The following is a 57250-nucleotide window of genomic DNA, read 5'->3' as shown; positions in this document are numbered from 1 at the left end:
ATCAGCTCCAGCTCCTCATGCAGGGACATGAGAGAAGGATGATAAAAACATCAATTCATCCAGGCGTCCCCTGGGCAACGTCCTTGCAGACGGCCAATTCTCTCACACCAGAAGCGACTTGTGGTTTCTCAAGTCGCTCCTGACACGACCAAAAAAAAAAAAATCATACAACTCCAAAACTCAAGGCCGATGCCCACCAAACCCTTCCAGTATTTTCTGTTAGTCAAGGGTGAACTGTGTGCCAAGTTTGGTTCAATTCCATCGTTGGTGGAGTTCAAAATGCTCTTTGACTGTAGGTGAACTATAAATCCCAGCAACTACAACTCCCAAATGACCAAATCTATCCCTCCCCCAACCCCACCAGCATTCAAATATGGGTGTATCGGCATTTCGGAAAGACAATGACTGGAACGGCGATTCGACAGACGATACTGTTTTATTGCTTATGGATGTTTTGTTTTAATTTGATTGATGTCTAATTGTAGTGTATAACTGTAATTGTTTGTACTGGCATTGAATTTTGTGTAAACCGCTTTGAGTCTCCCTTGGGGTGAGAAAAACGGTATACAAATACTGTAAATAAATAAATAAATAAATAAATAAATAATAAAAATGTGTGCCAAATTTGGACCAGTGAATGAAAATACATCCTGCATATCAGATATTTACATGACGATTCATAACAGTAGTGTTCCGTCTTCCAGGAGCATGGTTGACATTGCCTTTTAGCTGCATGGGATAGCATTCCTTTGCATTTTCCCAGGGTTGCTACAGACCCAGCAACACCATGGAAGTTAAACAGTATCAGAGTCTGCAAAGCCAGGCTGCAGGGCCTCTGCAGTTATTGGTTTAGAAAAGTATCTCTTTGGGTCTACGGACTGCCTTTTTTCCTGGGTTGAGGTCTCCATTTTGGAATCTCCCCTGCCTCCTTCAGTAGAGAAAGAAAGCTTCAGATGTGCTGTTGGTCAGGCAGGTAACTCTGAAAAAACCATTGTAAGAACGATTGAGATACCATAGATTGAGATTGAGTAGTATTGAGTTATATTGATAAATAAGCTAATTGAGATAGATAGAATAGCAATTGAGCAATTGAGTTATAGATAGATATTGAGTTATTGAGAAATAGCTATTGAGCACTATTTGCTTCATCTCCAAAACTAACCTTGGGCTGGAATAGGGAAGGCCTACGCTTTCTAAAAGATAGTGGCTCAGAGTTGGGGTAAAAAGATCTCAGGATTTTTTCTACCATTTGGATGAAGACAGCTCAGCAACCAGAGGAAAAAGGAAAGAAAGAACATCCCTGTGGTTTCACCAATTGACTGTTTTGTTTGCAACTTTAACAAGCTATGCCAAGTCTGTAAGGACTTTGAGAAATAAATATTCTGTTTTGGTGTTCAAAACCTGTAGTAGCCTCAGTTGCTGAGAATCTCAAGCTTCTAAAGAAATACACCGGTGGTCCGCCCAGAAAAAGAGAAAAGCACATCTTCGTTTTATTTTTATAGGGTCTGGGTGTGACGGCACAAGTAGCAAAATTACAGTTATGAAGTAGCAATGAAAATAATGTTATGGTTGGGGGTCATACATGAGGAACTGTATTAAGGGGTCACAGCATTGGGTAGGTTGGGAAACACTGCACTACATACTGTAAAGAAGCGTAATATTACTGCCACCAATTTATATTGTAGCGAGGGAGGGAGAGACTATTACTTTATTTATGCAAAATCCTTTTGCTCTTATAATGATTCAGTTACTTCTTTTATATTAGCTGGGACTTTCTGTGTGCTGTTTATTCTTTGTACAGGCACTGAGACACACACTTCTGTATAACTAAGTAACACAGTTTATTTATACCTTCTAGCTCCAACGCTTGTAGTTACAATTTGTGTTTTGTTGCAATCTTGAGGCTTACAGTCATATAATATACTTGGTTTACTTTTCTGAAATAGACTTTCAATGTTTCACATTCACAAACATGTTACTTGCTTTACACACTCTTGACTGAGATTATTTTCTGACTAAAGCACCACTGGCTTTCTTTATGTTCCTAAAACTGCTTCTATATATCAGTAGTCTTTAATACATCTTCATGACTGCTTATTTCTAACAAGAGTTCCTAACTCTTTTCTCTCACAGAAGTTCCCTACTGTCTCCCACAAACAGGAATCCCTAACTCTCTTCACGAACAGTAATTCCTAACTCACTTCTCTCACAGAAGTTGCTAACTAACTGTACTTCACAAACAGCAATTCCTAACTCACTCTTTTGACTCTCTAACTGCCTATTTTTAAACTTTGGCTCTGCCCCTTTGGAATGTTTAGCTCTGCTCTTCCTCCAACTGCCATTTTTGGCCTAGCAACCTTTTCCAATCCTGGGCCTACGCTAATCTGCATATGACCAATCGGCTTCCATATGCAAATGAATCCTATCTCTGTTGTTGTTACCCTGTCTGTGCCTATTCTTCCCTATCTGCCATATGTAAACATAGAGCTATACACCAAAAATTTACCATAGAGTAGCAATTTCGCTACACATACTAACTAAATTTGGAGAATTTTCTATTCCTGGCTTGAAAGTGTTATTTCCCATATAATTGTGTGGTACCTACCTTGAAAGTAGTAGTTCTACTCCAGAAACTTTGTTTTTGTGTTACAAACTATGTTGAATTGGTTGAGACTCTGGAATATTCATTGGAAAACTATAGCTATTTGGATGTCCTTCCTGTAGAAACAAATATTTTGCAGTTCAATAAACTTTTTCCATGTTTGCATGATAGAGCCAATTAGGAAATGACATTTATAACCCAGGAACCAAAATCATGTTCCAATTATTATTATGATCACTAGGTTCTTGTAGGGTTTTTTGGGCTATAGGGCCATGTTCTAGAGGCATTTCTCCTGACGTTTCGCCTGCATCTATGGCAAGCATCCTCAGAGGTAGTGAGGATCTCACTACCTCTGAGGATGCTTGCCATAGATGCAGGCGAAACGTCAGGAGAAATGCCTCTAGAACATGGCCCTATAGCCCGAAAAAAACCTACAAGAACCTAGTGATTCCAGCCATGAAAGCCTTCGACAATACATTATTATGATCCTCTCTTAAATAGGACTCAAAGCAGCTCACAACATTAAAAACAATACATTTGAAAGACCTATGGACCTCAAAATTGTTACAAATGTCAGAGCCCAAATGAGCTCATTGTCTCCAAACAAACGCCCTGATTTTATCTCATTTCATGGGAAATTTCTATTTCCTGGATTATTTTTGACATGCTGTCAAAAACAAACAAAAAGCCAGCAAATCAACAAGAAGGAACATTTGGAGCCCGTCCATTTGGGGAAGGGAACATCCAAAAGCAGCCAAAGCGATATGTAAGAAAGGAAAGGTTTGGAAATAAAGTCCACTATTTCCACACTTAGGGCACATTTCGTGAACCAGATGGTTTTATAAATGCTCTCTAGCTTTGTACCAGTCCACAATATTGTGATGATGACGACGACGACGACGACGATTATCTATATATATAAAAATGCTCTGTGCATAATGAGTTCCTTAAAAACAAAAGAACCAATGAACGAAATCACACCAAATTTAGCAACAAAACGTCTCTCAACACAAGGAGTGACCATCACTCAAAAAATTATGATTTTGTCATTTGGGAGTTGTAGCTGCTGGGATTTATAGTTCACTTACAATCAAAGAGCATTCTGAACTCCACCAATGATGGAATTGAACCAAAGGTGACACACAGGATTCCCATGACCAACGGAAAACACTACAAGGGTTTGGTGGGCATTGACCTTGAGCTTGGGAGTTGTAGTTCACCTACATCCAGAGGTCACTGTGGACTCAAAAAATGATGGATCTGGACCAAACTTGGCACAAATATTCCATATGCCCAAATATGAACACAGATTGAGTTTGGGGGAAATAGACCTTGACATTTGGGAGTTGTAGTTACTGGGATTTATAGTTCACCTATAATCAAAGAGCATTTTGATCCCCACAAATGACAGATTTGGGGCAAACTTCCTACACAGAAGCCCCATGACCAACAGAAAATACTTAAGGCCATCCAGCTCAACTCTCTTCACCAGGGCAAGAAAATGTAATCAGAGCCCTCCTGACAAAGAGCCATCCAGTCGTAAATATAGATAGATAGATAGATAGATAGATAGATAGATAGATATGATTCTTTCTCTCTCTCTCTCTCTTTCTCTCTCTCTCACACACACACAGATATAGTATCATAGATTTGAAAGAGACCCTTAAAGAAGGACTATGATATGTTGCATATTCCAGAGTAGGCAAACCAGACACTCTCCACATCAACACTGACAAACAAACAACAAGAAATACTGTTTACTCACAAGCATAAAGGAATTACATATATTAGAAACCAACACTTTCTCGTTACTTTATTTTCCAGATCACCAGACTGGGCCACAGCAACGCGTGGCAGGGGACAGCTAATGAATAATAAGTAGTTTACTCTTCATAGTTCAGAACAACATTTTACAATTCTATCAAACTCACATAATGCCCTTTTTATGAGAGGTTTCAAATGGTCTTTCTTTGTCCATGTAGAGCAGTGGTTCTCAACCTTCCTAGTGCCGCAACCCCTTCATACAGTTCCTCACGTGGTGTTGACACCCAACCATATCATTATTTTTGTTGCTACTTCATAATTGTAATTTGGCTACTGTTATGAATTGTCATGTAAATATCTGATATTCACGATGTATTTTCATTCATTGGACCAAATTGGGCACAAATACCTGATACGCCCTGTGCTGGTACGGCTGTACCAGGAGCTTCAGCTCCATTTTCTTTCTATATTCCAAGGTTCCATGCATTTGCAACAAGGTGGCTTCCCCATGGTTTGCAATCATAGGGCTAGCCACCTGTCTATCATTGTTAAGTTTTGGTTCCACCCCTTTCCCCAGGGCCATGGGAAGAGAGGGAGCCATTTTTAGTTCAGTCTTATAGTGGAAAGCTAAACTACAGGACGTGGATTAGCTCCATCTGTAGAAAAGCTTCATTTCCTACAACATCCGGGGCAGAAATTCCAGGGGAAAACAGTCCCAAAGCTCTGGCTGGGAGCTTACAGCCTCTCAGCTTTACAGCATCTGAGGAAAACAGTCCTAAAGTTTTGGAAGAAAACAGCTATACAGACCCAAAGAACTCCAGCTGGAGAATCTACATAGCCTTGACTGGTAGGTCTACTCGGGACCCAAGACGCAGATTGGAACCGGTAGTAGAACCCACATCAGCAAAGCTTAGGCAGTAGATTGCCTGGGAGGGGTTAAAAAACGGGTTTCCTTTTGCTCGGAGAAAGAAATAGTTCTCCAAGCAAGGTGCCTGTCCATTTTGGGGCAAGTTAAGAAGCATTTGTTTAATCTGTTGAAGATCCAAGACATGTTTGTTGTTTTATTGAAGACCTAAGCAATAATAAAGAAGTTTGTTAAACATTACAAGCCTTCTAAATACTGTGTATGGGGAAATTCTTGAAGGCCTCCCACCCGAGGCACCCCGGCTCCCCGCTGGGCACAAAGAGCACGACCTGTTTAAAAAATCAATTATTACAGGCCCAGCATGTGGCAGCACACACCCAATTTTGAATACTGGTGGGGTTGGGTGGAGGGTTGAGTTTGTCATTTGGGAGTTGTAGTTGCAGGGATTTATAGTTCACCTACAATCAAAGATCATTCTAAACTCCACCAACAATGGACTTGAACCAAACTTGGCACACAGAACTCCCACAACCAACAGAAAACACTGGAAGGGTTTGGTGGGCATTGACCTTGAGTTTTGGAGTTGTAGTTCAGCTACGTCCAGAGAGCACCGTGGATGCAAACAATGATGGATCTGGAACAAACTTGGCATGAATACTCAATATGTCCAAATGTAAACACTGGTAGGATTTAGGGAAAATAGATCTTGACATTTGGGAGTTGTAGTTGCTGGGATTTATAGTTCACCTACAATCAAAGAGCATTCTGAACTCCACCAATGATAGAATTGGGCCAAACTTCCCACTCAGAGTCCCCATGATCAACAGAAAATACTGTGTTTTCTGATGGTCTTTGGCAACCCCTCTGACACTCCCTCGTGACCTCCCACCAGACTTCCTGATCCCCAGGTTGAGAAACGCTGATGTAGAAAACCTTCAGCAGTTCATGAAGCGAGAGCATACTCCAAACTCTGTCTGTCTCTCTTTTCTTCTCTCTCTGCTGTTTCAAGCACTTGCATAGCTCAAGCCTGAACAAAAATGTAACAGTATCTAAAAGTCCCAGGCTCAGCCTGCTCCCTGCGCATAGCCTGACAGATCAGCTTCATGCATCTTATTTTATAGTTGACACACACAGACTCCCTGATTCCTTACATGCGCCAACAAATTTTATTTCTCCTGTTTTTAGTATAGAGCTAATTAGGAAATGACATTTATAACCCAGGAATAAAAATCCTGTGACACAGTGTTATTATTTCTCATGTCATGCTTTGAATGCAATTCTGTATCACCTTCTGTATGTGTATCTTTGTATCCAAAAGACGCTCCAGAAGTGTGGAGCCATCAACCAACAAGCAGTCAACCTTCCTGCTTCCATTTCCCAGAACTAACTCATCTCCCTTTTATTCTCCAACTTGTTGTGTTTAAGGTGTTATTTGTTGCTTTTGTGATGCTGGGCACAGCCCCATCCTGCTTGTTTATGGGAAAATCCTGTTTGTTTTGGCCCAGCCTTATCGGCAAATAATTCCGAGTCGATAAGACCAAAGGTACCTCCTGGACACAGAATCGACACATGTGCAAGTGTCCATCCCCAACACTGATTTGGGGTTGTTCTTTAGGGTGCATCTACTCTGCAGAATGAATGCAGTCCAGCACCACGTGAACTCCCATGGATCAAGGTGGTGGAATCCTGAGAGTTGTCGTTTGACAAGTCTTCTCTGCCAAAGAGTGCTGGTGCCTCACCAAACTATAGCTCCCATGACTCCACAGGATTGAGCCATGACAGTTCAAATGGGGTCAAACTGCATATTGCATATTCTTCTCATAGGGGCCGCTGACCCTTTTGGAAACAATCAGAGGTAATTTTCAATGGTAAGCAAACAATATTTTGGTTCCCCCCAACCAATCACTGATATATATTTTCTGTTTGTCGTGAGAGTTCTGTGTGCCATATTTGGTTCAATTCCATCATTGGTGGAGTTCAGAAAGCTCTTTGATTGTAGGTGAACTATACATCCCAGTAACTACAACTCGCATATGTCAAAGTCTATTTTCCCCCAAGAGCACCCCTGGGCAAAATCAACTATACTGCAAATGCTTACTTTGCGTAATGGGTTGAGCCGCCCCTGAATCCAGATGATCAAATCAGATAGTCCACATTATCAGCTTTGAATTTGATTGTATGTCTTCTTCTACACTGTTGTATAAAATCCAGATTTTCTTCTTTGAACTGGATTATATGGCAGTGTAGATTCAGATAATCCAGTTCAAAGCAAATAATGTGAATTTTGATAATCTGGATTATATGGCAGTGCAGAAGGGGCCTCATATAAGCCAGTTTAAAGGAGATAATCTGGATTTTGTATGGCAGGTTAGAAGGGGCCTGGATCTACACTGCTATGGAATAATGGGAGTTGTAGTCTGATGAAGTAGAAAAGGCGAAAGACCTTACAATGGTCCTGGTTCTTTTGGACAACTCCCAGAATCCCCAAAGACTAAGGAATTATGGACATTCAATTAAAAAAAAGGAGGATCACTTCCAGAGTCTGTCTGGATGAGTCTCAGATAGAATAGCCTCCCTTTTGAAAAGCATGAAATGAGAAGAAGAAGAAGAAGAAGAATAATAATAATAATAATAATAATAATAATCTTACATGATATGAGGATTTAAGATTGAACTGCAAAGTCTCTGGCACAAGACAGTCAAGGTAGTCCCGGGGGTGATTGGCACATTGGGTGCAGTGCCTTAAGACCTTGGCCTGCACTTAAAAACAATTGGCATTGACAAAATTACCACCTGTCAGCTGCAAAAAGCCATCCTGCTCGGATCTGCACGCCTTATTTGCCGATACATCACACAGTCCTACACACTTGAGAAGTATCCAATACAACAACCAGCAGAGTGATCTTGTTTGCTGTGTACTAATCTTGTTGTGTTTCAAATAATGATAATAATAACTAGCTGTCCCCTGCCACGTGTTGCTGTGGCCCAGTCTAGTGATCTGGAAAATAAAGTGATGAGAAAGTGCTGGTTTTTAATATATGTAATTCCTTTATGCTTGTAGGTAAAGCAGTATTTCTTGCTGTTTCTTTGTCAGTGTTGATGTGGAGATTGTTTCTATCTATCTATCTATCTATCTATCTATCTATCTATCTATCTATCTATCTATATTTACGACTGGATGGCTCTTTGTCAGGAGGGCTCTGATTACATTTTCTTGCCCTGGTGAAGAGAGTTGAGCTGGATGGCCTTAAGTATTTTCTGTTGGTCATGGGGCTTCTGTGTAGGAAGTTTGCCCCAAATCTGTCATTTGTGGGGATCAAAATGCTCTTTGATTATAGGTGAACTATAAATCCCAGTAACTACAACTCCCAAATGTCAAGGTCTATTTCCCCCAAACTCAATCTGTGTTCATATTTGGGCATATGGAATATTTGTGCCAAGTTTGGTCCAGATCCATCATTGTTTGAGTCCACAGTGCTCTCTGGATGTAGGTGAACTACAACTCCCAAACTCAAGGTCAATGCCCACCAAACCCTTTCAGTGTGTTCTGTTGGTCATGGAAGTCCTGTATGCCATGTTTGGTTCAATTCCATCATTGGTGGAGTTCAGGATGCTCTTTGATTGTAAGTGAACTATAAATCCCAGTAAGTACAAATCCCAAATGTCAAGGTCTCTTTTCCTTAAACTTCATCTGTGTTCATATTTGGAATATTCGTGCCAAGTTTGGTCCAGATCCATCTTGTTTGAGTCCACAGTGCTTTCTGGATGTGGGTGAACTATAATTCCCAAACTCAAGGTCAATGTCCACCGAACCCTTCCAGTTTTTTCTGTTGGTCATGGGAGCCCTGTGTGCTAAGTTTGGCCCAATTCCATCTTTGGTGGAGTTCAGAATTCTCTTTGATTGTAGGTAAACTATAAATCCCAGCAACGACAATTCCCAAATGACAAAATCAATTTTTTTGAGTGGACTGTTAGGTGTCTTGTGTCCAAATTTGGTGTCAATTCCCCCAGTGGTTTTTGAGTTCTGATGGTAGCACAAACGAATATTACATTTTTATTTATATAGATTGATCATCTGCATGGCATATTTTTCTTCTCTGGCAAGGCAATGTGTGGGCTGATCAAACGTGAACAGCACGTGGTTTATTTTACATGACGCCACAAAGTTTATTAAAGTGCAAAAACTTTCTTTATGTGGGAGGGACATCCTGCTAGAGCACATTTGGCTATAACTTCCTTTCCTTATATTATTTTCCATTTTGAATGGAATGTTTAAAAAAGCATGGCAAAGCCCACGATTTTCACAAACACTTTCTAATTAAAGAACTTCATTTTAAAAAGCTGGAGGCTGCCTCTTAATTCTTGAGTTCCTTGCCTTCAATTAACACCAAATGCTAATGAGGACGCCGAGCTCCAATTTGCTTTGCTAATTGCTATCTGAGTTTGAAAACACAAGAACACGCTCACAACTGAAGGGATTTAATTGGATTGAAAGAAACAGTTGGAGACGGCCTGCCTCTGCCTAGTAGGATTAATGCAGCTTGGCACTACTTTAACTGCCATGGCTCAAGGCAATGGGATAATGAAAGTTGTAGTTTCACTGAGGGCCCGTCCAGACAGTACTTTTATCCCAATCACAGCTAGACTTGAGAAGGAAATACAAAGGATTTGAATGTATAAAATGTCTATCTTTGTCTGTAAAAAGCACCTCCGCTTCCTTTAGTGCAGTGCTTCTCAGACTTCCTAATGCCGCAACCCCTTAATAATGTTTCTCATGTTGTGGTGACCCCCAAACATAACATTATTTTTGTTCCTACTTCATAATTATATAATTTATAATTTATATAATATAATATATATATATTATAATTATATATTTGTATTATATGTAATGTTGCAGCATAGATAGGAGAGATACTATCAAGAAAGACCTTTTCCGGAGAAAAGAAAAGTACGGCTTTATTTCCAGCTGGGACTCTGGTGAGGAGTTGTGTTCAAAAGCACCAGAGCCCCGATATAATTTATTTATTTATTTATTATTTATTTACTTTGCTTATATACCGCTGTATCTCAAGCCCGAAGGCGACTCACGGCGGTTCACAAACAGTAAAAACAGTAGAAACAGCAGTGGTTCCATACAACATATAACAATTGACTTAACACATTATCCATAAATTACCAATAAGCAATTACAATGCACAATTATTACAAAAAACAACCGTACCCAATCTTCTCATCATCCAAGCGTAGTCCAGGTTCGTCGTCCATTGTTCCATTCCTATGTTCCATTACCAGATTGCACTAAATTACTCAAACGCCTGCACAAACATCCAGGTCTTCACCTTTTTGCGGAATACCATTAGAGATGGTGCTAATCTAATGTCCATAGGAAGGGCGTTCCACAGCCGAGGAGCCACCACCGAGAAGGCCCTATCTCTTGTCCCCGCCAGCCGAGCTTGAGAAGCAGGCGGGATCGAGAGCAGGGTCTCCCCGGAAGATCTCAAACTCCTCGTGGGTTCATAGGCAGAGATGCGGTCAGATAGGTAGCTAGGGCCGGAACCGTTTAGGGCTTTAAAGGCCAACGCCAGCACTTTGAATTCAGCCCGGTAGCAGATTGGTAGCCAGTGGAGTTGGCGCAACAGGGGGGTTGTATGCTCCCTGCGCTCCGCTCCTGTTAAAATCATATATTTTATACCCTTCAAATGCAAGCAAACAAAGAAACATGTTTCTACATACGTTGACATAATTCTCTGCGTCATATTAGCATCATAGGAACATCAAATTCTATCTTCCAACATACAAAGGGCATGTCTCTGTGTCTTTCTAAAGAGCAAGCATGCAGCTTATATTCATCAATCAAGGGGCCTGCTTTGAGTTATCAGGAGAAAGTAGATATAGGCTCTCCTTACTTAGTACCAGTCTCTCTCTCTGTGGAATGTATAGATAACATGCTCCCCTTCTCCCTCCTGCCCGTGCCTTGCACACAGATCTCCTTCAGCATTCTTTCTAATACAGAGGGAGAACCTGATTTTTCTATACATTTCAGTGCTTGTAAAGTACAAACAATTTATGCATAAATAAATATCTATTTTTCCAATATTTCCTCATCCGTAATATTACTAATAATATTACAATATAATGGTATAGTACAATATAATAAAATTTAATACTGATATTGTACTATGCTAAAAATATAATATATTGTGTGTGTGTGTGTGTGTGTGTGTGTATCTTGTAAGCCACTCTGAGTCCCCTTCGGGGTGGGAAGGGCAGCATATAAATGTTGTAAATAAATAAATAAAGTTAATTGTGCCATTGTTATCAACTGTAATGTAAATATTACAATTATGTGGACTGTCTACAGATGTCACATGCAACTCCTGGAACGATTCCATCAGCGCTGCCTATGGAAAATTCTGCAAATCTCTTGGGGAGACAAGAGGACAAACGTCAGCATGCTGGAAGAAGCAAAGACCACCAGCATTGAAGCGATGGTCCTCTGCCATCAACTCCACTGGACGGGCCACGTGGTCTGGATGCCCGACCACCATCTCTCAAAGCAGTTGCTCTACTCCAAACTCAAGAACGGAAAATGGAATGTTGGTGGGCAGGAAAAGAGATTTAAAAATGGGCTCAAAGCCAACCTTAAAAACTCTGGAATAGACACTGAGAACTGGGAAGCCCTGGCCCTTGAATGCTGGAGGTCAGCTGTGACCAGCAGTGCTTTACAATTTGAAGAGGCACATATTGAGGGTTAAAGAGAGAAACGTGCCAAGAGGAAGGTGCGTCAAGCCAACCCCGAGTGGGACCACCTTCCACCTGGAAACCAATGCCCTCACTGCAGGAGAAGATGCAGATCAAGAATGTGGCTCCACAGTCACCTACAGACCCACCGCCAGGACACTGATCTTGGAAGACTATCCTACTCGGACAATGAAGGATCGCCTAAGAAATGGACATAATCATGCAGGATATATTTTCATTTACTGGAACAAATTTGGCACAGATACCTGATACGCCCAAAATTGAATACTGATGAAGTTGAGGGAGATTGATTTTATCATTTGGAAGTTGTAGTTGCTGGGATTTATTGTTCACCTAAAATCAAAGAGCATTCTAAACTCTTCCAATGATGGAATTGAACCAGACTTGGCACACAGAACTCCCATGACCAAGAGAAAATATTGGAAGGGTTTGGTGGGCATCGACCTTGAGTTTTGGAGTTGTAGTTCACCTACATCCAAAGAGCGGTGTGGACTCAAACAATGATGGATCTGAAGCAAACTTGGTGCGAATACTCAGTATACCCAAATGTGGACACTGGTGAAATTTGGGGAAAATAGACCTTGGCCCTTGGGAGTTGTCTTTACTGGGATTTATAGTTCACTTACAATCAAAGAGCATCCTGAACCTCACCAATGATAGAATTGATCCAAACTTCCCACACAGAACCCCCGTGACTAACAAAAAATACTGTGTTTTCTGATGGTCTTTGGTGATCCCTCTGACAACCCTCATGACCCCGGCCAGGGGTCCCAATCCCCAGGTTGAGAAACACTGCTTTAGTGGCTTAGCACAAGCTGTCATCCTTTCCATCTGGATCAAAAATAAAATTACTTCTGTGGCTTCTTCTTCAACTTGGTGGGATTTTTTGATTGGGAACATTGGGTTAATTTCTTCGTCTTAGCAGGTGCACGGATCCACTGGTGCCAGTACCCGCTTAACGGAACTGGGTATCGACGCTCCGGGTTTCACTATCCACGGCCTGGATCTCACTATCTGCGGCCGGTTCAAATTGCTCTTATTCATTCGTAGGAACCATGGGACAAAATCCCTATTGCCACATCTAAAGGGGGACTCCAACTCACATAAGAAGATGCACTTTATGATGTCAAGAGGTCACTCAACCCGCATCGGCACAACCGGTTTGAGACACATTTTGACCTATTTTATGGATTAGTTGGACCTGATCATCTGGTGGAGCACGATTGTGGACTTCTCTCCCGATAACAGGGCATAGGTCAACTCAGAGCATTTTCTCAAACTCGGTTTCTTGCAAAACAAAAAACCCCACAGGTACCTAAGTGTGCATCAGCATTGGAGACTTAATGCAGTTTGACATCACTTTCATTTGGCATGGCTCAATGCTATGGGATCCTGGAAGCTGTAGTTGGAACTATCTCTGGTAAAGAAGACTCAAGACATTGTAAAACTACAACTCCGAGGATTGCATCGCATTGAGCCAATGGCATTTCGAGTGGGTTCAAACTACATTAATGTATTTTGAAAGGGTGCATTAATTCTACAAGGTAAACTGAATTAACTGTACAATGTAGACCTAAGCTAGGACTCAGGGAGACTAAAGTCCCTTCTACACTGCCATAAAAAATCCAGATTATCTGCTTTGGACTGGATTATTTGGAGTGTAGACTCATATAATCCAGTTCAAAACTTTGATAATCTGGATTATATGGCAGTGTACGTAGATGCATATAATCCAATTCAGATCAGATAGTCCGGATTCAGAAACTGAATTATATGGGCCCTTCTACACTGCCATATAATCCAGAATATCAAGGTGGATAATCCACGTTATTTGCTTTGAACTGGATTATCTGAGTCTTCACTGCCATATAATGCAGTTCAAAGTAGAAAATCTGGATTTTATGCAGTTGTGAAGAAGGAGTTTAGGGCAGTGTAGGCTGGATCGATAATGCCATATAAACCAGATAATCCACATTATATGAATCTACACTGCTTATATATAATCCAGTTTAAAGCAGATAATCTGGATTTTATATGGCAGTGTAGATCTAGCCATACATCCAGCCTGATATTTGAATCCTCATCAGTCATGGAATTAGCTGACCTTGGGCACTCTCTCTGCCTCAAAGGAAGTCAATGGCAACCCTATTCTAAGAAACTTGGCCAAGAAAAAGGTTCATTTTGGGGTTACCATAAGGTATTGAATGGCCTTTCCATAACTTCATGGAAACTCCAGATCCGTCATTGGTGTGTGACACAAAATATGTTTCTGTCTCTCAAGGAAATGCAATAGCTTACTCCAATGGGTTGGAGGAAGGTAAACATATCATCAAAAGCATCATATGACAGTGGAGCAACTTAATGAGCTGCCTTCATGTGCTTCTCAAAGTCCATCTGAGTTGAAAAGAAGAAAACAGAGGGTGACTGTGCTGTCACACGCTGGGCCTGTGCATAAGACTGTAGACAGGACATAAATTCTGTGTGCCCAACGGGACGCCGGGTCTGCCTCAGATTAAAGGCCCTTGGATGTCCTTAAAACAGAGTCTTTAGATTGCTTAAAGGTTCAACAAAGTTCTTTATTAATGAAAACAAACAGGTACTTTAAGGCTTTCTTAACAGTCTATTGGCTCTCTCTCTCAATCTTGTCCACAGGGAACAGGCACTATCTTCATAACTGTAACTAATGGGGAAATCCTTAACTTCTAATCTGGGCAGTCTGTCTTTGCCTCTGTTGGCGTGGAGCCCCTACACCCAGTACCAACTGCTTCTAGCTTCCGCGAGTGACCCTTACCAAGCAGAGCTTTGTAGACATCCAGGGGAAAAGGAGTTCAGGTTTCGGTGATGGCTGGCTGAAGTCCCTCAGCAAAGGAGCTGTAAGGCTATATGATTCTCGACCAAGCTGTGGGCTGTATAACCCCGGCCAAGCTGTAGACTGTATATCTCCCCGGCCAAGCCGTAGAAGACGAAGCTTTCTACAGGAGCTCTTGATATTATGTCCTGCATGGAAGCTTTTCTGTGTGGACTGAACCCAAACTGGCTCCTATTCTCTCCAAAAACCCAAAAAGGGGGCGGGACCAGGGAACCTAACTATAATTGACAGGTGGCTTGCCCTATGATTGCAGCCAAAAGAAGCCACCTATCTGCAGAGTCCCTGAAACTTAGGACTACAAACAAACATTCAATGCAAATCAAACAAAATTGGAGCTCCTGGTACAGTTGTACCTGCACAGTTAGATGGGAGTCAATGATAACTTTCCAACTCCCCAAAAAAATTGCAAATGGTGAAATGGGGTGCATCTACACTACAGAATTAATGCTGTTTGATACCCATTGTTGTAGATCAGCCTGAGGCTGATGGGTTCACTTATGACTGAGAGAGGATTGTGGGATTTCCTAAGACACGAAGTGATGAAGATTCAAGTCAGGGAAATGATACTTCTCTCTGTGAGAAATCTGACTCAGAAAGTGCAGGGTTTCAAGGTCAGACAGAGGAGCCAGAAACTGCAACATTTGATAAGGAATAGGGCAGAGAACTAAGTGATACAGAAGGCTCCCAAACACCTGGAGCTACAGAAAATAGGTATTGCAGGTCAGAGTGATTACATGGGAAAATTGGGGAGAGAATTCATGGGAAACGAAATGCTTTCATGGGTGGTTATTAATTAGCAAGTTGCTTACCTAAGAGTTAGTTCAGGCAACATAGCGTTGAAGTGAAGAGCTAGGCCTGAGTTCTCTGGTTCTATGGTTTGGTGAGGCAGCAACACTTTTTGGGAGAGTGAAAATTGGCTGGATCTATACTGCCATATAATTCAGTTTCTGAATCCAGATCATCCTCTTAGAAATTGATTACATGAGTCTACACTGTCCTATAATCCAGTTCAGAGCAGATAATCTGGATTCAGAAACTGGATTATATGGCAGCATTGATGGAGCCGTAGTATCCAAGTGCATTAAAACTCCCATACTGACTGCACCTAATCTTAACCAAGTTTTACCTTTGCAGGTGCAGAATATTCAAAATGTTGCAAAGACAGGTGAGGCATTGACTTTACCTCCCAGGGCTCTGCTTTCACGCTGGGAGTTGCCTGAAAAATGTCAAAAAACCAGCAAACTGTTTGCCGTCAGTAAATTCCTTTCTGTAAATTTCCTCCTTGTCAATCCTTGGAGAGGCTTTGCTTTAAATCCAACATATTATTTATTGTAGGCAATGGAACCCAATATCAATGGGGGTTGAGCCAAATAACTCCAGTGTTCCTCTGAGAAGCCTTAACAAATGCTTTGGGGTTTTACAGCAAAAGGCAGGACAAGACTCTTTCCTTTCCTTATCCTTTTTCTCTTGGTCCCTTTTACACGGCCATAAAAATCCAGATTATTTTATTTGAACTGGATTATATGGCAGTGTAGACTCATATAATCCAGTTCAAAACAGATAATGTGGATTATCCAATTTGATAATACAAATTATTTGGCAGTGTGGAAGGGGTCTTTAACTGCCATGGCTTAATGCTGTGGGATCTTGGGATCTGCAGTTTGGTGAGGCATCCGCATTCTTTGGCAGATGAGTCAGCAGGGGCGGCTTGTCCATTACGCGAAGTAAGCGGTCGCAGAACACTTTTTTTTGCCAGGGGCACAGAGGCGCCTCTGTAAATGCCCCTCGACCGCCACTTGAGAAGCGCCCCCTCAGCTCATAACAGCCCTAGCAGTCCGGGGGGAGCCTCGGCTTTCTTGCCTCACTGCCGGGCGATCCTCTTCCCAAAGGGGCCAGGCCCTTGAGCCTCGCCTAGCCCCTCTCATTTGTGAACCACCTGGCCACAGGGTGCACGAGCAGAGCCGGCGCTCAATCGTTCTCCGCATTCGATCCCTTCCCCTTTCCCTGGTGCTCCACCCGCCTCCTCTCCTCTCCCCAATCCGCGGGTGGGCCAAGGGGCGGAGCAGCCGCGCCTGGCCCACTTCGGGTCCGGAGGCATGTCTGAAGACCCCAGTGTGTGCACCAAAAGTCACCTCTTCAGCCATTGGGACTGAGAGAGAGAGAGAGAGGGAGCCCCTCCGGCTGGAGGTATCTCCCACCTCCGCTCCCTCCTTTGTTTTTGCGCCTACCTTCAGGAAAGGTGGGCATCTCCAGCTCTCTCTCTCTCTCTCTCTCTCTCTCTCTTTCTCAGTCCCAATGGCTGAGGAGAAAGTCAGGAGAAGAGGTGACTTTTGGTGCACACGCCGGGGTCTTCAGGCACGCCTCCAGACCCAAAGTGGGTCAGGCAAGGCAGCAAATGTGGCAAGTGTAGTTACTGGGATGTATAGTTCACCTACAATCAAAGAGCATTCTGAACTCCACCAATAATGGAATTGAATAAAATATGGCACACAGAACTCCCACGACAAACAGAAAATATATATCAATGATTGGTCGGGGGGTGGGGGGTGGGAATACTGCTTACCGTTGAAAATTACCTAGGGCCACCTCTGTGAGTCAGAAAACCTTGTAGAACGACAACTCCCAGGATTCTGATGTGTCAAAATCTATATAAATAAAAATGTAATGTTCGTTTGTGGGATGAAGAGAACTCAAAAACCACTGGACGAATTGACACCAAATTTGGACACAAGACACCCAACAACCTAATGTATGTCCTTCACTCAAAAAATTGATTTTGTCATTTGGGAATTGTAGTTGCTGGGATTTATAGTTCACCTACAATCAAAGAGCATTCTGAACCCCACCAACAATGGAATTGAACCAAACTTGGCACACAGTTCTCCCATGACCAACAGAAAATACTGGAAGGGTTTGGTGGACAGTGTCCTTTAGTTTTGGAGTTGTCGTTCACCTACACCCAGAGATCATTATGGACTCAAACAATGATGGATCTGGACCAAACTCTACACAAATATTCAATATGCCCAAATGTGAATACTGGTGGAGTTTGGGGAAAATAGAATCTTGACATTTGGGAGTTCTGGTTGCTGGGATTTATAGTTCACCTACAATCACAGAGCATTCTGAACCCCACCAACAATCGAATTGGGGCAAACCTCCCACACAGAATCCCCATGTGGGGCACAGCAACATATGGCAGGGGATGGCTAGTTCTTAATAAAGTACGTTACTGAGGGCTTCTCTTCCTTTTCCCTTTACATCTACAAAATCTCCTCCCCAATGAAACCCATTCCAACCCACCCTCCAGTGTGGGAAGTTTGGCCCAATTCTATCGTTGATAGGGTTCAGAGTGATCTTTGATTGTAGATGAATTATAAATCCCAGCAACCACAACTCCCAAATGTCAAGCTCTATTTCCCCCAAAATCCAGCAGTGTTCACATTTGGGCATATTGAGTATTCGTGCCAAGTTTGGTCCAAATCTATCATTGAGTCCACAGTGCTCTTTGGATGTAGGTGAACGACAACTCCCAAACTCAAGGTCAGTGCCCACCAAACTCTTCCTGTATTAGGTTCTTGTGGGTTTTTTTTGGACTATATGGCCATGTTCTAGAGGCATTTTCTCCTGACGTTTCGCTTGCATCTATGGCAAGCATCCTCAGAGGTAGTGATGTCTGTTGGAACTAGGACCATGGGTTTATATATCTGTGGAATGACTGGGGTGGGGCCAAGAGCTTTTTCTGCTGGAGCTAAGTGTGAAACAGCAGAGAGGAAACAATCAGGCACATCCTAACACCTCTCAACAAAAGATTCCCCCAGGCTCAGCAAGGCCTTCAAATGCTAATGAAGATGGTCAGTTGAAACATTCGCACTTAGCTCCAGCAGAGAAGAGCTCTTGACCCCACCCCAGTCATTGGATGCTTGCCATAGATGCAGGCAAAACGTCAGGAGAAAATGCCCCTAGAAAATGCCATATAGCCCAAAAAAACCCACAAGAACCTAGTGATTCCAGCCATGAAAGCCTTCAACAATACATCTTCCTGTACTTTCTGTTAGTCGTGGGAGTTCTATGTGTCAAGTTTGATTCAATTCCATCATTGGAGTTCAGAATGCTCTTTGATTGTAGGTGAAATATAAATCCCAGCAACTACAACTCCGAAATGCCAAAATGTATTTCCCCCCACCCAACCCCACCAGTATTCAAATTTGGGCATATCAGGTATTTGTGTCAAATTTGGTCCAGTGAATGAAAATACATCCTGCATATCAGATATTTACATAGTGATTCATAAAAGTAGCAAAATGACAGTTCTGAAGTAGAGACGAAAATAATTTTGTGGTTGGGGGTCATCACAACAAGAGGAACTGTATTAAGGGGTCGCGGCATTACGAAGGTTGAGAAACGCGATATATAATTATCCTACATGCCTAAAAGTCTAAAACTGAGATGTTGTAGGAGAAGCCAAGGTTTCCTATTCTGTCTGCAGTGTAGATATAGATGTCCCAATTATGAAATGTGTTGGGCGCGTCATACGTAAATCTTCTCTGATTTGCTGTGGGTCCCTATCTGTTGTCATATTTCTTTGGAAGCCACAAGAGCCACTCTCTTATCACAGGTATCAATGTACAAATCAAATACCGGCGAAGTCCAGAGCAAACTCGTCTTTCCCAATCGCCTTTGTGCCTCTGTGTCACGTTCATTGGGCCTGAACATGACTGTCACGGGGAGGTGTCCTTCTCGGCTCTATAAATTGAGGGGAGACATCCTCCACCAAAGCAGCCAAGAAATCTCTCTCCTGGTTGTCAAGATCCATTCGGGGAAAGTCTGCTTTCCCAAATCCAAGAAACCAAAATGGTAAGTAAAGTAATAATTTTGCAACCTGGTTTGATTTGAAACAGATCTGAAAATTATTATTATTGTTATTGTTATTATTATTATTATTATTATTATTATTATTATTATTATTGCTGGGTTGTTGTGAGTTTTCCAGGCTGTCTGGCCATGTTCCAGGGAAGGAAAAAGAACTCTTGTCCGTTGGAGGCCAATGGAATGGCCAACAAAGGATTCCCCCAGGCAGTAAGAAGCCAGGACTTGACACTGCTAGGTTAATCAAAGTGGCCAATTGAAATATTTACACCTACCTCAAGAGACAAGAGTTCTTTCTCCCACCTTGAACATTTATTTATTTATTTATTTAGAGCTTTTATATACCGGTCTTCTCACCTCCAACGAGGGACTCAGGCCAGTTTACAACAGAGGAATTCATACACAATAGTTTAAAACAACACATCCAATAATACACTGATATAAAACACATTAAAATACAATCATATAATTATATAAGGCTAAGTCGTCCGAATAAAATCACTATTCATCCCCATCCGTCCGTGTGGTCAAGAGTTATTGACTCACTCATCAAATGCCAGATTTCAGAGCCAGGTTTTCACCAACTTTCTAAAGGTCAGGAGGGAAGGGGCAGTTCTAATCTCCAATGGGAGAGAGTTCCAGAGCCGAGGGGCCACCACCGAGAAGGCCCTGTCCCTTGTCCCCACCAGATGCGATTGCGAGGGTGGTGGGACCGAGAGCAGGGCCCCTCCAGAAGATCTTAACAACCTTGATGGTCCGCAGGGGAGAATCCGTTCGGACAGGTAAACTGGGCCGGAGTTATTTAGGGCTTTATAGGTCAACACCTGCACTTTGAATTGTGCTCGGAAGCTAATTGGCAGCCAGTGGAGCTGGTGCAACAGAGGAGTCGTATGCTTTCCACAGATATCCAACTTGTCTCCAACAGATGTCACCACCTCTGAGGATGCCTGCCAAAGATGCATGCGAAACATCAGGAAATAATAATAATAATAATAATACTTTATTTATACCCCGCTACCATCTCCCCAAGGGACTCGGTGCGCTTACATGAGGCCGAGCCCACAATACAACAATACAAGCAATAGCAATAACAATACATGCAATTAAAATAAATCACATAGTCAATAACATAAGCATTGACAATAGTACAGAACACTTTAAAATCTATGGCTGGGTCAAATGTAATTAAAGTTTAAAATGATGCTGGTCATGGACGAGATAAGGAAGTGGGGCGTAGTGGAGACATACGAGCAGACCTACATCGATATAAAGTGCTTTAGAGGACAAAGTGCTGAGGATTCATTATTCTGGGAAGGCACACTGGAACAACCACGTTTTCAAAGTCCTCCTGAAGACTGAAGTATTTTTGCGTGTTCATTTTCCATTACATTTGCAGGTTTATGATCCCAGCAATTTTTTACTACTGGCAGGTGGACTTGTGACATAAGTTCCAATGAATCATTTGGGCCACAGAGTTGTGCCTCTGCTTGTAGTCCGTCTGTGTGATTTTCTTGCAGCAGCTGAGGATATGATCCCTGTTTTCATCAGCTTCCTTGCACAGTCTGCATTTTGGGTTATCAGCTGATTTTTCAATCCTGGCCTTAATTGCATTGGTTCTGATGGCTTGCTCCTGGGCTGCAAGAATCAGGCCTTCTTCTGTCTCCTTCTTCAGGGTTCCATTTGTGAGCCATAACCAGGTCTTCTCCTTCTCAACTTCCAATGAATCATTTGGGCCACAGAGTTGTGCCTCTGCTTGTAGTCCTTCAATTTTGTCAAGGAACTGCCCTTTGATGTGCCAGCTGTCAGCTCTGGTTTGTAGTGCAGCTTTCTTGTACTGATTCTTGGTCTGCTGTGCTTTGAGAAGTTTCCAATTATTGACTTCAATTAGAGCAGTCTTGGCTTTACTTGACATATTCTGCCAGGACGTGTTTTTCTTCTTCAACTGCTTGTTTTACTTGTAAAAGTCCTCTCCCACCAGACCTTCTAGGCAGATAGAGCCAGTCAACATCACTGCGAGATGTAGTGAATGAATGAATTTTCTTGTTTTTCTGTCCAAATTGTCCAGTTCTGCCTGCGTCCAGTTTATGATGCCAGCAGTATATCTTCGTCTTCTTCTTCGTCTTCTTCGTCTTCTTCGTCTTCTTCGTCTTCTTCGTCTTCGTCTCCGTCTCCGTCTCCGTCTTCTCCTTCTCCTTCTACTACTACCTTCTTCGGCACAGGAGCCCCTGGTGGCACAGTGAATTAAACCGTTGAGCTGCTGAACTTGCTGCCTGAAAGGTCAGCGGTTCGGATCCAGGGAGCAGATTTAGCTCCCACAGTTAGGCCCAGCTTCTGCCAACCTAGCAGTTTGGAAACATGCAAATGTGAGTAGATCAATAGGTACCACTTCTGCGAGAAGGTAATAGTGCTCCATGCAGTCATGCTGGCCACATGACATTGGAGACATATACCAACAATGCCGGCTCTTCGGCTTAGAAACCAAAATGAGCACCACCCCTCTAATGTTATGGGAAAATCTTGATTTACGTCACACTCTCTCAATCTCAAAGCAATGGAAACAAATGTTGCCAAGGAAACTCCGTAATATGCTTTCTATGCTTTATCCCCGGTGCCTCTATTTCAGAACGTTCTTTTCCGGCTGGGTGTCCTCTGCGTCGTGGTGGCCGTGTGCCATGGAGCCTGCTTTAGAGACGTGCATAAAGCGGTGATCAAACACGGTAAGGTGGTCAAGCATGTTATTTCCTTCTAGGGCAGGCATGGGCAAACTTTGGCCCTCCAGGTGTTTTAGACTCCAACTCTAACTTCTAACACAGGTTATGGCACTATTGAAAGTAAAGCCAATGGCTGCTTTTAATCCCTAGGTAAACTGCAGAAGCCTGTGTGCACCGATGTGTATGATAAGAGCAAGCACCCCGTGGGGGATTCTTGGAACACAGCTGAATGTATGCAATGCAACTGCTACACAGACGGGATGGAGTGCTGCACCAGGTAGGCAAAGTGGATTCACTAGTTTAGGCTATTTATACTTCTGCTCTGATCCCTGCTGTAAGGCATGCACTCTCAATAATGCTGCGGGATTCTGGTATGTGAAGTGATTTATAGTTTCCAAATCACGACCTCCTTGAACCACTGCAAGTTGGATAGCAAGTGTCCCAGAAGCAAGCAAAATGCAGTAGAGTCCTTTCACAGCATAATCATGTTTCAATCCATCTATCAGCAGAGTCCAACTGCCAGCATCTGACCTTATCTACACACACTGTTTAGCAAACTCATGGATTCAGGTTTTCATCCAAAATATCCAGAGGCTTCAATCTTCACTGTTGCAATATATATGAATGTACAAACAGGATTGCAAACTGTCAGTCATCAAATAGTCATATACAGCATAGGCAGATACTCACACTGAGTCACACAGGAGAGGGAAAGCTGGATTATTTCACCTGCTGATAGGTCATCAGTAAGGGACACTGGTTGATACAACCCCATTGCAATAACCATCACAGGGTTATAACTCAGCCATTACCACATTCCCTTAGGTATTGCATCATGACATTAATAATAATAATAATAATAATAATAATAATAATAATCTTTATTTAATACCCCACCACCATCTCCCCAATGGGGACTCGGGGCGGCTTACATGAGGCCAAACCCAACAGCATTTTACAATAAAACCAAAACACAATAGCAACACAATAAAATACAACATATGAGTACAAAAAAAAGGCTACAGCAAAATCATACACAATAAAATAACAATGAGCGGGTCATACCATACATTCACAGTCATACCCAGGTGCTACCAATATTTCACATGTTCATCAAACAGTATTTTTTCATGATTAGGAATGCTGTGCCATTTCTATCTAACAAATAAGACGTAACACACATGGAAAGCCACCCTGAGCCCCTCCCCTTTGGGGAGGGGTTGAGAAGGGTGGGGTACAAATATCTGAAATAAATAAATAAATAAATAAATAAAGGGGAATGGCTGCCTTTCTTCCTCCAAGGCCAGGGCAGTGGCAGTTGGGATTGCAGGAGGGGCTTCTACCTGCTTCTAGGCATGATGGGGCTGTGTTTGCTCTTCTCTTCAGTCCAACGCCAAAGCAGTAGCAGTTGGGATGAGGAAGGAGCTTTTTCTGCTTCAAGGAATAGGGAAAATGGAGCTGTGGCTACATCTTCTATGATATCACGATCCTCTCCCTTCAATGACAGGGCAGTGGCAGTTGGGATGAAGGACTTAGACATAATAGAGCTCTATCTCTTCTTCTTTCCTTCCAAAGCCAGGGCAGTGACAGCTGGGATGGATGGAGGCCTTTGCTTCTGGAACTAGGCATGATGAAGCTTCACCTGCTTCCTCTTCTTTCGAAGCCAAGGCAGTGGCAGTTGGAGAGGAGGGAGGATGTTTCATCTGCGTCAAGTCATGATGGAGCTCTGCCTGCCTCCTCTTCTCTCCCTCCAAGGCCAGGGTAGTGGCAGTTGGGATAGAGGGTGGTGCTCCTATCATGCCTTAGACTTAGAACCAGATCGGAGCCCCTTTCTCCATTCCAACTGCCACTGCCCTGGCCCTAGAGGGTGGCTTTTTTCATGCACTTCTGAGCCTGAGCGGAATGGAGATGTACCACCTCATTCCAACTGCTACTGCTCTTCTAGATCTAGGTATGACAGAGCTGCACCTCACTCTTCTTCTCTTTGCAAGTCTAAAAATCCATGTCAGTGGATACTTTCTTCTTCTGCTTCTTATTTTTAGATACGGTGGCATTGCGCATGTTCAAGGATGTGTAGCAGTGGTCGATGGAAAAACATGCGAGTATAAGTTCTATAAGGAGGCGAATCCATCAGAACCATGTTTTGAAGAAGGCCAGAAACCCTTTAATTGAATGGGGAGCCAATGAATAAATGAGCCTCTGCATCTAAAACGGACTCTTGTCTTTTTTGGTTTTCGCTTCAAAGACCATAGCATTTCACAGAGAGGAACTTTTCAATGGATTCTCGACTGAAAGCAGACCTAGAGACTTCTCTAGGAATCTTTATGTCCTCCAATGCAATTTGGTAGCCAGCTAAAAACACAAGTTGATCACAGTTGGGTTGGAAGACCTAGAAATTCTTAGAGATTTCTCTCAAGTTGAAAAAAATAAGTTGTTTTAATTTAATAGTGTTCCCAGGGGCGGCTCAACCATTATGCAAAGTAAGCATTTGCAGTATAGTTGACTTTGCCCAGGGGCGCTCTTGAGGCGCTTTTGGGGGAAAATAGACCTTGACATATGCGAGTTGCAGTTACTGGGATGTATAGTTCACCTACATTCAAAGAGCATTCTGAACTCCACCAATGATGGAATTGAACCAAATATCGCACACAGAACTCCTACGACGAACAGAAAATATATATCAGTGATTGGTTTGGGGGGGGGGGCAAAATCCTGTTTGCTTTCCGTTGAAAATTACCTAGGGCTTCCTTTGGGTGTTCCACTACCCCTAACTGTAGAAAATGTGGAGGGTTGGCTGTAGGTTTAGACTTGGGTTGGGACACAAATGACCCTCCGGGTGGTTGATGGAGCTTTATCCGAACATCTCAAGGTTGAGCCCAGGATATTTTGGTACTAAACATCTCCAAAAACATCCTCTTCCTTGAACAAAATTCTTGCATTTATTCCCATACAACAGTGATTCTCAACCTTCCTAATGCCGTGATCCCGTAATACAGTTCCTCATGTTGTGGTGACCCCCAACCATTTCATTGCTACTTCATAACTGTGATTTTGCTACTGTTATGAATCGTAATGTAAATATCTAATATGCAAGATGTATTTTCATTCACTGGGCCAAATGTAGCACAAATACCCGATACGCCAGCGGTTCTTAACCTGGGGGTCGCGACCCCCAGGGGGGTCGCCTGGCCATTTCGGCGGGGTCGCAAGGCCGCCTCGTTGGCCCCGCCCCAAGGGCGGGGCAAGGGGAGATCTCGCGCGAAGCCCGCCTTGTCTGCCTCACTCTCTCAGCGATGGTGAGGGCGCGAGGCAGGCGAGGAGGCCTTCGTCCGAGGCCTGGCATCGCGGAAGCCCCCTTCGCCTGCCCCGCTCTCTCGCCAATGGCCATCGCCGAGAGAGGGAGGCAGGCGAGGATGCCTCTGCGATGGCAGGCCTCGCGCGGAGGCCTTCTGGCCTGCTTTGCACCGTCGCCATAGGCGAGAGAGCGAGGCAGGCATCCGCACGAGGCCTGGCGTCGCGGAAGCCCCCTTCGCCTGCCCCGCTCTCTCACCCATCGGCGAGGGCGCGAGGTAGGCGAGGAGGCCTCCGCGAGAGGCCTGGCGTCGCGTAAGCCCTCCTCGCCTGCCTCGCTCTCTTGCCAGTGGCCATCGGCGAGAGAGCGAGGCAGGCGAGGCGAGCTTCCGCAACTACCAGCAACTAAATCCCAGCAACTACCACTCCCAAATGACAAAATGTATCCCCCCCCCCCCAACCCCACCATTATTCTAATTTGGGCGTATCAGGTATTTTTGTCAAATTTGGTCCGGTGAATGAAAATACATCCTGCATATCAGATATTTACATAGTGATTCATAAGAGTAGCAAAATGACAGTTCTGAAGTAGTGACGAAAATAATTTTGTGGTTGGGGGTCATCACAACAAGAGGAACTGTATTAAGGGGTCACAGCATTAGGAAGGTTGAGAAACATGATATATAATTATCCTACATGACTAAAAGTCTAACTCTGAGATGTTGTAGGAGATGCCAAGGTTTCCTATTCTGTCTGCAGTGTAAGTAGATGTCCCAATTGTGAAATGTGTTGGGCGCGTCATACGTAAATCTTCTCTGATTTGCTGTGGGTCCCTATCTGTCGTCATATTTCTTTAAAAGCCACAACAGCCACTCGCTTATCACAGGTATCAATGTACAAATCAAACACCAGCGAAGTCCTGAGCAAACACGTTTTTCCCAACCGCCTTTCTGCCTCTGTGTCACGTTCATTGGGCCTGAACACGACTGTCACGGGGAGGTGTCCTCCTCTCCTTTTCCTCTTCTCGGCTCTATAAATTGAGGGAAGACATTCTCCACCAAAGCAGCCAAGAAATCTCTCTCCTGGTTGTCAAGATCCGTTCGGGGAAAATCTGCTTTCTCAAATCCAAGAAGCCAAAATGGTAAGTAAAGTCATGAATTTGCAATCTGGCTTGATTTGGACCAGATCTGAAAATTATTATTATTATTATTATTATTATTATTATTATTATTATTGCTGGGTTGTTGTGAATTTTCCAGGCTGTCTGGCCATGTTCCAGAAGCATTCTCTCCTGACGTTTCGTCTACATCTATTACAGGCATCCTCAGAGGTTGTGAGATTTGTTGGAAACTAGACAAGTGAAGTTTATATATCTGTGGAATGATGCCCAAGGTGGGAGAAAGAACTCTTGTCTGTTGGAGGCCAGTGGAATGGCCAACAAAGGATTCCCCTAGGCAGTAAGAAGCCAGAACTTGACACTGCTAGGCCATTAAATGTTAATCAAAGTGGCCAATTGAAACATTTGCACCTTCCTCAAGAGACAAGAGTTCTTTCTCCCACCTTGAACATTTATTTATTTATTTAGAGCTTTTATATACCGGTCTTCTCACCTCCAATGAGGGACTCAGGCCGGTTTACAACAGAGGAATTCATACACAATAGTTTAAAACAACACATCCAATAATACACTGATATAAAACGCATTAAAATACAATCATATAATTACATAAGGCCAAGTCGTCCGAATAAAATCACTATTCATCCCCATCCGTCCGTGTGGTCAAGAGTTATTGACTCACTCATCAAATGCCAGATTCCAGAGCCAGGTTTTCACCAACTTTCTAAAGGTCAGGAGGGAAGGGGCAGTTCTAATCTCCAATGGGAGAGAGTTCCAGAGCCAAGGGGCCACCACCGAGAAGGCCCTGTCCCTTGTCCCACAAGACACGATTACGAGGGTGGTGGGACCGAGAGCAGGGCCCCTCCAGAAGATCTTAACAACCTTGATGGTTCGCAGGAGATTATCCGTTTGGACAGGTAAACTGGGCCAGAGTCGTTTAGGGCTTTATAGGTCAACACCAGCACTTTGAATTGTGCTCGGAAGCTAATTGGCAGCCAGTGGAGCTGGCGCAACAGAGGAGTTGTATGCTTTCCACAGATATCCAACTTGTCTCCAACAGATCTCACCACCTCTGAGGATGCCTGCCAAAGATGCATGCGAAACGTCAGGAGAGAATAATAATAATAATAATAATAATACTTTATTTATACCCCGCTACCATCACCCCAAGGGACTCGGTGCGCTTACATGAGGCCGAGCCCACAATACAACAATATAAGCAATAGCAATAACAATACATGCAATTAAAATAAATCACATAGACAATAACATAAGCATTGACAATAGTACAGAACACTTTAAAATCTATGGCTGGGCCAAATGTAATTAAAGTTTAAAATGATGCTGGTCATGGATGAGATAAGGAAGTGGGGCATAGTGGAGACATACGAGCAGACCTAAATCGATATAAAGTGCTTTAGAGAACAAAGTGCTGAGGATTCATTATTCTGGGAAGGCACACTGGAACAACCACGTTTTCAAACTCCTCCTGAAGACTGAAGTATTTTTGTGTGTTCATTTTCCACTACACTTGCAGGTTTATGATCCCAGCAATTTTTTACTACTGGCAGGTAGACTTGTGACATAAGTTCCAATGAATCATTTGGGCCACAGAGTTGTGCCTCTGCTTGTAGTCCGTCTGGGTGATTTTCTTGCAGCAGCTGAGGATATGATCCCTGTTTTCATCAGCTTCTTTGCACAGTCTGCATTTTGGGTTATCAGCTGATTTTTCAATCCTGGCCTTAATTGCATTGGTTCTGATGGCTTGCTCCTGGGCTGCAAGAATCAGGCCTTCTTCTGTCTCCTTCTTCAGGGTTCCATTCGTGAGCCATAACCAGGTCTTCTCCTTCTCAACTTCCAATGAATCATTTGGGCCACAGAGTTGTGCCTCTGCTTGTAGTCCTTCAATTTTGTCAAGGAACTGCCCTTTGATGTGCCAGCTGTCAGCTCTGGTTTGTAGTGCAGCTTTCTTGTACTGATTCTTGGTCTGCTGTGCTTTGAGAAGTTTCCAATTATTGACTTCAATTAGAGCAGTCTTGGCTTTACTTGACATATTCTGCCAGGGCGTGTTTTTCTTCTTCAACTGCTTGTTTTACTTGTAAAAGTCCTCTCCCACCAGACCTTCTAGGCCAGTGGTTCTCAACCTGGGGGTCGGGACCCCTGCGGGGGTCGCCAGGGAGTGTCAGAGGGGTCGCCAAAGACCATCAGAAAACAGTATTTTCTGTTGGTCATGGGGGTTCTGTGTGGGAATTTTGGTCCAATTTAATTGTTGGTGGGGTTCAGAATGCTCTTTGAGTGTAGGTGAACTATAAATCCCAGCAACTACAACTCACAAATGTCAAGGTCTATTTTCCCCAAACTTCACCCGTGTTCACATTTGAGCATATTGAGTATTCATGTCAAGTTTGGTCCAGATCCATCATTGTTTGAGTCCACAGTGCTCTCTGGATGTAGGTGAACTACAACTCCAAACTCAAGGTCAGTGCCCACCAAACCCTTCCCATGTTTTCTGTTGGCCATGGTAGTTTTGTGTGCCAAGTTTGGTTCAATTCCGTCATTGCTGGAGTTCAGAATGCTCTTTGATTGTAGGTGAACTATAAATCCCAGCAACTACAACTCCCAAATGACAAAAATCAATCACCCCCCCCCCTCCCCCAACCCCACCACTATTCAAATTTGGGCATATTGGGTATTTGTGCCAAATTTGGTCCAGTGAATGAAAATACATTCTGCGTATCAGATATTTACATTACAATTCATCACAGTAGCAAAATTACAATTATGAAATAGCAACGAAAATAATTTTATGGTTGGGGGTCACCACAACATGAGGAACTGGATTAAGGGGTCGCAGCATTAGGAAGGTTGAGAACCACTGTTCTAGGCAGATAGAGCCAGTCAACATCACTGCGAGGATGTAGTGAATGATGAATGGTTACGAATTTTCTTGTTTTTCTGTCCAAATTGTCCAGTTCTGCCTGCGTCCAGTTTATGAGGCCAGCAGTATTTCTTCTTCTTCTTCTTCTTCTTCTTCTTCTTCTTCTTCTTCTTCTTCTTCTTCTTCTTCTTCTTCTTCGTTGTCTTCTTCTTCTTCTTCTTCTTCGTCTTCTTCGTCTTCCTTGTCGTCTTCTTCTTCTCCTTCTCTTTCTTCTTCTTAGGCACAGGAGCCCCTGGTGGCACAGTGAATTAAACCGCTGAGCTGCTGAACTTGCTGACTGAAAGGTCAGCGGTTCGGATCCAGGGAGCAGATTTAGCTCCCACAGTTAGGCCCAGCTTCTGCCAACCTAGCAGTTTGGAAACATGCAAATGTCAGTAGATCAATAGGTACCACTTCTGCGAGAAGGTAACAGTGCTCCATGCAGTCATGCCGGCCACATGACATTGGAGACATCTACGGACAATACCGGCTCTTCGGCTTAGAAACCAAAATGAGCACCACCCCTCTAATGTTATGGGAAAATCTTTACCTAAGTCACACTCTCTCAACCTCAAAGCAATGCAAACAAATGTTGCCAAGGAAACTCTGTAATATGCTTTCTATGCTTTATCCCTGGTGCCTCTATTTCAGAACGTTCTTTTCCGGCTGGGTGTCCTCTGCATCGTGGTGGCTGTGTGCCATGGAGCCTGCTTTAGAGACGTGCATAAAGCGGTGATCAAAGACGGTAAGGTGGTCAAGCATGCTATTTCCTTCTAGGGCAGACATGGGCAAACTTTGGCCCTCCAGGTGTTTTAGACTCCAACTCTAACTTCTAACACAAGTTATGGCACTACTGAAAGTAAAGCCAATGGGTGCGTTTAATCCCTAGGTAAACTGGAGGAGCCTGTGTGCACCGATGTATATGATAAGAGCAAGCACCCCGTGGGGGATTCTTGGAACACAGCTCACTGTATAGGATGCAACTGCTACACAGACGGGATGGAGTGCTGCACCAGGTAGGCAAAGTGGATTCACTAGTTTAGGCTGTTTATACCTCTGCTCTGATCCCTGCTGTAAGGCATGCACTCTAAATAATGCTGCGGGATTCTGGTATGTGAAGTGATTTATAGTTTCCAAATCACAACCTCCCTCAACCACTGCAAGTTGGATAGCAAGCGTCCCAGAAGCAAGCAAACTGCAGTAGAGTCCTTTCACAGCAAAACCATGCTTCAACCCATCTATCAGCAGAGTCCAACTGCCAGCTTCTGACCTTATCTACACACACTGTTTAGCAAACTCATGGATTCAGGTTTTCATCCAAAATATCCAGAGGCTTCACTCTTCACTGTTGCAATATATATGAATGTACAAACAGGATTGCAAACTGTCAGTCATCAAATAGTCATATACAGCATAGGCAGATACTCACACTGAGTCACACAGGAGAGGGAAAGCTGGATTATTTCACCTGCTGATAGGTCATCAGTAAGGGACACTGGTTGATACAACCCCGTTGCAATAACCATCACAGGGTTATAACTCAGCCATTACCACATTCCCTTAGGTATTGCATCATGACATTAATAATAATAATAATCTTTATTTAATACCCCACCACCATCTCCCCAATGGGGACTCGGGGCAGCTTACATGAGGCCAAACCCAACAGCATTTTACAATAAAATAAAACCAAAACACAATAGCAACACAATAAAATACAACATATGAGTACAAAAAAAAGGCTACAGCAAAATCATACACAATAAAATAACAATGAGCGGGTCATACCATACATTCACAGTCATACCCAGGTGCTACCAATATTTCACATGTTCATCAAACAGTATTTTTTCATGATTAGGAATGCTGTGCCATTTCTATCTAACAAATAAGACGTAACACACATGGAAAGCCACCCTGAGCCCCTCCCCTTTGGGGAGGGGTTGAGAAGGGTGGGGTACAAATATCTGAAATAAATAAATAAATAAATAAATAAATAAATAAAGGGGAATGGCTGCCTTTCTTCCTCCAAGGCCAGGGCAGTGGCAGTTGGGATTGCAGGAGGGGCTTCTACCTGCTTCTAGGCATGATGGGGCTGTGTTTGCTCTTCTCTTCAGTCCAACGCCAAAGCAGTAGCAGTTGGGATGAGGAAGGAGCTTTTTCTGCTTCAAGGAATAGGGAAAATGGAGCTGTGGCTACATCTTCTATGATATCACGATCCTCTCCCTTCAATGACAGGGCAGTGGCAGTTGGGATGAAGGACTTAGACATAATAGAGCTCTATCTCTTCTTCTTTCCTTCCAAAGCCAGGGCAGTGACAGCTGGGATGGATGGAGGCCTTTGCTTCTGGAACTAGGCATGATGAAGCTTCACCTGCTTCCTCTTCTTTCGAAGCCAAGGCAGTGGCAGTTGGAGAGGAGGGAGGATGTTTCATCTGCTTCAAGTCATGATGGAGCTCTGCCTGCCTCCTCTTCTCTCCCTCCAAGGCCAGGGTAGTGGCAGTTGGGATAGAGGGTGGTGCTCCTATCATGCCTTAGACTTAGAACCAGATGGGAGCCCCTTTCTCCATTCCAACTGCCACTGCCCTGGTCCTAGAGGGTGGCTTTTTTCATGCACTTCTGAGCCTGAGCAGAATGGAGATGAACCACCTCATCCCAACTGCTACTGCTCTTCTAGATCTAGGTAAGACAGAGCTGCACCTCACTCTTCTTCTCTTTGCAAGTCTAAAAATCCATGTCAGTGGATACTTTCTTCTTCTGCTTCTTATTTTTAGATACGGTGGCATTGCGCATGTTCAAGGATGTGTAGCAGTGGTCGATGGAAAAACATGCAAGTATAAGTTCTATAAGGAGGCGAATCCATCAGAACCATGTTTTGAAGAAGGCCAGAAACCCTTTAATTGAATGGGGAGCCAATGAATAAATGAGCCTCTGCATCTAAAACGGACTCTTGTCTTTTTTGGTTTTCGCTTCAAAGACCATAGCATTTCACAGAGAGGAACTTTTCAATGGATTCTCGACTGAAAGCAGACCTAGACACTTCTCTAGGAATCTTTATGTCCTCCAATGCAATTTGGTAGCCAGCTAAAAACACAAGTTGATCACAGTTGGGTTGGAAGACCTAGAAATTCTTAGAGATTTCTCTCAAGTTGAAAAAATAAGAGTTGTTTTAATTTAATAGTGTTCCCAGGGGCGGCTCAACCATTATACAAAGTAAGCATTTGCAGTATAGTTGACTTTGCCCAGGGGCGCTCTTGAGGCGCTCTTGGGGGAAAATAGACCTTGACATGCGAGTTGTAGTTACTGGGATGTATAGTTCACCTACATTCAAAGAGCATTCTGAACTCCACCAATGATGGAATTGAACCAAATATCGCACACAGAACTCCTACGACGAACAGAAAATATATATCAGTGATTGGTTTGGGGGGGGGGGGCAAAATCCTGTTTGCTTTCCGTTGAAAATTACCTAGGGCTTCCTCTGGGTGTTCCACTACCCCTAACTGTAGAAAATGTGGAGGGTTGGCTGTAGGTTTAGACTTGGGTTGGGACACAAATGACCCTCCGGGTGGTTGATGGAGCTTTATCCGAACATCTCAAGGTTGAGCCCAGGATATTTTGGTACTAAACATCTCCAAAAACATCCTCTTCCTTGAACAAAATTCTTGCATTTATTCCCATACAACAGTGATTCTCAACCTTCCTAATGCCGTGATCCCGTAATACAGTTCCTCATGTTGTGGTGACCCCCAACCATTTCATTGCTACTTCATAACTGTGATTTTGCTACTGTTATGAATCGTAATGTAAATATCTAATATGCAAGATGTATTTTCATTCACTGGGCCAAATGTAGCACAAATACCCGATACGCCCACATTTGAATACTGGGTTGGGGGGGCGGCGGTTATTTTGTCATTTGTGAGTTGTAGTTGCTGGGATGTATAGTTCACCTACAATCAAAGAGCATTCTGAACTCCTCCAGTGATCGAATTGAACCAAACTCGGCACACAGAAAATACTGTAAAGGTTTGTGGGCATTGACCTTGAGTTCACCTACACCCAGAGATCACTGAGGTCTCAAACAATGATGGATCTGGACCAAACTCTACACGAATAATCAATATGCCCAAATGTGAACACTGGTGGAGTTTGGGGAAAATAGAATCTTGACATTTGGGAGTTGTAGTTGCTGGGATTTATAGTTCACCTACAATCACAGAGCATTCTGAACCCCACCAACAATCGAATTGGGGCAAACCTCCCACACAGAACCCCAATGTGGGCCACAGCAACACGTGGCAGGGGATGGCTACTTATTAATAAAGTACGTTACTTCTCTTCCTTTTCCCTTTTACTAGGCTTGGGCGATCCAGTTCGTTAATTTTGTAATTCGTTATTAATTCGTATTTAAATTAGCTTACGATCCAATATCGAACCATGCAGGAATAGTGTGAGGAGTAATTAAGAATCAAAACAATGTTTCCAATTATCATAATTATTTCGTAATTATTTCGTAATAATTTTTGAATGTCTGGTGCAAGTTTTACAATCTCGCATTTACCCCACTTCCGGTCCCTTTGCTCTGCTGCTTTCCTCCTCTTTCCTCATGCTTCTTCTTGCCTCACTCTAATATACAATACTATAATATGATATATAATATAATAATATTATAATATTATATTATATTATTATAATACTAATATATTATAGTATTGTATATATTATATTATATTATTATATATTTTATTACTACATTATTATATTATATTATAATTGTATAATATAATATATAATATATTATAATATAAAGTAATATAATAATATAATATAATATACAATAATATCATATAATAATATAATAATAATATAATATATATAATATAATATAATATACAATAATATATAATATTATAATATAATATACAACAATATAATATAATAATATTATAATAATATTATAATAATATAATATAGTTGTTGTTTGTTTTATCACACCAACAGTCAACCAGAGAGGGAGAGGGAAGCTTCAGAATTTCCCCCTGTCCCATTTGGAGGGTTTTTTTTAGCATATTGCGCAATTGCGTCCGCCATTAACGAATCGATTCGTAATTTACGAAATTTCGGAAATTTAAAAATTTTGAAATCTTAAATTTCGGAATTCCTCAGAATTTAGAAACGCTAGCGCACCCTAGAAACGAAACGAGTTTAGAACCATTTTTTTTCTTGATCGCCCAAGCCTACCTTTTACATCTACTAAACCTCCACCCCAATGAAACCCATTCCAAACCACACCCCAGTGTGGGAAGTTTGGTCCAATTCTATCGTTGGTAGGGTTCAGAATGTTCTTTGATTGTAGGTGAATTATAAATCCCAGCAACCACAACTCCCAAATGTCAAGCTCTATTTTCCCCAAACTCCACCAGTGTTCACATTTGGGCATATTGAGTATTCGTGCCAAGTTTGGTCCAAATCTATCATTGAGTCCACAGTGCTCTCTGGATGTAGGTAAACTACAACTCCCAAACTCAAGATCAGTGCCCACCTAACTCTTCCTGTACTTTCTGTTAGTCGTGGGAGTTCTGTGTGTCAAGTTTGATTCAATTCCATCATTGGTGGAGTTCAGAATGCTCTTTGATTGTAGGTGAAGTATAAATCCCAGCAACTACCACTCCCAAATGACAAAATGTATCCCCCCCCCCCCAACCCCACCATTATTCTAATTTGGGCGTATCAGGTATTTTTGTCAAATTTGGTCCGGTGAATGAAAATACATCCTGCATATCAGATATTTACATAGTGATTCATAAGAGTAGCAAAATGACAGTTCTGAAGTAGTGACGAAAATAATTTTGTGGTTGGGGGTCATCACAACAAGAGGAACTGTATTAAGGGGTCACGGCATTAGGAAGGTTGAGAAACATGATATATAATTATCCTACATGACTAAAAGTCTAACACTGAGATGTTGTAGGAGATGCCAAGGTTTCCTATTCTGTCTGCAGTGTAGATAGATGTCCCAATTGTGAAATGTGATGGGCGCGTCATACGTAAATCTTCTCTGATTTGCTGTGGGTCCCTATCTGTCGTCATATTTCTTTAAAAGCCACAACAGCCACTCGCTTATCACAGGTATCAATGTACAAATCAAATACCAGCGAAGTCCTGAGCAAACACGTTTTTCCCAACCGCCTTTCTGCCTCTGTGTCACGTTCATTGGGCCTGAACACGACTGTCACGGGGAGGTGTCCTCCTCTCCTTTTCCTCTTCTCGGCTCTATAAATTGAGGGAAGACATTCTCCACCAAAGCAGCCAAGAAATCTCTCTCCTAGTTGTCAAGATCCATTCGGGGAAAATCTGCTTTCTCAAATCCAAGAAGCCAAAATGGTAAGTAAAGTCATGAATTTGCAATCTGGCTTGATTTGGACCAGATCTGAAAATTATTATTATTATTATTATTATTATTATTATTATTATTATTGCTGGGTTGTTGTGAATTTTCCAGGCTGTCTGGCCATGTTCCAGAAGCATTCTCTCCTGACGTTTCGTCTACATCTATTACAGGCATCCTCAGAGGTTGTGAGATTTGTTGGAAACTAGACAAGTGAAGTTTATATATCTGTGGAATGATGCCCAAGGTGGGAGAAAGAACTCTTGTCTGTTGGAGGCCAGTGGAATGGCCAACAAAGGATTCCCCCAGGCAGTAAGAAGCCAGACACTGCTAGGCCATTAAATGTTAATCAAAGTGGCCAATTGAAACATTCACACCTACCTCAAGAGACAAGGGTTCTTTCTCCCACCTTGAACATTTATTTATTTGTTTAGAGCTTTTATATACCGGTCTTCTCACCTCCAACGAGGGACTCAGGCCAGTTTACAACAGAGGAATTCATACACAATAGTTTAAAACAACACATCCAATAATACACTGATATAAAACGCATTAAAATACAATCATATAATTACATAAGGCCAAGTCGTCCGAATAAAATCACTATTCATCCCCATCCGTCCGTGTGGTCAAGAGTTATTGACTCACTCATCAAATGCCAGATTCCAGAGCCAGGTTTTCACCAACTTTCTAAAGATCAGGAGGGAAGGGGCAGTTCTAATCTCCAATGGGAGAGAGTTCCAGAGCCGAGGGGCCAACACCGAGAAGGCCCTGTCCCTTGTCCCACAAGACGCGATTACGAGGCTGGTGGGACCGAGAGCAGGGCCCCTCCAGAAGATCTTAACAACCTTGATGGTTCGCAGGAGATTATCCGTTCGGACAGGTAAACTGGGCCAGAGTCGTTTAGGGCTTTATAGGTCAACACCAGCACTTTGAATTGTGCTCGGAAGCTAATTGGCAGCCAGTGGAGCTGGCGCAACAGAGGAGTCGTATGCTTTCCACAGATATCCAACTTGTCTCCAACAGATGTCACCACCTCTGAGGATGCCTGCCAAAGATGCATGCGAAACGTCAGGAGAGAATAATAATAATAATAATAATAATAATAATAATAATAATACTTTATTTATACCCCGCTACCATCACCCCAAGGGACTCGGTGCACTTACATGAGGCCGAGCCCACAATACAACAATATAAGCAATAGCAATAACAATACATGCAATTAAAATAAATCACATAGACAATAACATAAGCATTGACAATAGTACAGAACACTTTAAAATCTATGGCTGGGCCAAATGTAATTAAAATTTTTAAATGATGCTGGTTATGGACGAGATAAGGAAGTGGGGCGTAGTGGAGACATACGAGCAGACCTACATCGATATAAAGTGCTTTAGAGGACAAAGTGCTGAGGATTCATTATTCTGGGAAGGCACACTGGAACAACCACGTTTTCAAACTCCTCCTGAAGACTGAAGTATTTTTGCGTGTTCATTTTCCACTACATTTGCAGGTTTATGATCCCAGCAATTTTTTACTACTGGCAGGTGGACTTGTGACATAAGTTCCAATGAATCATTTGGGCCACAGAGTTGTGCCTCTGCTTGTAGTCCGTCTGTGTGATTTTCTTGCAGCAGCTGAGGATATGATCCCTGTTTTCATCAGCTTCCTTGCACAGTCTGAATTTTGGGTTATCAGCTGATTTTTCAATCCTGGCCTTAATTGCATTGGTTCTGATGGCTTGCTCCTGGGCTTCAAGAATCAGGCCTTCTTCTGTCTCCTTCTTCAGGGTTCCATTCGTGAGCCATAACCAGGTCTTCTCCTTCTCAACTTCCAATGAATCATTTGGGCCACAGAGTTGTGCCTCTGCTTGTAGTCCTTCAATTTTGTCAAGGAACTGCCCTTTGATGTGCCAGCTGTCAGCTCTGGTTTGTAGTGCAGCTTTCTTGTACTGATTCTTGGTCTGCTGTGCTTTGAGAAGTTTCCAATTATTGACTTCAATTAGAGCAGTCTTGGCTTTACTTGACATATTCTGCCAGAGCGTGTTTTTCTTCTTCAACTGCTTGTTTTACTTGTAAAAGTCCTCTCCCACCAGACCTTCTAGGCAGATAGAGCCAGTCAACATCACTGCGAGGATGTAGTGAATGATGAATGGTTACGAATTTTCTTGTTCTTCTGTCCAAATTGTACAGTTCTGCCTGCGTCCAGTTTATGATGCCAGCAGTATATCTTCTTCTTCTTCTTCTTCTTCTTCTTCTTCTTCGTCTTCGTCTTCGTCTTCTTCGTCTTCCTTGTCGTCTTCTTCTTCTCCTTCTCTTTCTTCTTCTTAGGCACAGGAGCCCCTGGTGGCACAGTGAATTAAACCGCTGAGCTGCTGAACTTGCTGACTGAAAGGTCAGCGGTTCGGATCCAGGGAGCAGATTTAGCTCCCACAGTTAGGCCCAGCTTCTGCCAACCTAGCAGTTTGGAAACATGCAAATGTGAGTAGATCAATAGGTACCACTTCTGCGAGAAGGTAATAGTGCTCCATGCAGTCATGCTGGCCACATGACATTGGAGACATCTACGGACAACGCCAGCTCTTCGGCTTAGAAACCAAAATTAGCACCACCCCTCTAATGTTATGGGAAAATCTTGATTTAAGTCACACTTTCTCAACGTCAAAGCAATGCAAACAAATGTTGCCAAGGAAACTCTGTAATATGCTTTCTATGCTTTATCCCTGGTGCCTCTATTTCAGAACCTTCTTTTCCGGCTGGGTGTCCTCTGCATCGTAGTGACTGTGTGCCATGGAGCCTGCTTTAGAGACATGCATAAAGCGGTGATCAAAGATGGTAAGGTGGTCAAGCATGCTATTTCCTTCTAGGGCAGGCATGGGCAAACTTTGGCCCTCCAGGTGTTTGGGAAATTTCAACTAGTCCAGCGAGAAGCAGCCAGATTGCTCACCGGAGCGGCGTACAGGGAGCATACCACCCCCCTGCTGCGTCAGCTCCACTGGCTGCTGATCCAATTCCGAGCACAATTCAAAGTGCTGGTTTTGACCTACAAAACCCTATACAGTTCCGGCCCAGTGTATTTGTCCGAACGGATCTCCCTCTACATCCCACCTCGAAGTTTAAGATCTTCTGGGGAGGCCCTGCTCTCGACCCCGCCACTGTCACAAGTGAGGTTGGCGGGGACGAGGAGCAGGGCCTTCTCGGTGGTGGCCCCCCACCTGTGGAACTCACTCCCCGGGGAGATTAGATCAGCGACTTCCCTTCTGGCATTCAGGAAAAAACTGAAGACCTGGGTTTGGGACCAAGCCTTTGGACACTCTGGCAACTAAATTAAGGATCTGACGATAGACAAGGACAAATGGAATGGAATGGATATATGGACTCTGAACCCCGAGCATGAGATTGTTTTAATATTTTATTATGTATTGATGTTTTAATTTAACTGTTGAATCGCTTTTTGTACTTTGTATTGCTGTCAATTGATTTAGGCATCTAATTGTGCCTCCTCTGTAAGCCGCCCTTAGTCCCCCCCCCCCCCCCGGGTGAGAAGGGCGGGGTATAAGTGAGTGAAATAAATAAATAAAATAAATAGACTCCAACTCTAACTTCTAACACAAGTTATGGCATTATTGAAAGTAAAGCCAATGGGTGCTTTTAATCCCTAGGTAAACTGGAGGAGCCTGTGTGCACCGATGTATATGATAAGAGCAAGCACCCCGTGGGGGATTCTTGGAACACAGCTGAATGTATGGAATGCAACTGCTACACAGACGGGATGGAGTGCTGCACCAGGTAGGCAAAGTGGATTCACTAGTTTAGGCTATTTATACCTCTGCTCTGATCCCTGCTGTAAGGCATGCACTCTACATAATGCTGCAGGATTCTGGTATTTAAAGTGATTTATAGTTTCCAAATCACAACCTCCCTGAACCACTGCAAGTTGGATAGCAAGCATCCCAGAAGCAAGCAAAATGCAGTAGAGTCCTTTCACAGCAAAATCATGTTTCAATCCATCTATCAGCAGAGTCCAACTTCCAGCATCTGACCTTAACTACACACACTGTTTAGCAAACTCATGGATTCAGGTTTTCATCCAAAATATCCAGAGGCTTCAGTCTTCACTGTTGCAATATATATGAATATACAAACAGGATTCACAGATCCACTTTCCTTGTACTTGCAAACAGTCAGTCATCAAATAGTCATATACAGCATAGGCAGATACTCACACTGAGTCACACAGGAGAGAGAAAGATGGATTATTTCACCTGCTGATAGGTCATCAGTAAGGGACACTGGTTGATACAACCCCGTTGCAATAACCATCACAGGGTTATAACTCAGCCATTACCACATTCCCTTAGGTATTGCATCATGACATTAATAATAATAATAATAATAATAATAATAATAATAATCTTTATTTAATACCCCGCCACCATCTCCCCAATGGGGACTCGGGGCAGCTTACATGAGGCCAAACCCAACAGCATTTTACAATAAAATAAAACCAAAACACAATAGCAACACAATAAAATACAACATATGAGTACAAAAAAAAAAGGCTACAGCAAAATCATACAAAATAAAATAACAATGAGCGGGTCATACTATACATTCACAGTCATACCCAGGTGCTACACATATCTGACATAAATAAATAAATAAATAAAAGGGAATGGCTGCCTTTCTTCCTCCAAGGCCAGGGCAGTGGCAGTTGGGATTGCAGGAGGGTCTTCCACCTGCTTCTAGGCATGATGGGGCTGTGTTTGCTCTTTCTTCTCTTCAGTCCAACGCCAAGGCAGTAGCAGTTGGGATGAGGGAGGAGCTTTTTCTGCTTCAAGGAATAGGGAAAATGGAGCTGTGGCTACATCTTCTATGATATCACGATCCTCTCCCTTCAATGACAGAGCAGTGGCAGTTGGGATGGAGGACTTAGACATAATAGAGCTCTATCTCTTCTTGTCTCCTTCCAAGGCCAGGGCAGTGACAGCTGGGATGGATGGAGGCCTTTGCTTCTGGACCTAGGCATGATGAAGCTTCACCTGCTTCCTCTTCCTTCGAAGCCAAGGCAGTGGCAGTTGGAGAGGAGGGAGGATCTTTCATATGCTTCAAGTCATGATGGAGCTCTGCCTGCCTCCTCTTCTCTCCCTCCAAGGCCAGGGTAGTGGCAGTTGGGATAGAGGATGGTGCTCCTATCATGCCTTAGACTTAGAACCAGATGGGAGCCCCTTTCTCCAGTCCAACTGCCACTGCCCTGGCCTTAGAGAGTGTTTTTTTTCATGCACTTCTGAGCCTGAGCGGAATGGAGATGAACCACCTCATCCCAACTGCTTCTGCTCTTCTAGATAGAGGAAGGTAGGAATGGAGAAAGGGGCTCCCATCTGGTTCTAGGTCTAAGGCATGATAGGAACTATCATGCCTTAGACCTAGAACCAGATGGGAGCCCCTTTCTCCATTCCAACTGCCACTGACCTGGCCTTAGAGGGTGGCTTTTTCATGCACTTCTGAGCCTGAGCGGAATGGAGATGAACCACCTCATCCCAACTGCTACTGTCTTTCTAGGTCTAGGTATGACGGAGCTGCACCTCATTCTTCTTCTCTTTGCAAGTCTAAAAACCCATGTCAGTGAATACTTTCTTCTTCTGCTTCTTATTTTTAGATATGGTGGCGTTGTGCATGTTCAAGGATGTGTAGCAGTGGTCGATGATACAACATGCAAATATAAGTTCTATAAGGAGGCGAATCCATCAGAACCATGTTTTGAAGAAGGCCAGGAACCCTTTAAATGAATGGGGAGCAAATAAATAAATGAGCCTCTGCATCTAAAACGGACTCTTGTCTTTTTTGGTTTTCGCTTCAAAGACCATAGCATGTCACAGAAAGGAACTTTTCAATGGATTCTCAACTGAAAGCAGACCTAGAGACTTCTCTAGGAATCTTTATGTCCTCCAATGCAATTTGGTAGCCAGCTTACAACACAAGTTGATCAGAGTCAGGTTGGAAGATCTAGACATTCTTAGAGATTTCTCTCAAGTTGAAAAAAATAAGAGTTGTTTTAATTTAATGGTGTTCCCAGGGGCAGCTCAACCATTACGCAAAGTAAGCATTTGCAGTATAGTTGACTTTGCCCAGGGGCGCTCTTGAGGCGCTCTTGGGGGAAAATAGACCTTGACATGCAAGTTGTAGTTACTGGGATGTATAGTTCACCTACATTCAAAGAGCATTCTGAACTCCACCAATGATGGAATTGAACCAAATATGGCACACAGAATTCCCACGACGAACAGAAAATATATATCAGTGATTGGTTGGGGGGGGGGGGGGGCAAAATCCTGTTTGCTTTCCGTTGAAAATTACCTAGGGCTGCCTCTGGGTGTTCCACTACCCCTAACTGTAGCAAATGTGGAGGGTTGGCTGCAGGTTTAGACTTGGGTTGGGACACAAATGACCCTCCGGGTGGTTGATGGAGCTTTATCCAAACATCTCAAGGTTGAGCCCAGGATATTTTGGTACTAAACATCTCCAAAAATGTCCTCTTCCTTGAACAAAATTCTTGCATTTATTCCCATACAACAGTGATTCTCAACCTTCCTAATTCCGTGATCCTGTAATACAGTTCCTCATGTTGTGGTGACCCCCAACCATTTCATTACTCCTTCATAACTGTGATTTTGCTACTGTTATGAATCGTAATGTAAATATCTAATATGCAAGATGTATTTTCATTCACTGGGCCAAATGTAGCACAAATACCCGATACACCCACATTTGAATACTGGGTAGGTTGGGGGGGGGGGGGTTATTTTGTCATTTGTGAGTTGTAGTTGCTGGGATGTATAATTCACCTACAATCAAAGAGCATTCTGAACTCCTCCAGTGATGGAATTGAACCAAACTCAGCACACAGAAAGTACTGTAAAGGTTTGGTGGGCATTGACCTTCAGTTCACCTACACCCAGAGATCACTGTGGACTCAAACAATGATGGATCTGGACCAAACTCTACACGAATAATCAATATGCCCAAATGTGAACACTGGTGGAGTTTGGGGAAAATAGAATCTTGACATTTGGGAGTTGTAGTTGCTGGGATTTATAGTTCACCTACAATCACAGAGCATTCTGAACCCCACCAACAATCGAATTGGGGCAAACCTCCCACACAGAACCCCCATGTGGGCGACAGCAACACGTGGCAGGGGACGGCTACTTATTAATAAAGTACGTTACTTCTCTTCCTTTTCCCTTTACATCTACTAAACCTCCACCCCAATGAAACCCATTCCAACCCACACCCCAGTGTGGGAAGTCTGGTCCAATTCTATCGTTGGTAGGGTTCAGAATGCTCTTTGATTGTAGGTGAATTATAAATCCCAGCAACCACAACTCCCAAATGTCAAGCTCTATTTCCCCCAAACTCCACCAGTGTTCACATTTGGGCATATTGAGTATTCGTGCCAAGTTTGGTCCAAATCTATCATTGAGTCCACAGTGCTCTCTGGATGTAGGTAAACTACAACTCCCAAACTCAAGGTCAGTGCCCACCAAACTTTTCCTTGTACTTTCTGTTGGTCATGGGAGTTCTGTGTGTCAAGTTTGATTCAATTCCATCATTGGTGGAGTTCAGAATGCTCTTTGATTGTAGGTGAAATATAAATCCCAGCAACTACAATTCCCAAATGACAAAATGTATCCAACCCCACCAGTATTCAAATTTGGGAGTATCAGGTATTTGGGAGTATCAGGTATGTCAAATTTGGTCCAGTGAATGAAAATACATCCTGCATATCAGATATTTACATAGTGATTCATAAGAGTAGCAAAATGGCAGTTCTGAGATAGCGACGAAAATAATTTTGTGGTTAGGCGTCACCAAATACATCCTGCATATCAGATATTTACATAATGATTCATACGAGTAGCAAAATCACAGGTCTGAGATAGCGACAAAAATAATGTTGTGGTTGAAGGTCACCACTACATGAAGAACTGTATTAAAGGGTCACGGCTTTAGGAAGGTTGAGAAACATGAGATATAATTATCCTACATGCCTAAAAGTCTAACACTGAGATGTTGTAGGAGATGCCAAGGTTTCCTATTCTGTCTGCAGTTTAGATAGATGTCCCAATTGTCAAATGTGATGGGCGCGTCATAGGTAAATCTTCTCTAATTTGCTGTGGGTCCCTATCTGTCGACATATTTCTTTGAAAGCCACAAGAGCCACTCGCTTATCACAGGTATCAATGTACAAATCAAATACCAGCGAAATCCAGAGCAAACACGTCTTTCCCAACCGCCTTTGTGCCTCTGTGTCACGTTCATTGGGCCTGAACACAACTGTCACGGGGAGGTGTCCTCCTCTCCTTTTCCTCTTCTCGGCTCTATAAATTGAGGGAAGACATTCTCCACCAAAGCAGCCAAGAAATCTCTCTCCTGGTTGTCAAGATCCATTCGGGGAAAATCTGCTTTCTCAAATCCAAGAAGCCAAAATGGTAAGTAAAGTCATGATTTTGCAACCTGGCTTGATTTGGACCAGATCTGAAAATTATTATTATTATTATTATTATTATTATTATTATTGCTGGGTTGTTGTGAATTTTCCAGGCTGTCTGGCCATGTTCCAGAAGCATTCTCTCCTGACGTTTTGCCCACATCTATGGCAGGCATCCTCAGAGGTTGTGAGGTCTTTTGAAAACTAGGCAAGTGGGGTTTATATCTCTGTGGAATAATGTCCAGGGAGGGAGAAAGATCTCTCCAGTGGGATGACCAACAAAGGATTCCCCCAGGCAGTAAGAAGCCAGAACTTGACACTGCTAGGCAATTAAATGTTAATCAAAGTGGTCAACTGAAACATTCACACCTACCTTAAGAGACAAAAGTACTTTCTCCCACCTTGAACATTTATTTATTTATTTATTTAGAGCTTTTATATATCGGTCTTCTCACCTCCAACGAGGGACTCAGGCCAGTTTACAACAGAGGAATTCATACACAATAGTTTAAAACAACACATCCAATAATACACTGATATAAAACACATTAAAATACAATCATATAATTACATAAGGCCAAGTCGTCCGAATAAAATCACTATTCATCCCCATCTGTCCGTGTGGTCAACAGTTATTGACTCACTCATCAAATGCCAGATTCCAGAGCCAGGTTTTCACCAACCTGGAGGGAAGGGGCAGTTCTAATCTCCAATGGGAGAGAGTTCCAAAGCCGAGGGGCCACTACCGAGAAGGCCCTGTCTCTCATCCCCACCAGACGCGATTGCGAGGGTGGTAGGACCGAGAGCAGGGCCCCTCCAGAAGATCTTAACAGCCTTGATGGTTCACAGGGGAGAATCTATTCGGACAGGTAAACCATTATTCTATCCTTCTTCAATGTAAATATGCTTACATGTCCTCCAATAATAATAGAGTCAAATAATAATAGAGTAAAATAATAAATGTAACAATAACAATAATAGAGTAAAATAATAAATGTAATAACAATAAAATAATAAATGTAATAACAATAATAAAATAATAAATGTAATAATTATAATAACAACAAAGTTAAATAATAAATAACATTGACTCGAGTATAAGCCGGGGAATACTTTTTCAACCTAAAAAAAAGACTGAAAAACTAGGCTTATACTCGAGTATATACAGTACTTTGGAGATTCCTCTCCCAGCCAGAATAGAACAATGGGACATGTAAATGCATATAGACATAGGAAATACTGGGAGTTATAGTCCCAAAGCAACTTTTCCAATCTTAGTGAATATCTCTTTCATTCTCTGACCCATAGCTTTGTTAACTACACAGCATCCAGACCTTTTTCCTTTACTACTTGTAGCCACACAATTTACTTTCGTTAACAAGTGAAGTCACGAAGAGTCGGAAATGACTGAACGAATGAACAACAACAACACCAAGCGAAAAATAAATATATATCAACTGTATTAAAAACATACACATTTACCTGGAGAAGGGTGGAATCTAGAGACCTCAATCTTCTTGCCAGCCCAAATTAAAGTCAACGGGTCTACTCTAGGTACTACTATCCAATAGTACTATCCAATTTGGATAGTCACTTCTTTTCAGAGTGCAGAACTGTGTAACGAAGTCAATGCAGTGACCATATAATGCAGTGCAGTCCAAATGGAATTCTATGATTCTGCATTGACCATGCAATGCAATGCCATCCAAATGACATTCTGTGGTTCTGCACTGATCATATAATGCTGCGGTTCTCAACCCGGGGGTCGCAACCCCCAGGGGGGTTGCCTGGCCATTTCTGTTGGCCCTGCCCCAAGGGCATGGGCCAGGCAAGGGGTCCTCCACGCAAGACCTGGCCTCGCACAAAGCCCGCCTCACCTGTCTCGCACTCTCGCCATCCGGCGAGGGCGCAGGGTAGGCAAGGGGTCCTCCGTGTGAGGCCTGGCCTTGCGCAAAGCCTGCCTTGTCTGCCTTTCTCTCTCTCTCTCTGTCAATTCCTCCCAAACCCCTCCAGTATTTTTTGTTTGACATGGGAGTTCTGTGTGGAGGTCTCAGTGGTCTGTGGAAGTCAGCACTGAATCAACTGAAGGTACTGCAAATCCCATCATCTGTTTCCCATACTCCCCCAAACATATTTTTTCTGATTAATCATGATGTTTTAATTACGTTGAATTTGTAACAATGAAAACACATCCTTCATATCAGATATTTACATTACGATTTGTAACAGTAGCAAAATTACAGTTATAAAGGAGCAATGAAAATAATTTTATGGTTGGGGGTCACCACAACATGAGGAACCGTATTTAGGGGTCCCAGTGTTAGAAAGATTGAGAACCACTGATATAATGCAATGCAGTCCAAATGGCATTCTATAGTTCTGCATTGACCATGTAATGAAGACCAAATTGCATTACATGGTAGTGTAGAATCAGTTTATTAGTGGCACCTGAAAGGCAGCAGATTTTGTCTGATCTTAAGAGCTAAGCACGGTCTTCAATGCAAGACCACGTACGGTACTACAGTATAAGCAGTATTTCACAGGAAGGAACTGGCAAAACCATTTCCAACTATTCCTTGCCTTGATATTCTGGATTATATGGCAGTGTAGAAGGACCCATATAATGCAGTTTCTGAATCCGGATTATCTGATCTGAATTGGATTATATGCATTTACGTACACTGCCATATAATCCAGATTATCAAAGTTTTGAACTGGATTATATGAGTATACACTTCCAAATAACCCAGTCTGCATTTTGGGTTATCAGCTGATTTTTCAATCCTGGCCTTAATTGCATTGGTTCTGATGGCTTGCTCCTGGCCTTCTGCCTCCTTCTTCAGGGTTCCATTCGTTAGCCATTACCAGGTCTTCTCCTTCTCAACTTTTCCTTTAATTTTGTCAAGGAACTGCCCATGCCATGCTTTGATGTGTCTGATGTCAGCTCTGGTTTGTAGTGCAGTTTTCTTGTACTGATTCTTTGTCTGCTGTGCTTTGAGAAGTTTCCAATTATTGACTTCAATCAGAGCAGATTCTTGGCTTTCCTTGATATATTCTGCCAGTTTTTCTTCTTCAACTGCTTGTTTTATTTGTAAAAGTCCTCTAGCACTAGACCTCCCAGTGGTTTTCAACCTGGGGTCCCCAGATGTTTTTTGCCTACAACTCCCAGAAATCTCAGCCAGTTTACCAGCTCTTAGGATTTCTGGGAGTTGAAGGCCAAAAACATCTGGGGACCCCAGGTTGAGAACCACTGTCTAGCCAGATAGAGCCGGTCAACATCACTGCGAGGATGTAGTGAATGATGAATGGCCACGAGTCTTCTTGTTTTTCTGTCCAAATTGTCCAGTTCTGCCTGCGTCCAGTTTATGATGCCAGTATTATTATATTATTATTATTATTATTATTATTATTATTATTATTATTATTTCTTCTTCTTCTTCTTCTTCTTCTTCTTCTTCTCCTTCTCCTCCTCCTTCTCCTCCTCCTTCTCCTCCTCCTTTCCTCCTCCTCCTTCTCCTTCTCCTTCTCCTCCTCCTCCTCCTCCTTCTCCTTCTCCTTCTCCTCCTTCTCCTTCTCCTTCTCCTCCTCCTTTCCTCCTCCTCCTTTCCTCCTCCTCCTCCTCCTTCTCCTCCTCCTCCTCCTCCTTCTCCTCCTCCTCCTCCTCCTCCTCCTCCTCCTCCTCCTCCTTCTCCTTCTCCTTCTTCTTCTTCTCCCCCTCCTCCCTCCTCCCTCCTCCCTGAGCTGCTGAGCTTGTTGACTGAAAGGTCAGTGGTTCGAATCCAGAGAGCAGATTTAGCTTTCACTGTTAGACGCAGCTTCTGCCAACCTAGCAGTTTGGAAACATGCTAATGTGAGTAGATCAATAGATACTGCTTCTGCGAAAAGGTAACAGTGCTCCATGCAGTCATGCCAGCCACATGACATTGGAGGCATCTACGGACAACGCCGGCTCTTCGGCTTAGAAACCAAAATGAGCACCACCCCTCTAATGTTATGGGGAAATCTTGATTTAAGTCACACTCTATCAACCTCAAAGCAATGCAAACAAATGTTGCCAAGGAAACTCTGTAATATGCTTTCTATGCTTTATCCCTGGTGCCTCTATTTCAGAACATTCTTTTCCGGCTGGGTGTCCTCTGCATCGCGGTGGCCGTGTGCCATGGAGCCTGCTTTAGAAAGCTGAATGAAGTGGTGTTCAAAGACGGTAAGGTGGTCAAGCATGCTATTTCCTTCTAGGGCAGGCATGGGCAAACTTTGGCCCTCCAGATGTTTTAGACTCCAACTTCCACCATTCCTAACAGTCTAACGGTTCTTAAGAATGGTGGGAGTTGAAGTCCAAAACACTTGGAGGGCCAAAGTTTGCCCGTACCTGCTCCATCTGCATTGTAGAATAACTGCAACTTGATCCCTCTTGAACTGTCATAGTTGCATGCTATGGAATATTGGGAGTTACAGTTTTGCAAGGCCTTTTGTCTCATCTCCCAGAGACACACGGACTATAGCTGCATTGGGTACACAAACAAGGGGAATTATAGTTTACACACATAAGCATTCAAGCCTACATGCATATGTTACCATTAGGGCTGGTCAATTCATTTCGTTAATTCGTAATTTGTAAAAAAATCCGTTAATTTTTGAATTACGAAACGATTACAAAACTTTTTTTTAAACCTGGAAATGTTTTTAAATATCGAAACAGCAGGTGCCAAAAAATTTTGTATTTCCGTCCATTTCGGAAATACGTAAGATGGCCGCCTGCCGATGCTTGCTGGGAGCTCTCCTCTCTCGGCGCCGGCTGAGCAAGCGAGCGAGAGGGCGAGCGAGAGGGGCGAGCGAGCGGCGAGCGAGAGGGGCGAGAGAGTGGCGAGCGAACGGCGAGCGAGAGGGGCGAGCGAGCGGCGAGCGAGAGGGGCGAGCGAACGGCGAGCGAGAGGGGCGAGCGGCGAGCGAGAGGGCCCGCCAGAGTGAGTGCCTGCCTTCCCTCCTTAATAATAATTTTAATTTCTCCTCCCTATTCTACTAAATTAATAATTAAATTTAAAAAATATTTTAAAAAAATATTGAAAAAAAAGGGCACCATCTTTACAAAATGTTTTGTAAATATTTACGAAATTTCGTAAATACCGAACTTTTTTTTTGGAAAATTTTGTAATTATTTTAAATATCGAAACAAAAAAAAACCCCAATTACAAATCGATTTTAGAAACAAATTTTTGCGTTGTTACCCAGGCCTAGTTACCATCCCTTCTTCCTTCTCCTGGAGAAGACAGCCAAACGTAGGTCAGACTGTTTTGTCGAGGGCTTTCATGGCCGGGTTGCTGTGAGTTTTCCGGGCTGTATGGCCATGTTCCAGAAATCTGCCCTTCTGTGAATACACCATCTCTCTCCATCCCTTGGAGAAGAGCAGTGGGTGACCAGACTCCTCCTGTCTACCACATTTTTGGACAATAAAAAGGTCTCTTATATAACAATATTTTGCTGTTGTTTAAGTTGTCTTGTAAAAGATTGACAAGTTGTTTTGCCAGACAGATGTAGGCTTTTCTTCCTTAATTGATCATTCGTTATCCTTTTTTAGGAGCATTGTGTTTGCTTCCTTAACTTAAAAGATTCCTTGTCTCTGGTAATGTAAACATGGTGTTTCTCCCCAAGAGTTAATCACTGTTGCTAATCAGCCATGTCAGCAGTTCTCATCAGCAACTTTTAATTTGTTGTTGTTGTTCATTCGTTCAGTCGTCTCCGACTCTTTGTGACCTCATGGACCAGCCCACGTCAGAGCTCCCTGTCGGCCGTCACCACCCCCAGCTCCTTCAAGGTCAGTCCAGTTGCTTCAAGGATGCCATCCATCCATCTTGCCCTTGGTCAGCCCCTCTTCCTTTTACCTTCCACTTTCCCCAGCATAATTGTCTTCTCTAGGCTTTGCTGTCTCCTCATGATGTGGCCAAAGTACTTCCTCTAGTATCCCTCCAATGAGTAGTCGGGCTTTATTTCCTGGAGAATGGACTGGTTGGATCTTCTCGCAGTCCAAGGCACTCTCAGAACTTTCCTTCAACATCACAGTTCAAAAGCATCTCTCTTCCTTCGCTCAGCCTTCCCTAAGGTCCAGCTCTCACATCCGTAGGTTCATGAATTCTTCATCTTCTTTTGTAGTTTTCCAGGCCTCATTTCTTAGGATGGCATCTTTAGCTTCTGTAGGCCCCAACCATACACTTTCCAAGCAATTTCATTCAAACAAAACGTCATATTTTATCACAGATAAAGTCCTTTCTGGAAATGTTGGCCATGGCCAGGCCAGATTTCTAACACAAGTTATGGCACTATTGAAAGTAAAGCCAATGGGTGCGTTTAATCCCTAGGTAAACTGGAGGAGCCTGTGTGCACCGATGTGTATGATGGGAGCAAGCACCCCGTGGGCGATTCTTGGAACACAGCTCACTGTATAGGATGCAACTGCTACACAGACAGGATGGAGTGCTGCACCAGGTAGGCAAAGTGGATTCACTAGTTTAGGCTGTTTATACCTCTGCTCTGATCCCTGCTGTAAGGCATGCACTCTAAATAATGTTGCAGGATTCTGGTATGTGAAGTGATTTATAGTTTACAAATCACAACCTCCCTGAACCACTGCAAGTTGGATAGCAAGCATCCCAGAAGCAAGCAAAATGCAGTAGAGTCCTTTCACAGCAAAATCATGCTTCAATCCATCTATCAGCAGAGTCCAACTGCCAGCATCTGACCTTATCTACATACACTGTTTAGTAAACTCATGGATTCAGGTTTTCATTCAAAATATCCAGAGGCTTCAATCTTCACTGTTGCAATATATATGAATGTACAAACAGGATTCACAGATCCACTTTCCTTGTACTTGCAAACAGAGTCATCAAATAGTCGTATACAGCATAGGCAGATACTCACACTGTTCTGTCGCACGCTGGGCCTGTAAAGAATTTCCTTTCGAACAGGACGTGCAACCTTTGCCCAGTGGGAAGCCAGGGCCCCCAAAGAGAAGTTCTCAGAGGTTTTCCACCACAAATAGTCTTTAGATGGCTTGTGAAGTATAACGAAGTCTTTTATTAATGAACAATCAAACAGAAACTTATCTTGTCTTCAGAAAGTTAAACAAATGAATCCAGGCTTTTATGCACCTGGTAGCTTCCTAAACTTGCCCACGAAGGACAGGCAACTGCTTTACTTAAAAGGAAAGTCCCCTTTTTACTGGACCTACCAGTAAAGGCTTAGATGTTCTCCAGCTGGAGTTCTTTGGTCTTTAGGGCTGTTTCCCTGGAAATTCTTTGGAGACTCTTAAAACTGTTCTCCCTGGAAATTCTTAGGGGCTGAAGCTTTTGTACAGGGAAAGCTTACACATGTCCTGTACATTGGCTTTCCTTGCTGAAACTAACTAAAAAATGGCTCCCTTCCCAATTGCCCTGAGCAAGGAGCGGGACCAAAACTTAACGATGATGGACAAGTGACTTGCCCTATCACTTCAACCAAAGGAAGCCACCAATCTGCAGAATCCCAGGAACCTTGGACTGCAAGCAAACATTTAATACATAGCAAATAAATGTGGAGCTCCTGGTACAGCCGTACCAGAACACACACTGAGTCACACAGGAGAGAGAAAGATGGATTCTTTCACCCTCCTTATATAGCTACCTGCTGATAGGTCAACAGTAAGGGACACTGGCTGATGCAACCCCTTTGCAATAACCACCACAGGGTTATAACTCAGCCATTACCACATTCCCTTAGGTCAGTGGTTCTCAACCTGGGGTCCCCAGATGTTTTTGGCCTTCAACTCCCAGAAGTCCTAACAGCTGGTAAATTGGCTGGGATTTCTGGGAGTTGTAGGCCAAAAACATCTGGGGACCCCAGGTTGAGAACCACTGTCTTAGGTATTGCATCATGACATTCACAGTCATACCCAGGTGCTATCATATTTCACATGTTCATCAAACAGTACTTTTTAGATGGTTAAAAATGCTGTGCCATTTCTATCTAACACTTAACACACGTGAAAAGCCATCCTGAGCCCCCACCCCCCCCCCCCCGCCCCGGATGTGTGTGTGTGAGAAGGGCGGGGTACAAATATCTGAAATAAATACTGTATATACTCGAGTATAAGCCTAGTTTTTCAGTCGTTTTTTAGGCTGAAAAAGTCTTCCCCGGCTTATACTCGAGTCAGTGTTATTTATTATTTTACTTTGTTGTTGTTGTTGTTGTTATTATTATTACATTTATTATTTTATCATTGTTATTATTACATTTATTATTTTACTATTCTTATTATTACATTTATTATTTTAGTCTATTATTACTGTTATTACATTCCATTATTTTACTCTATTATTATTATTATTATTTTACTCTATTTATTATTATTATTGGAGGACATGCAAGCATATTTACCTTGAAGAAGGTTAGAATAATGGTTTAATCAGAGTTGGACAGTTTTATCTTGAATTACGGTTTTATGTAAATATTCAAAAATATTTAACCTACTGATGCCTAAATTAATATAATTTTATTGGTATTTATTTCTATTTTGAAAAATAAATACCAATAAATAAATACCAGTAGCTCCTGCATTTCCCACCCTCGGCTTATATTCGAGTCAATCCATTTTTCCAGTTTTTTGTGGTAAAATTAGGTGCCTCGGCTTATATTCGGGTCGGCTTATACTCGAGTATATACGGTAAATAAATAAAAAGGGAATGGCTGCCTTTCTTCCTCCAAGGCCAGGGCAGTGGCAGATGGATTGCAGAGGGGTCTTCCACCTGCTTCTAGACATGATGGGGCTGTGTTTACTCTTTCTTCTCCTCAATCCAAGGCCAAGGTAGTGGCAGTTGGGATGAGGAAGGAGCTCTTTCTGCTTCAGGACATAGGCACAATGGAGCTGTGGCTACATCTTCTATGATATCACGATCCTCTCCCTTCAGTGACAGGGCAGTGGCAGTTGGGATGAAGGACTTAGACATAATAGAGCTCTATCTCTTCTTCTCTCCTTCCAAGGCCAGGGCAGTGACAGCTGGGATGGTTGGAGGCCTTTGCTTCTGGAACCTAAGGATGATAAAGCTTCACCTGCTTCCTCTTCCTTCGAAGCCAAGGCAGTGGCAGTTGAAGGGGAGGGAGGATGTTTCATCCGCTTCAAGTCATGATGGAGCTCTGCCTGCCTCCTCTTCTCTCCCTCCAAGGCCAGGGTAGTGGCAGTTGGGATAGAGGAAGGTGTTCCTATCATGCCTTAGACCTAGAACCAGATGGGAGCCCCTTTCTCCATTCCAACTGCCACTGCCCTGGCCTTAGAGGGTGTTTTTTTTTTCACATACTTCTGAGCCTGAGCGGAATGGAGATGAACCACCTCATCCCAACTGCTACTGCTCTTCTAGATCTAAGTAGGACGGAGCTGCACCTCACTCTTCTTCTCTTTGCAAGTCTAAAAACTAGGGCTGGGCGGTTTCGTTTCGTTAATTCGTAATTCGTTAACAATTTGTTAATTTTTTTCAATTACAAAACGATAACGAACCATTCTGGACCAATTTTTTTTAAAAACGAATTTTTAAATAGTTTTGTAAATGCTTCGTATTTCCGTTGTTACCCAGGCCTACTAAAAACCCATGTCAGTGGATACCTTCTTCTTCTGCTTCTTATTTTTAGATACGGTGGCGTTGCGCATGTTCAAGGATGTGTAGCAGTGGTCGATAAAACAACATGCAAGTATAAGTTCTATAAGGAGGCGAATCCATCAGAACCATGTTTTGAAGAAGGCCAGGAACCCTTTAAATGAATGGGGAGCAAATAAATAAATGAGCCTCTGCATCTAAAACGGACTCTTGTCTTTTTTTTGGTTTTCCCTTCAAAGCCCATAGTATTTCACAGAGAGGAACTTTTCAATGGATTCTTGACTGAAAGCAGACCTAGAGACTTCTCTAGGAATCTTTATGTCCTCCAATGCAATTTGCAATTTACTCTGTATGTTTTGTGATATTACTTGGGAACTGCTCTGAGTCCCCTCGGGTTAGGGGACTCATCATCATCATCATCATCACCATCATCATTTAATAACTTATTAATTGCCCTCCATCCGAGAATGCTCTAGGCGATTTACAGGTAAATTATAAAAGATAAAATACATACATACAAAAATTAAAAATTAACAGAGATCGAATGCTCTAGTAAAAAGCCAGGTCTTAAGTGTGAGAGTAAAAGGCCCGAAGTCACGCATGGCTCTCATGTAGGGCGGCAAGGAATTCCACAAGGCAGGGGCAGAAATAGAAAAAGCCCTGCGTCTGGTCCTTTCCAAGTGCACTTCTCTAGGACCTGGTATATGGAGTAAGTCACGTTGGGCTGGTCGTTGCGACCTCCGATGATGGGAGAAGGAGAGGCGGTCCCTAAGGTACGATGGACCCTGGCCGTAAAGAGTTTTAAAGGTCAAAACTAGCATCTTATACAGGCCATGGTACTCAGTTGGAAGCCAATGTAAATGTTGCAGCACTGGTGTTATTTGGCATCTCATGGGCGTTCTTGTGAGTAACCTGGCTGCCGCATTCTGAACAATACGAAGCTTTCGGGTCATAGACATCGGAAGGCCCACAAACAGGACGTTGCAATAGTCCAGCCAAGACGTGACCGTGGCATGGATGACAGTTGTCAGAGCCTCGTCAGATAGGTAGGGTGCCAGTTGCCTCGCTTGTCGTAGATGGAAAAAGGCCTGTTTGCTGGCAGCAGTGACCTGAGCTTCCGTTGTCAGCTGTGAATCCAGGATGACACCTAAGCTCTTAACAGTGATCAATGGAGATAGGGCGGCACCATCGAAGGTGGGTAGCGGATGAGTCAGACCTGCCAGGCAGCCATGCCAGAGAATCTCAGTCTTCGCCAGGTTCACCTTCAGTCTGCTAGCACATAGCCAGTTTGACAGAGCTTCCAGACATAGGGTGAAATTGTCTGGAATTGACGTTGCTCCAGGCTCCAGGCGCAGAAGGAGTTGGGTATCGTCTGCATATTGGCCGAAACTCCGAGCCAAACTAGCAAGGGGTCTAACGTAGATGTTGAAGAGAAGAGGAGAGAGAATTGCACCTTGGGGGACCCCACATAGGAGGGGGGATCTATCGGAGACTTGATCCATGTACTTAAATAAATGTAAATAAAGTTCTTCTTCTTCTTCTTCTTCTTCTTCTTCTTCTTCTTCATATGCTTCTCAAGGTCCATCTGAGTTGAAAAGAAGAAAACAGAGGGTGACATGGGAGTCAATGATAACTTTCCAACTCCCCCCAACAAAAAAATTGCAAATGGTGAAATGGGGTGCATCTACACTACACTGTTTGATACCCATTGTTGTAGATCTGCCTGAGGATGCTCCTGAGGCTGATGGGCTCACTTATGACAGAGAGAGGGTTGTGGGGATTGCCTGTGGGATTTCCTAAGGCACAAAGTGATGAAGATTCAAGTCAGGGAAATGAAAATGAAGTCGAACATGACCCCTCCCCCCATAAAAGATAGTAACTTATAGTTTTGCTAAGGACAAGGACACCAGACTGGATAATAAGGGTTAAGCCTTGGTCAATTTGCCAAGGCACAGATAGTGTGTACATTTAATCAAGGTTTTATGCCCTAGGTTTCATATAAAGCAGAAGGTAGCACATTTATTACTGAGAAACCACCTCCCTTTACACTTATGTACTCTCTTGAACTTCTATGGGACTCTGGTGGGAGGGATAAGTGGGTATGTTTTCTATATCATGATTTCTATGTTTCTATATTCCTCCCTATCTGACCTTTTCCTGACCCTTTTGCCCAATTCCCCTTTATTGAAAAATGTATAAAAACACAAGGCAGCCACCCCTGCATGACCCTGGAAAAAAGGAAATCTCCAGTTGAAAAGACCCTTATCAAAAGACACTTTTTGCATGGACAATAACAAAGGATCGTGACCTCTGTCCTCGGAGTTGGCCCCCCAGAGGAAGCGGTTACTTGGCAATTAGGATCATATCTCAATAGGATAAAGGAAGCCTTCAGAAGGCCACACCTTGTCCTAATCTGTTACTGATTCAACTTTCATCCACTGAAGCCACAGCCAAAATTCCCTCATTGTTCCTGTCTCTCAGCACTGGAAAAATCCGGATTATGGCAGGATCGTCAAACATCAATGTTTATTGCAGCCACTCTGGCAATAGCCAGACTGCCTTGCAGGCTCTTGGGACTTGCTGGTCACTTGGACACCTCAAAATCTCCATAATCCTCTCAAGAATCAATTGTTTCCCTTCCGTCCTGCCTCCCTCTCTCCTGATTCGTCAGGATGCCGAGGTGGCAGAAGCCCAGTGATTAGCCCAGGTGCTCAGGAGGTAGATAAGCCTTCTCCCAGCTGTAGAACGCCAGCCAAACATTGTCGAGCCGGCAGAGGGCGGGGAATGGAAGATTCAAACCTGGCAACTCTGTTTATGTATAAAAAAGGCTTTTATTTGTACGCATGTTATCCTTAGCTTGGCGAAATATTGCTGCTCTGCATCCTTTTCAGCTGAATCGCAATAAAATCATCTCGGAGACGCTTCCTTCAACTTTGGTGAGATTTCTTTTGGGTACTTAGGAAAAACCTTTTAA

General features: G+C 43.0%; 1 protein-coding gene across 5 annotated transcripts; it reads left to right on the top strand.

Moving 5' to 3' along the window:
* Window positions 1–19590: 19590 nt before the first annotated feature.
* LOC132782405 (small serum protein 5-like) lies at window positions 19591–54479 on the top strand. Of its 5 annotated transcripts, none has more exons than XM_067470749.1 (4): window positions 19591–19722; window positions 22358–22451; window positions 22596–22722; window positions 24488–24650. In XM_067470749.1, the coding sequence occupies exons 1-4, from the start codon at window positions 19720–19722 to the stop codon at window positions 24615–24617; spliced, it is 354 nt and encodes a 117-aa protein (XP_067326850.1). In that variant the 5' UTR covers window positions 19591–19719; the 3' UTR covers window positions 24618–24650. The 5 variants fall into 5 exon arrangements, with proteins under 5 accessions (XP_067326850.1, XP_067326849.1, XP_067326847.1 ...); XM_067470748.1 differs by lacking the exons at window positions 22358–22451; window positions 22596–22722; window positions 24488–24650 and adding exons at window positions 30422–30515; window positions 30660–30786; window positions 32544–32706 and having other exon boundaries at window positions 19599–19722; XM_067470746.1 differs by lacking the exons at window positions 22358–22451; window positions 22596–22722; window positions 24488–24650 and adding exons at window positions 48767–48860; window positions 51010–51136; window positions 54311–54479 and having other exon boundaries at window positions 19610–19722.
* Window positions 54480–57250: the final 2771 nt, after the last annotated feature.

Source organism: Anolis sagrei, chromosome 7 (assembly GCF_037176765.1).
Source record: "Anolis sagrei isolate rAnoSag1 chromosome 7, rAnoSag1.mat, whole genome shotgun sequence".
NCBI classification, from domain to species: Eukaryota; Metazoa; Chordata; class Lepidosauria; order Squamata; family Dactyloidae; genus Anolis; species Anolis sagrei.
Note: the sequence above shows the minus strand (reverse complement) of the source record. Positions and strands in the feature narration are given on the sequence as shown.

What these genes read in the sequence shown, in the direction of transcription:
- LOC132782405 (XM_067470746.1), top strand. An exon ending in TGAAGTGGTGTTCAAAGACG is followed by an intron (nt 48,861 to 51,009) that starts GTAAGGTGGTCA and finishes TTTAATCCCTAG; the next exon opens with GTAAACTGGAGGAGCCTGTG. An exon ending in AGGATGGAGTGCTGCACCAG is followed by an intron (nt 51,137 to 54,310) that starts GTAGGCAAAGTG and finishes TCTTATTTTTAG; the next exon opens with ATACGGTGGCGTTGCGCATG.